The sequence below is a fragment of the Strongylocentrotus purpuratus genome, unplaced genomic scaffold, assembly GCF_000002235.5.
Source record: "Strongylocentrotus purpuratus isolate Spur 01 unplaced genomic scaffold, Spur_5.0 spur5_scaffold_11, whole genome shotgun sequence".
In the NCBI taxonomy this organism is placed as follows: domain Eukaryota; kingdom Metazoa; phylum Echinodermata; class Echinoidea; order Camarodonta; family Strongylocentrotidae; genus Strongylocentrotus; species Strongylocentrotus purpuratus.
The window spans coordinates 14637677-14703079 of record NW_022145596.1 but is presented as its reverse complement, the minus strand read 5'-3'; the positions used below and the strand labels follow the sequence as shown (position 1 = coordinate 14703079).

Genomic DNA, 65403 nt, shown 5'->3' with positions numbered 1-65403 from the left:
TTGACTGAGTTACAGCAAAGCTGACACTTCTCTGGGGATACTTCGAGTCCATATGAAATGAGACGGTCTAGGACTTTCATGAGGCGTGTAGTCATCTCCTGAAGTGTCTTTTCGAATACAATAATATCATCACTGTATACCAGGGCTTCATTGAGGTGTATTCCAGTCATGCACTGCTCCGTGACTCTCTGGAATGTGGCAGCGCTCCCTTAATAATAATAATGATAATAGTGGCTACTTGTAAAGCGCACAGGTCCACCTTTCATTGACTTCTTGTGACATCCGTTCAAATTATTGATAGAAGCCTACCGGGCAGATGAAGGCAGTTTTCTCCTTATCTTGGTCAGCCATAGGAATCTTGTACACACCTGTAGTACCCTGACTTCAAATCAATCACGGAAAATCACTTACCTTTCAAGGCATATATGGCTTCTTGGATGAGTGGTACAACGTATTGGTCGGGTACGGTTCTGGCATTTAAGGTCTGGGGATCATGCAGAGGCGTAACTGCCCTGTCTTTTTCCTAACGAGGACGATTGGGGATGCTTAACGACTACGAGACTCTTTTATGATGCCAGCTTCAAGGATTTCTTGAAGATGCCCCCTTAGGTCTTCAAGGTTCACAGGAGACACTCTTCTGGATCTCTCCCTGAATGGTGTCTCATCGACCATTCGTATGCCATGGTAGATCTTGTCTGTCTTACCCATGTCAAGGGGATCATGACAGAACTCTTTACCATTGTGGTCTTTGTATTCTTCAAGGATACCTATTCCTCCTGTGTAACGAAATGTGCGATATCATCATCCTGAAAAACAGATGCACACATAACTCCTTTCAGTGACATGTCTTCCTTTTGAAAGGAAGTTGCATCATTTCTCAAAGCTTCATGATCAATGAGATCTTCACGACGTGCCTGTTTAAGCTTAGACATTTCTATTTTAAGTTGATCAATTTCTCTTTTAAGTGCAGAGTTTTCTTTCTTAATTTCAGAATTTTCTTTCTTTACATCATAACTGTCGACTTTTGAGGTGTTTGAAATTGACCTCTTTCTGACCTGACATAACTCGTCACGTGCTCGAGAAAAAACTTTATCCTCATTGGAAGAGAGGCTCTTTGGACGAGAAAATATATCCTCCCCATCATCATATTTTATTTTCTCCCATTCAATACCCATGGCATAAAACTCGTAATAACCGCTATCATCTCCTGCATTTTTTGCAGGAGGTGGATAGATAACCTTATCATCTAGGGAAGAGAGGCTAAGGGGCAGAGAAATATTCCCTTCCTCTTCAATGCTATCATCCTGAGGAGATGGATCGAACAAACGAACTTCATCCTCCTTGGAAGAGAGGCTCTTTGGACGAGACAATATCTCCTCCTCTTCTTCGTCTTTTATTTTCTCCCATTTCATACTCATGGCATAGAATTCCTGGGTACTGCTATCACCTCCTGCATCACCTGCAGGAGGTCGATATGTAACACTATCATTTAGGGAAGAGAGGCTATGGGGCGGAGAAGGGTCCTCTTCCTCTACATAGCTAACATCCTGAAGAGATGGGTTGTCACTTGGTGGAATACAGATATCAGCGATAACTTCTATGGTCTTAGGACCCACTTGGTCCAGGGCTTGAGCTCCAGGACCTGTCCCTTCTGAAGTAGCTCCAGTAGTCTCTTCAGTTTTGATGTCTGGGCGTGATGGAGGAGCATCACCAAGGTTCTTGGTGTCCAGTGGAGCCTGGCCTTCGGTAGGAAGTTCTCCTTCCAGGTCAGGTTCCCTGGATGAATGGAAGAAAGAAAAAAAATAGTTGAATACGAAAGAAGAGTTTCATTCTAAAATTGACCCTAGAGTGCTTACTTTATCAGCAATTAGTTCTTGTTTCCACATCTGATTTTATTTGTCATTATCTTGAAGACGACGATTAAGGGTTACATGTTGGTATAGAGTTTAAATATAGACATTCAAAATAAAACCGGCTTGTTCTATAGTGTAATTTTTTTTAAGTAATTTCGAAATGCATGGCATCTGCGAAATCAGTTTCGAGTCTTTTGGTGACCATACAAAAGCAAAAGTGATCAAATATTTTAGCATGCAACAATTATTTCTTCGTCCTTTTCGTTCCAACAACCCCTCCCACTTGCAACAAAGTCATTGACATGACGTAGTCTACTCTTACCTATAAACATGGCAAAAAGTAAGGTTGGTGGATATTCACAACACATGCGTGTGTCCATCCGGTTTAAGTGTGGGTATCAAATTTTGAACACCTAACATTGTTTACGACTCTGTAAACAATAACGGAATGCTTATCCTATATGACGACACTAAAATAACCAAGTATTTGCCAAATGTATAAAACAATGGATTATAAATCGATTGTAAGGCCCAATTAAGAAATGTACCTTGAATTCTCTGCAACACAACTGTTTGAGTGTTCGTCCATTTTCTTCATCCAGTGATTCATGGTAGTTTTGATTTGTATCTCTCTAGTACTGTAAAAAGAAAAAGACAACGTGTCAATTAAGAACAAAGAATATGAACAAACAGGCATACAGATATCATGAAATCTAAAATATTCTTTGCAAACATCATTTTTGAGGCCTTTGTGGCATGCTTAGGTTTTTGTGTGCAGAATCTGAGTAATGATGGCCATTTCTTTAACCGGGGGCGGCGGAGCATCTTCAAAAGTGGGGGGGGGGGGGCGGGGTCACCAACCAAAAGGGCACTTTTATTTTTTGAGGTCGCAGTTCGAAAAATGCCATCTTATAAAGATCTTTTTATAATAATTCTGTTAAGCACAATCTAATTATGAAAGACTGGGCACTTTTCATGAAAGACTGAAAAGACCTTTTATAAGTAACATAAAGGGCACTTTGGAGTTTTGGCGAATTCTCAGTTTGGATTTCGAAAGAAACATTCTACGTCTCATGCTACACTACTTTTTATTTAAAAAAATTGCGTCCGCTCTTGACGACCGCTGTCATACTGTAGGATTATATATTTTTTTCTTTCTCCAAGGCATTTGATACAATTGAACATAACATTTGCTTAAAAAGCTTCAGCATTATGGTGTCAGGGGTAAGGCCTTGGAGTGGTACAAAAGTTACCTCAGTAGTCGAACACAATTTGTTTCATTAAATGGGATTACATCGAGTGTCAAGCCTGTCACGTGCGGTATTCATCGGGAATCTCTCTTAGGGCCCTTACTATTCATAGCATATATAAATGACTTTAAAATATGTTCATCCCGACTATTGTCATTAAAATAATGACAATAGTCAGGATGAACATATTTTAAAGTCATTTATATATGCTATGAATAGTAGGGGCCCTAAGAGAGATCTTTTTATACAATACGCAGATGACTCAAGCATATTTTATTCTCACTGATCAGAATCCTCATATTCTTGTTGAAACTGTAAATTTGGAACTTGAGAATGCTGCACAGTGGATTTTTGCGAATAGACTGTCACTGAACAAGCAATTCAATCTCCGATTTACCTGGAGATATCAATTTCAACAATGTCAAAATTAAGAAAGTAAAATCGACCAAGTTTCTTGGCCTGTTTTTTTAATGATGGAATGACCTGGAAAAGACATACACATTATTTGTGTTCATTACTATCAAGAAATGCTAGTGTGATATACAAACTGAAATCATAATTATGTATCGCAAATGTTGTACTCCAATTTAATGTTGCCCTACTTGAACTATGGTATTCTTGCCTGAGGTAATTCATTGAAACTCCAACTGGACAAAATCCTGGTTGTTCAAAAAAGAGCAATACGTACAATTTGCAATGTACCTATTCGTTCTTACTCGAGCCCTCTCTTCTTTGGTACTAAAGCACTGAGAGTTCAGGATATTTATAATTTACAATTAGGCTGCCTCATGTTTCAGTTGAATAACAACGAAATGCCCAAGGCACTATCATATTTGTTTAAGAAAAGAAATAAAGTCCACGACTATCCTACCCGACAGGCGTTTTCCTATCACCTTCCTATTTTAGAACGAGAACACACTTTGTTCAAAATACCTTAATATATACAGGTCCCAAGTTCTGGGATTATCCCGATTCTGTGATTAAAAGGTCTGTAAGTGTTCATGTATTCAAAAGAAAATTGAAATGTTTTTATTTGAATACATAGTGTCATTCCAGATTTCTGACTATTTTTGTCTCCAAGCTGTATACTTGTTGATTGCAATGAGTTAATAACGGTATGGCCATGTCAACTATGTACATATAATACTCATATTGAGAACGAACTACATTGTACTATTGTTTCAATAAACTGCAGATATATTACTTTTCCTTTCCCATGTCTTTTGGAGTTAATTGTGAGTATCGGTTCATATATCCCTGTAATCTCCCTTTCCCTGTTTTAGCGTGCATTTGTATCTATATAATGTCATTTGTAGTTTAAGGAGCCTATCCACAACAAGCTCTGTTTTTCCATAGGCTCCGCCACTATAGACAATATTCTGAATAGTGTGTACCGGTATTGTATGTAAATGTTTAATTTGATATTTTTCAATTATGTTGTTACACTCTTTGTAAAATGAGATATTGTGGAAACCAATAAATTATCTATCTATCTTTCTATTTTATGAGGTCGCAGTGCAAAAAATGACATCTTATTAAGAAAAGTTTTTAAAATTCTGATGAGCACAATCTAATTACGAAAGACTGGGAACTTGTCATGAAAGACTGAAAAGACCTTTTATTAGTAACATGATAATGGCAACTATAAATGTGAGCGAGCTCTGGTGAAAATGGGGCTCTAAGTCGCTTTAAATTAGGGGCGCATTTTATGGAGAAAGGAAAGGGGGGAACTTGTCAGAAGGAAAAGGACACTTATTAGAAAAGAAAGAGTGCACGTGTCAAAGTAAAAAGGGCAGTTATCAGAGGTGAAATCGGTATTTTAAAATGGAAAGGGGCTCATTAAAAAAAAGGAAAAGGGACACGTATCCAAAGGAAATAGTGTAATTATTAGAAAGCAAGCGGGGCACGTGTCAAAATAAAAGGGGCACTTATCAGAGGTAGGTGAAACGTGGCATTTAAAGAGCACTATTGTTTTTTTTTTAAATCGCGCCGGCCGCTCAACACCCCCCCCCCCCCCCTTGAGCAAAAAGAAAAAGGTAAATTTCTGGTCACAATTTTTTGTTTGGCCAGGGGGGGGGGGGGGCAAGGCCGACTCGATCCCCCCCCCCCCCCCCCCCCACCCTGGATCCGCGCCTGGGCTTAAGCCCTCACCGGTCAAGCCCCAAACAATTATTATTGATCATACATTAATGAAAGAAAAGGTAGAGTTCTGGGAAAAGGTGAACAATAATTTGTGAGCGTTATCATTGTTATTATGAAGTTGTGAAAGAACATGAGAGAAAAAAATGTTCCCTGAAAAGTATGGCTCTTCAAATATGACAAATAACAGCTTAAAAAAGAGGCCCGATTTTTATGCCACATGTTTGTGTAGTCCCATATACATAATTTATGTGTACAGTGCTTGTTACTTTACCAAGACTCGGCCAAATTTCTTATCATGCTGATGACTCCAGAACCTTGCCGTACTCACCAAAACTTAAATGCTACATTTCAACTTTTTCTGATCGATTCCACACCTTTTCTTTCACAATGCAATCGCATGACCAGAACTCAACTTTATCTTTATAAGCGGGTATACGGGTTCATTTTATTTTGCAGGACTCCGTTTTGTGTTCTTAGAAGTTGGAAGTTGACTTACATTTGGGAGGGGCCTAAAGCTACGGTCACAAAGGTTCGTACGAATCTCCCTGTTTTTCCATTGTCTTCCCGAATTTCCATTGTCTGAAAATCGTTCGTACGGCGTTCGTAGCAGTTCGTAATGGCATGACCGAGGCTTTACTTGTACAGTATTTGTAACCATCTATCAATTTTGTGACAATGAATGATTGAGGCCCCGCCCCCCCCCCCCCCCCAAAAAAAAGCAGCAACCACAAATGTTGTAATTTATTGTTAATCAATTTTGTTTATTTATTTATTATTTATTAATTTTTATATCTATTTATCTAACTAACTATTCAGTATTTCAGTCATTCACTTTTTGACATGCACTTTTCACTTTTTGACACTTTTTGACATCTATAATGCCACCCACACACAGACAATATTATTTTTCTCTCTATTTTTTTCTCTCTATTTTTTCCAATCTTGGCCCTCATCGCTCATCTCCCCTCATTTCATCTTTCAGTGTTTTTCCCTTCCTTTCCACTCTTTCCAGTACTGTAAATAAATATTTCTTTTCTGTCTTTCTCTATCTCTATTTCTCACACACACACGCACACCCACATAATTGTTTCTCTAAGTTTTTCAAATCTTCGCCCAACATCTATAAATACAGTGCGTCCCAGAAAAAACGAAACCGAGAACTATCGATGTTTTATCATAACTTAGTCACATTTATAATTAATAACTGACACACATTTGGAAAGCTTAGATTCTCCTCTTTTATTTGATGCAACTCATATGATGCATATTTCATGCATGAGTGATTAAAATGAATATGAAGAGAGGGAACCAAAAAGTCATTTGGCGGGCGGTATTTGAATTTTAAAGAAAAAAATCACATTTCTAAAAAGTTGAGTTTCTGCCCTTTCATATGACACCTCAATCATGAAAAATGAGCAAGGAATGACAAAGTTCTGTTTGTTTAAAGTAGTGCTTGCATTTCCATAATTTTATCAAACGAATTCGTTTTCACTGGCTCCCTGCCGTAGCAACAAGCAGAATTGACAAAAGACTTAACTCCGTTTCGTTGACAATCAGCCATGCATGAAGTCTTTCGTCTACGGCTGATTGTCAACGAAACGGAGTTAAGTCTTTTGTTAATTCCGTTTGGTGCTACAGCAGACAGCCAGTGAAAACGAATTCGTTTAATAAAATTATGGAAATGCAAGCACTACTATAAACAAACAGAACTTTCTTTTTCCTAGCTCATTTTTCCTGACTGAGGTGTCATATGAAAGGGCAGAAACTCAACTTTCTAGAAATCAGATTTTCTCTTTGAAATTCAGATACCGTCCGCCAAATGTCTTTTTGTTTTCCTCTCTTCAAATTCATTTTATCACTCATGCGTGAAATATACGAGTTGCATCAAATAAAAGAAGAGGATCTAAGCTTTACAAATATGTGTCATTTATCAATTATAATTGTGATTAAGTTAAGATAAAAATCGATAATTCGCGGTTTCGTTTTTTCTGGGACGCACTGTATAATATTCATTGCTCATCTACCCTCGTTTCATCCTTCAGCATTTCTCCCTTCCTTTCCACTCTTTCAGGAACAGCACATAAATCTGTCTCTCTCTCTCTCTCTCTCTCTCACCTTTCTCCTAAGTATCTACCTATCCCGTCACCTTCTTCCATCCAACCTCTACATACACCTCTATTTCTCTTCTCTCCAATGTCTCTACCTTCTCAGTAACATTCTTCCCCCTCTCTCTCTCTCATCCTACCTCTCCATTACTATGCAACAGTCATTTTACAACTAATTCATACGTGTTTTATGCTTCAACTAGAACTTACACAAAGGAAATAACAACGATAATAACACGGATTACCATAACATTATTATTAGTAATTTTAAAGACAATAATAGCCAAAATAACAAAAACAACAATAATAAGCACGATTGCAACTACTTTCGAAAAAAATCAACTCAGGAGCAATTTCAATAACCCATTGTACATCCAATAGAATACATATTCGGATTGCTATTTCAAATGTTTCATTTCAAAAGGCGTACAAGGTTCTTGAAATTGCCTTCTATAGCATGATTTTCGCAATAGCGATCGTGTTAATAACAATGATATTAATAATAATTATTATTATAATAATAATAATAACTTATCATTGTACATTATCATGATTGTTCATGTCTACTGCCTCGCTCGGGTGACCAGACTATTTTACAGTGACAAACACGACATTCACTAAATAAATTAACATGTTTGCTGTTTTTGCTTGTTTAACTTTGTATATCTTGCCCACCTATTATTATTGTTACGTCCTTACCATTGCAACCACTTCAATCAAATATTAGTTTTTATTTAGGGGAACCTATATTCTACAAGCTAAGCTTTTTAATAGGTTCCTCACATTTCACCCTGTATAACCTACCATTTAATACTGTACACTTAATTTCGACATCTTTACAAAGACTTGATTATGTAATGTCATACTTGAGTATATTTCATATATGTTCTTATTTTGTCATTTATGTGAATTTTGTTCTGTTTTGTGAAATATGAAACAAACAAACTAGACAACTTGAAAAATAACAATAATAACAATAATAATAATGATAATAATAATAATAATAGAATGAAATGAAATGAAATGTTCATGAAACCATAGGCCTATTGCACTTCAAGAAAACTATAATACTCAAGATTGAACCATGTAAATTTGAACTAAATTTAATTAACCACTTTTGAGTGTTCTGCTTTTCTTTACATCTAGAGCTTCCATACCAAAAGTCTAACTGCTGTAGGAGGAGGAGGAATCGCCAGATGGTGTGTATTCGGTTGAACTATACGACACGGAACGTAATTATGTCGGACCATCTTGAATATTATCCAGAGAAACTCGCTACGACTTGTCTTTTAGTCTAAACTGTTGGTACTCCTTCAATCATCAGTTTTACTGATGTTCATTCTTCATTCTCCTAGATGTTCTTGCAGTCCATAAGATCATATACGTGGCGGCTCCGAAGTATTTTGACAAAATGTAGTCACATATTCGGTGTTTAAGTTCAGGAACATAAATTACGCATACTGGCGATGAGACATTATTCTGCAACATTGGCGTTCTCAGAAGTATATCCTTACACTTATCAGGAAACGAAGAATGACATTATGGCAAGAGGTTCCAAATGTTTTGTTTTCACCAAGCTACACAACGATGTCACGGTTTTCCCTTGTCCAACATAAGCGATTTTGAAATCACAAAATTGCAAGGAATTGAAAGTCTGCATGATTGTCTAGTCGAAATGGAGCAAGCGTATACGACTTACCTCTGCTGACGAAGCTATGTGACGACAGTCTGTTCCGCTCCCGAGTAATGAATATTTTCCCGCCAAACTGCGGTATTTATACGCTTTCAGAGGATCCAAATTTCGATTTCAGGTTTCCCGCCCATATGCAAATTAGCAGAGATACACCCAAGCTCTAATGTAATTGGTCTAAACAGCCAGCTCATGAATCATGAATGTTTTTGAGTTGGCACGAATCCCACAACTCGGGATTACAGATATAAATAGATTGGGGAATACCAGATAATGATATAGGGTGGTCTGATATCAGATAATGCTTATCTATGTTATATAGGGACCTCGGAATCACTGTGGGGGGAAACAAATAACTTGATTTTATGCTAAAATAATTCATGAGTTAGCTTTCATTTAACCAATAACGTATGAGTATTGGGGAAATATCGGGTAATTTGCATAATATTCAAATTTCAAGGCAGACAGAAACCACAGAGTTGTCATTGGTGCCCTCAAAAAGAGAATAAAAAACCGTTGGTTTTAGCGCAAGGGTACAATGATAGGTATTCATTCTGAATGAGATCTTTTAGCACAGGGAATGCATGGAGAAAGAGGTTGGTGTTCTAACCTAATTCAGTCCATGAACTTTTATATATATATATATATATATATATATATATATATATATTTATATATATTACTTCTTGGTTCACATGTTATTCATAATACTGAAATTTTAAATGTGTTAGTGGCTCAAACTTTTATTAAGTCTTTCTTTACTGCTATCGAATTCAATTACAATATTTTTGTATTTTATTCGGGAACCTAGTTTAATATACAAGCTTCGCTTCTTAATTATGTTTCCTATATTTCACACTATTTTTCTTTCATGTAACATGTCTATCGGTGTTTTCATTATGCATTCTCTTGTTAAATCTTGTGTTATGAGACAACCTTGTTGTTTGCTATGTGGAACAATTAGCAGTCAAAGACAAATGACTAAATTAATTTTCAAAATATGACTAAGTAGGATCATATTTTGTTTTGAGGACCTATAAGAATATGGTATCGATCCTATTTCCAGCCTGACTCTATCAACAAAAAAGAGATTTAGGAGAAATCATTGTTTAATTCCATTTCAGTGTCCGTATTTGCCAATTTGGGATTCCCATGACTGCAACTTTTAAATATTCATAACTTTCTTATTTGTTTTCCTGATTTCATTCAAAATTTCACTAATCTGTTTGTCTTCTGTTTTCATTCAATTTACCTTTTTGGAAAAAGAGAAGGTTGTTGTATCCCAACATTAAGGAGTGTATTTACTCGGCGTCATAACGCAAATGATCAAGTGAAAAGAAAAATGATTTTGCTTCGGTGAATCGGGATTAGGAGGGAGAGGGAGTACAAGAGGGATATATTATCACATATGTTTTGTCCCAAATGTTGTGTGCCTTTCACTTTCGTTTTCTTTGTTATAGGCTACCCTATAGCACCGCCTCTGAAGAGTAGTATGAACTAATATCAAACAAATTAATGTGTCACGTGGCTCTCTTTTAAGGGATCACCATAACCTCAATTAAGCAGCAAAATGATTTTCCTGCAAATCAATATTTTTCTTTGTATTATCACAATATCTATTGTGACATTGATCGTCAGTAAAAAAAAAATGTTTGGAATTTTCTGGAAACAATATTATAGTCTTCCACCTAGACTACATGTTTACTTCAATAATAGGCCTAGATATTCTTTCTATTATGGAAACAGTAAGCCCAGATAAAGAATATACATTCGGTGCTTCTTTAAAAAAAAATTAATTCAGACAGTGGCTAGGATTACATTCATCCTTCCTTTTTAAATCAAATCGTCATATTAAGATATGCCTGTGGTATAGTCCGACAGGATGGTATCGAAGCTTGCTCACATTATTATGGCATCAATTTATGATTTTGAGGTTGGGCTTAGTTACAAGTTTTTAAAGAAGGGTTATGTGATTACAAGGTCAGATCATAAACTCATATTAGTCTGAAGATGCTTCCATCGTATTAAAAATGCGCATTTACATACTAACCAGTACATTATAGGCCTTGGCATAATTTTAAAAAGGTCTGCACCCAAAGACTTAACGTCTGAAAGGGCGACGGGGAAACCCAGATATTCATGACCACCATTCATAACCATTATAAACAGCAACGATTGAGTTGCCTGAGGACAAATCTGCGAGAGAACAGCCTTAAAACGATATTTTCAGCCTTCACAACTTCAGATTAAAGGTAAGAATTAAATGAGTTATTAATCAGCTTCACTGCGAAGATGACTCGTACACAAAAGCCTATAATTTGATTAGGTTTTACAATGAATTTAGATGACAATATCTCATTGAACTTGATGCGTCATAATTATTGTTTATCAACGTACCGGGTACGTTTGTTCGACTATTAGAATGTTTGTTTTTTTCCTCATCCGGCGCCATTTTTATCGAGTGCGCAGATCAGATTGACCATACAAAAACCGGTTAAACACAGCTATCATTCAGATTCTGCTAATCAAACTTGAAGTTAAAAGTGATCGGAGTAAAAACACGTCATTTAAAATCTTTTCAATTCGACAAATTGTCCTTTTCTTGTTTTAAATACAGTTGGTATTATCACTACACACTAGTCTCTGCTAACATAACAACGATTCGATGGTAACGACTACAAGCAAATGTGCTAAAGAATATTCAAGTTGTGAATTCATATTTTCTATTCCATAATTCATAATGATCGCCTCGGCTAAGACGTCATGATTTATTCATTTGTTTAGTTTATAATGCTACTACCTGACTATAAATATTTCACATCTACCTGTTGAATACTGCACAAGTTCACATACAAAGTTGGATGTTTCAAAACTGAATAATGCACACATAATCCAAGGCAAACGTGTAGTAAAGATCCTCAAAGCTGAATATTATTTCCTTTTATTTGATTGAAATGTAAAAATATTGTTTTTTTGTTTTTGACTGTCATTGACACCCCCCCCCCCCCCCCCCCCAAAAAAAATAAAAAATAGTTGGCTGATTTATCATGTCTGTTGGCTGTATGTATACATATCTCCAGTTATTTGATTATTTCTGTGTTTAAAGTTTAAAACGGAAAGGTAACTTTGAATCTATATATTTTTAAAAGCATGTAATAAAGATGACTTCTCATGCCAATAGGAATAGTCTTCAGAGGTGAAAACATTGTTAATGGTTTTAATCGAACAAAGTATAGGCATAATGGTATTTAACTTTCTGCAATATGGATAAACTTTGAAAACAACTTCCAAGTTGGGTTCTAAGAGAACCAGATCATATACAGTGCGTCCCAGAAAAAAACCCGAGAATCATCGATGTTTTATCATAACTTAATGACAATCATAAGATTCATTATATCCTCCTCTTTCATTTGATGCAACTCATATGATGCATATTTCACGCATGAGTGATTAAAAACAATTTGAAGAAAGGGTGCCAAAAATTCATTTGGTGAACGGTATCTGAATTTCAAAGAGAATATCACATTTCCTGAAAGTTCATTTTCTGCCCTTTTATGCTCCGCCGCCCCTGGTTACTGAGATTCTGCACAACAAACTTTAGCATGCCACAATGGACTCTAAAATTATGTTTGCAAAGAATATTTTAGATTTCATGATATATAATGTTTATATGTTCATATTATTTATTTCTTTGTTCATATTTCTCTATAGAGAAATACAAATCAAAACGTGGCACTACCATGAATCATTGGATGAAGAAAATGGACGAACACTCAAACAGTTGTGTTGCAGAGAATTCAAGGTATATTTCTTAATTGGGCCTTAAACAATTGCTTAAGTATCCATTGTTTTATACATTTGGCAAAGACTTGGATATTTTAGTGTCGTCATATAGGATAAACATTCAGTCGTTTTTTTGTACAGAGTCGTAAACAATGTTAGGTTTTTAAAATTTGAAACCCACACTTACACTTAAAGATGGACACACGCATGTGTTGTGAATATCCACCAACATTACTTTTTACCAAATGGGAGGGGTTGTTGGAAAGAAAAGGACGAAGAAATAATTGTTGCATGCAAAAAAATTGATCAATTTTGCTTTTGTATGGTCACCAAAAGACTCGAAACAGTGTGTCCCGAAAAAAAACTATACACTTTTGAAATGGCTGCCGAATAACAAATATATGATTCTAGGGGGGAGAAGTTTTATATGTATAGAAAGCTCATAAACTCAACTTTCATATGACACCAAAAAGTTTGAAAATAATTCATGCTTGGGTGAGCACTGCTCGCTTTTGTAAAGGGTATGAAAATTAGGTTGCGCAGGAATTAGCCTTTCAATTTGTGAGAGGTAAATCCTTTGGAGCTTAGAACATTGACGGTGATATGATACATTCATGATTTGCTGAGTGAATTTCATGGTTTATTAAACCAAACTTTTATGCACGGAACAGGAATTTCATTTTTTTTTATTGTAGCATTGTAACTTTCCTGGTAGACTCAGTGGTGTGTTCATGAGAGTCAGGATGGGGTGATGGTACATGTTGTAATTTCCATGTTACAAACTGTTATTTTTTTACATTTGAGACTTTGAATAAAAACCTTCACCCCACATTTCAGTTACCATTTACCTGAAGAATAAGTAGCCGACATCTTGGACATTCCTTTTTTCAACAAACCGTATTTGAATATTCAAATTACATTATCCCTACCTGGGTATTGAGTAAATCAATGAGATGTTCAACTAATCTTACAATAATTGAAATGTGGGGTGAAGGTTTTTATTCAAAGTTACAGATGTAAGAGAATAACAGTTTGTAACAGGGAAATTACAACATGAACCATCACCCCATCCTAATTCCCATGAACACAACACTGAGTCTACTAGGGAAGTTACAGTGCTACAATAAAAAAATGCAATTCCTGTTCACTCATGCATAAAATGTTAATCCCATAAACCAAACATTTCACTCAGCAAACCCAAACTCATCACAATGAATTGGTCATATCATCCTAAATTCCGTAAGCTCCAAAGGATTTACCTCTCACAAATTGGAAGGCTAATTCCTGAGCAACCTAATTTTCATACCCTTTACAAAAGTGAGCAGTGCTCACCCGAGCATGAATTATTTTCGCAACTTTTGGTGTCATATGAAAGTTGAGTATATGAGCTTTCCATACATATATAACCTTTCCCCTAGAATCATATATTTGTTATTCGGCAGCCATTTCAAAAGTGTATAGTTTTTTTCGGGACACACTGTATAGAAGTAGCCGGTTTTTATTTAGGATGTCTACATTTAAACTCTATTCCAACATGTAACCCTTGATTGCCGTCTTCAAGATAATGACAAGTAAAACAGATATGAAAACAGGAACTTATTTTTAATTACCTTGTTACCTGTTCTCATGTCAAGAAGGAAAGGGGTTCTCTTAATTCTTGTTTTGATTAAGATTTGATTTGATGTTTATTAATTTGAATATGTACTTCATTATAATGCAACAAAGGTATAAAGAAAACAAATTAAATGTGGAAACATATTGTTTTTTAAGTAGGAAATAATTTTCACTACTTCATTCCTTAAATTCCGTATAGATATAAACATGATAAAGTAAGCATTCCTAGAGTCAATTTTAAAATGAAACTCTTCTTTCGTATTAATAAACTATTTTTTATAAATTTCATTCATCCAGGGAACCTGACATGGTACTCGATGACCATCCATTGGAAGGAGAACTTCCTACCCAAGACCAGGCTCCACTGGACAACAAGAACCTTGGTGATCCACCTCCTTCGCGCCCAGACATGAATGCTGAAGAGACTGCTGGGGCTACTCCAGAAGGAACAGGTCCTGGAGTTCAAGCCCTGGACCAAATGGCTCCTAAGACCATAGAAGATATCACTGGCGATCCATCTCTTCAGGATGTTAGCTATGTAGAGGAAGAGGACCCTTCTCCGCCCCTTAGCCTCTCTTCCCGAATTGATGGTGTTACATATTTACATCCTGCAGGGGATGCCGGAGCCGATAGCAGCACCCAGGAATTTTCTGCCATTGGTATGGAATGGGAGAAAATACAAGATGGAGAGGGGGAGGAGATATTATCTCGTCCAAAGAGCCTCTCTTCCAAGGAGGATGAAGTTCGTTCGTTCGATGCAGCTCTTCGTGATGATAGCATTGAAGAGAAAGGGAAGATTTCTCTGCCCCTTAGCCTCTCTTCCCTAAATGATAAGGTTAAGTATCGACCTCCTGCAAATAATGCAGGAGGTGATAGCGGTACCCAGGAGTTCTATGCTATGGTTATGGAATGGGAGAAAATGAAATATGAAGAGGGGGAGGGGATATTATCTCGTCCAAAGAGCCTCTCTTCCAATCAGGGTGCACCTGACGAGTTATCTCAGGTCAGAAAGAGGTCCATTTCAAACGCCTTAAAGATCCATCAAATCAAAAAGACGAATGTCAAACAGTTTATAAGGGTGAATAACGACCGGAGGGAATACTATGAAGTGTTTGAAGCTATCAAAATGGATATAAGTAAACTTCAAACAGAAGTTGTGTCACTCAAGATCGACAGTTATAATGTAAGGAAAGAAAATTATGAAATCAAGAGAGAATGTTCTGTACTGAAGAGTGAAAATGTTCAACTTAAAATAGAAATGTCCAAGCTTAAACAGGCACATCACAATGATCCGATTGATCGTGAAGCTTTGAGAAATGATACAACTTCCTTTCAAAAAGAAGACATGTCACCGAAAGCAGCTCTGTATGCATCTGTTTTTCAGGATGATGATATGGCACAGTTGGTTACACAGGAGGAGTAGGTATCCTCGAAGAATAAAATGACCACAGCGGTGGAGAGTATGTTAAGCTAATATCATACCAGTTTGTCAAAATAAATGAGAGTCGAGTTGTCAATAAATCTATAAATAATCAAGACAATGCAATATTGATTCGGTCGTTTTATTTCCAATATTATGAAGAGAAAGAGAGAGAGAGAGAGAGAGAGGGGTGTTTTTTATTGTGTGTATGTGTGTGTATGACAAGAGAGAAAGAGAGAGAGAGAGAGAGAGAGAGAGAGAGAGAGAGAAAGAGACATGCACCTATAGCTATAATTTTATATCACGTATCCTTGTACCTTACAATAATTATGGGTGTGATATGAAAGAGAAGACAAGTGTTGTGACGGAGAGAGAAGGGTGTGATATGAAAGAGGGGATCAGTGTTATATGCAGTGGCGGCGATCCCGGAGGGACGGGGAGGGGGGACACGTCGTCCCCCTCAATTTTCTTTTAGGGAGGATCGTCCCCCCCCCCCACCCTCAAAATTTGAAAAAGTGCCCCCCAAAATGTATAGCAAATACTGACTAAAGACTGCAATACACTTTTAGGCTCTGGAGGGCCCAAGAGGAAATCTTCACACTCGGTAGGTACGCTCCCTCGAATAATATCCTTCAAATTGTACAAGTATATACCGAGAAAATTGAAGTTTGAAAAAAGTATATTGCTTGTTTTTATACTATACTTTTGGTAAGGAATGTAATTTTGTTATTACAACAAAACTTCAAAAACCTGTGAGGGGGTAGTCACTTCCGTCACCTTCGCCCCTCTCCTTCACTTTGCTCCCTCGCACTTGCGTACTGATGGGGGGGGGGGGCTTTGGGGGCAGTTCATCCCAAATGAAATTCAAACGTGGTTTAATTCTAATTCGAGACCAGTGGTTTACAAGTGTTGTTGAAATGGCATGGTTTTCCCTGAGTTTCCGGAGGCTCTGCCCCCTTGGACCCCACCAAGGGCCCTAAGGCAGTCCCCTGGTTGCTCATCTAACCGTAATTTAATGCCTAAAACCCCTGAGCTCTTGGGGGCTCCGCCCCCTGGACCCCACTCCAATAAGTGAAATGCATGCCAGTGCACAAATAAGGCATCAAAATATGCTCATCTGACCGTAATCAAATGCCTAAAGCCCCTAAGCTTTCGGGGGCTCCGCCCCCAGGATGCTCATCTGACTTTAATAAATGCCTAAAACCCTGAGCTTCATGAGGCTCCGCCCCTTGACCCCACGCCAATTTACGCTCCACTTTGCTTTGCCTTGCTCTACCTGATCGTAAATGCTTTTGCCCCCCCCCCCCCTTTGAAAAACGTTCCCACGGCCTTCGTAAACATGTAAGAGCGGTGGTGATGCAGATTTTTTCTGCCCCCCCCCAAAAAAAAAAAAATGACGCCACTGCTCCCTCGTCCCTTGCATTTCGTCGTCCCCCCCCCCCCCCCCGGTCATGAAAAGAAATCGCCGCCCCTGGTTATATGATTGAGAGATCGAGGGCAATACATTTTTTTTTGTTTAGGCCTTACACTGGTTCCCCCCCCCCCCCCCCCCCACCACCTTTCATGCCCTATCAATAAACTGGTCTAGTCCTTCATACCACCTCCGTCCTATCTTTGCTATGCAACACGCTTTTTTTTCTCCATCACTGCACTGGTCCTCTCTTTCATGCCACACCCTTCACATCATAATCCTGGTCTTCTCTTTTTATACCACACCCTTCTCTCTCCACCACAATAGTGGTCCTTTCTTTCATACCACAACACTGGTCCTCTCGCTTGCATGCCTCCTGGCAACATTGAAGCCTTTCACTTTTGCGAACCCTGGCCTTTGGGTAACCATTTCTTTCCTCTTCTCCTAGCTTCTCATTTCCTTCTCTTTCTCTAACACTTATAAGATAATTGTATTTATCATGTTCTTTGTATATACTGTGAATTTCTGATTTTTAAGGCCGAATAAATAACAATAATAATACTATCATACCACACCCTTCTCTCTCCACCATAATCCTGGTCTTCTCTTTCATATCACACCCTTCTCTCCATCGCAGCACTGGTCCACTCTCTCATCCCAACCTTATCTCTCCATCATAACACTACTGGTCCTCTCTTTATACCACACCCTTCTCTCCATCACAACACTGTTCATTTCTTTCCTACCAGAACCTTCTCTCTCCATCATAACACTGGTCCTCTCTTTCCTACCAGACCCTTCTCTCTCTCCATCATAACACTGGTCCTCTCTTTCCTACCAGATTCTTCTCTCTCTCTCCATCATAAAACTGGTCATCTCTTTCCTACCAGACCCTTTTCTCTCCATCATAACACCGGTCCTCTCTTTCATACCACACCCTTCTCTCTCCACCACAACACTGGTCCTCTCTTTCATACCACACCCTTCTCTTTACATCACAGCACTAGTCCACTCTTTCATCTAAACCTTATCTCTCCATCACAGCACTGGCTCTCCCTTTCATACCATACCCTTCCCTCTCCATCACACCGGTCCTCTCTTTCATACCACACCCTTTTCTCTCCACCACAGCACTAGTCCACTCTTTCATCTAAACCTTATCTCTCCATCACAGCACTGGCTCTCCCTTTCATACCATACCCTTCCCTCTCCATCACACTGGTCCTCTCTTTCATACCACACCCTTCTCTTTACATCACAGCACTGTTCCTCCCTTCACATCATAATACTGGTCTTCTTTTTTATACCACACTCTTCATTCTCCGTCAGAACACCGTTTCCTCCATATCACACCCATTTCTCTTAAAAACAAAACAAATTATCTTCCCCTTCTTCCACCGACACATTGAAAGAAGTACATTATACAAATCAGATCCCATTCTTCACAGAAATCTTGACAAAGAATTCAAAAGAAACATATAAAGTTTTTTTTGGCATGTAATATCATTTTATTTACATTACAATGCCTGGTGCATCCGTGTTCTTCTGATGCTGATATCTCAAAATCTGTAAAAAAGACAAGAAAACAAGGAGAGAAAACAGGAATTGATTATCCAATGTTCTTCACAACAACTAGAAAGTCAATTAGAGAAATGGAAGTTATTCATAAATGTTTTGTTTTGCATAACCACTTAGTTTCTTCAAATGAAGTGAAGATGATTACAAAATATGGGCTTGTAGCTATAAATTACATAAAAGGTGGAATCATCAATGTATCTGGTCTGTCGGCACAAGACTACATGGCTGTCAGACAGCATGGGTAGTCTTGCTTCTAGGACCGGATTGGTATTACTCTTAGCCATTTGTTTGGACTCCAAATGACCATAGAACAGGTCACCTGATGTGGCAGAAACATGGCTAGACCCTTGTGAAATCTACCTTGTAACTCATGATACCCAAAGAACAACTCTTTTGTGAACTTAAAATCTTGAATACTTTATGGTCCAAAGATGACACGAAGACATTAAACACATAAGCTAAAGGACAATTCTGTAGCCTCAAACCTCACTTTCTAAAGCAATGCATTTGGGTATAGAAATTTAATAGAAAGATAATTTCTTGGCGGTTTTAGCAAATACATTAACGCTCTATGTGATTGCAATCGTCCAGCATGATCATGAATCAATCTGGGGTCACAAAATTCTAGGATTATTATTTAAAGAGGCAATCCACACGTGAGAAGCTAATGTAGCCAAACATCCAGTGGAAACACCAAGAGACAAAATGCAGGGATGAGTTAAATTTCCTGATTTATCCCTTATTTGAGTGATTTTTCTCAAATTCCCAGTCTTCACTTCTGTAAAGAAAATATGGGAAAATAATTTTCTGTAAACATGGCCTGCATCAAACATCCTATTCTAAGGAAATTTGTTGTTGTAATAACTATCATGGGGCAAGTGCCCATTTAAACACTTGGGTGGAAGTGTGTAGCGCCACTTACCATGTTTACGAGAGAGAAGTTGTAGCTGTTCACATCATTGGCTGTTGCTGGGGAGGAGGGCCTGGCTGCTGGGCAACTGGGGCTGCACCTGGCATGGGTTGCTGTTGTGGGGCAGGAGGCTGTTGGCCGGGCTGGGGCTGCTGCTGTTGCTGCTGCTGGCCGGGCTGATCCATTGGCTTGGCGGCTCCCTGAAGAAAAGAAAAAAATTTACTAGGTTAAATTGTGATATTCATAAAAAGTTTTCTTAAAGGGCTATCCAACCCTTGTAATAAGTTGATTTGTATGAAAGCAGAAAAAGAACAGAAACAGATTGGGAAAAGTTTTAATGAATCGGACCACTAGTAAGGAAATCCAAGTCTATGCGGATCTCAAATTGGTAGTTTCGTTAGTGGATTGTGACGTAGGACGTGGATAACTCTCCCATTTGCAGTATACAAATACATCACTAATTTCTGTTTTTCTCGTAACTTCCTTCTCAAAATATATTACAGATAGCATATTATTATAGGTCCTCTAAAAACAAAAGACCCTCCTGAGCCATGACGTTTGGAAAATTTAAATTTTAGTCATTTTATATGTTGGAACAGATGGGGAAAGTAGTCCAGCACTACATCAGACTGACATTACCGCTTCAGCAAATTTGAAGTGCCCATATGTAAAGGGATTACAACTTTCAAAAATTCATAAATTTCTTATGTTTAGTCAGAGTTAATTGAAACTTTCTTTCATCAGTTTGCTCCTCTGATTGTTCTGCTTTCGTTCAGAGTAGTTGTCTATTTGGGTTGGATTTACCTTTAATGAATACATAAATTCTGGGTGATTTGGACCCGTAGGTAGAACGGATCTGAATAGAACGATTCCAGCTGTATTCTTTTTTTTAAATCAATTCATACATTTGTTCATATTCATAGGTATGTTTGTAAATACAATATTTATTTTTTTGTAATACCGACAATAAAACCGATCGACCAACAAACCAAACTTATCTTCTGTTCGGTATGTTTGTATATTCGATTTTGTTGTTGTTGTTGTAATAACGAAAATAAACCAACCGACCAACAAAGCAAACTTACCTTCTGTTCGGACCATGGCTGAGAGGGTATTTCCTCCTCCTTGGGTTCTGAGATGCTGATGACATCAGGGAGTGGTTTCTTGGGTCCAGTCTTACCGGTCACATCGAAGGGACGCATGATCTTCACCTTGATCCCAAGCACACCTACAAATATACAAGATTTTTCTTTTTAGCGGGACTGCTTTACTTGCGCCCTCTATATAGCTAACAATGCCTAAGCGGTACCCGTTGATTCCCCCATGGTCCCCTTTTTCTTATGTTAATTGAGAGCTGATTTGATGAGATAACCACCTGCCAGTGACTACGCAGGGAGGTCTAATCTCTCCTGGCCAAACTAGTGCAGATAGGCTTTAAAAGGTATTATTTCACGTCAGGTTTGTCTATAATAATTTGTTACAGCATCAAAGCCAATTATAACATTTACTTCAAAGTCCAAGGGACAACCGATACTTCACTGCTGTAAGCCATGGTTTGGGCCCTGTAGAACCGTCTTTTCCCCTACCTATTAAAATATTGATAAACTTCTATGCAGCCAAAACTGCTATCTTGTTGTTGTTGCAATTTGCAATTTCTTTGCCTTCTCTACGGTGGTTAGTAGTTGCTGTAAGAAAAACTGCATTAAATTTCATGATAATGTATAGTTATATACTTTATGGTGGCATCTAAATCAAACAGTTTTTAAAGGCATCGTTTAACAATGTTAAATCTGAGATGCAAAGCCATAAGTGTTATCGGTATCTGTGATATGGTGTAATAATGAAGCCCTAGAAAAAAACTGCGCTTCAAAATGATCAAGAAGTGCCTCAAAAAAGTAAAAATCTTTGAGTGACCGGTTTTACCATACTCGTTTTCCCCAATAGACTGTAGTGTAATGAAAACCGTTTGGCAAACGGTTTTTAAAATTTGTAATTCTAATCATAAGACAGGCGATCAGCTTGCACAATTCATGGGGTTCCTGACTTACCTAAAGGTTTATAATTATCATTGCAGCATGAGCTAAATCCAGGATTTTGTTTTAGAATCTAAGACAAAGTTACCGGATCCCTTAAAGAAGTGAACAGTATACATCATTAACAATTCTCATTTTTATTACTTCTTTAAGGAGTTGAATAATGCTATCCAACATTAAGCTTGAAGGCCTAAAGCCTTGGAGGGACTAATTAGAGAGACTGTGGTGAGATAAGGATACATGCTACTGAAAACTGCTTATGATAAATTACTTCGAATGACCATTTCATAATCTCAACTCAGCAGCTTACAATACTTATACCGATCCCTAACCCTAAACTTATCCTCAAACATAATCATATCCCTAAACCTACATCTCCGACGGAATAAAGCGTATAGAAAATGTCTGATCACTGCTTCAATGAACGAACAGGCTTCTGAACTTACCCTGCCTCAACATGACGTGACGGATGGCCACATCGACGTAGTCCTTGACTGGAGCACCACTGTGGATCATGAGACCATCCACAAACTTCATGGACTTGGCCCTCTGTCCACGCAGCTTGCCAGAGACCACCACCTCGCAGCCCTTGGCGCCGCTCTCCATGATGAAGCGCAGGACTCCGTAGCAGGCCCTCCTGACGGCAAGACCTCCGATCAGCTTGTAGCGAAGGGACTCGCACTGGGCGATGGCACAGAGACCACGGGTGGCAACCTTCTCAGCATACAGCTATATCGGAAGATACAAAGATGGGAGAATTTCATGAAAATTTCTTCACATTTAAGGTTCAGGTAAAGAAGAAGGAAAGAAAGAAATATAGCCATGACTTCGGCAGGACTATTCTGGGGAAGGATCTGAAATTATGATCATAATTTTGAACAAACAATATAACCTGAAGCAGTTTACACATACAATTACTCCAAACAAATTATAAGTAACATATATTTCTAATGAAATTTCAAAGTGAGGACCACTACAAGTTATGTTATACATAGAAAACAAATTTAAAAATCTCAACAGAATTTTTTCTTTCTGTAACTGCAAACATTCTACTTCTGCAATCAATTAGGGCATGCATTAATAAAACCATAACAATGAAAGTTTGGGAGTAAATACAAGTAGTAAAGTGTGGAGTGAACTTCATTTTTTAAAGCTCCATAAGCAGTCATCGACTATCATACCTCAACGGTATTCTCTGCGAAGTTGAACCTCTTCTGCACAACAGCGGTGAGCTCCCTGATGCGCCTGCCCTTCTCCCCAAGGACACTCTGGGTGCGGGTGGCCAGGATGATGATCTCGGTCCTGGTAGGGGTCACACGGACCTCCACACCGCTGTAACCATCCTCAGCCAGTTCACGGGTCAAGAACTCGTTCAGTTCAGCGCGGAACACGCCATCTGCGACGAACTGCACGGAAGAATAACATACTTGCAATGGTAAATTTATCAAATGTCCGGCTGATTAAAGGTAATTCAAAGTTGGTAGAAACTGAACGAGTAATTTGTTCTTCAAGTTTCAAAACTGTCATCAATGTATCTGGTCTGTCGGCACAAGACTACATGGCTGTCAGACAGCACGGGTATTCTTGCTTCTAGGACCGGATTGGTATTACTCTTAGCCATTTGTTTGGATTTCAAATGACCATGGAATAGGTCACATGATGTGTCAGATACATGGCTAGACCCTTGTGAAAACTACCTTGTAACTCACGATAACCAAAGACCAACTCATTTGTGTACTTAAATACGTTAATGTACCTAAATTGACACAAAGGCTTGCCAAACTTTAATATTGTGAAGTTTACTCTGATTTCACAGTATTTTTGAAAGATATGGTAAACTTTATTCAGTTTTAGATTTTTGTTTTGGTAGACTAGGGTCTATTAAATCTAGACCATCACCTAGATCTAGACTAGTATTAATCAAGCAGCTTAGTCGAAGGCAGCATTTTCCTTTGCAGAAGGAAAATATATTCACCATACAATTGCATACCGTACCGTATACAACAAAGGGGTGCGGACGCCATGAAGTTATCGACTGTACTATTAATCGACTTCACGCACCCTGGCCCTTCATTGGTACAGTACTGTATGCAATTGTATTGTAATTGTGCAGCGGTTTGCCATGAAAACCTGCAAGTTAACTGTCTTTATTTAGAGGAAAAATACTCCAAAAACAGAGAAGAAGAAAATTGACACAAAGGGTTTTGGGGTAAACAATGGATAAAAAGTACACTAGCGCCTGGTTCCTTTACCCACGTCCTATGGTCACAATTAATGCCAGAAGCAAACCGTGTACAGTGTAGTTTCATTTCATTTCATTCCATTCAATTCATTCCACTGTCAATATGACTTGGAAGTTGGAGTGCAGTTTGCAATTGCACTGCACCTTTTGTAGTTGGTGTCACATTTCGATATTTCATTCATTCGCCAACGCAACGTCAGCATACAATATGGCTCATTCACCTCATTTAATGATCACAGTTGTACACAAACATGTCAACGAATTTGTCATAGAGTTCTACAACTACGATATTGATTTTTAAAAAATGCCAAGACTCATTTCCAGACATATTGACCGTGACGTCTACTAATAATATCAGAAGATCATCTCTATATTTGACACGCTACAGGACGGTATTCATTACGTGAAGAGTATGGACTACGGTTTTCATTACACATTTAACGCACGGGAGACCCCATTTCAATCGTGCAATATCTTTTTAACAGATTATAATCTGCAGAACCTGAATAAATTTTCATACTATCACATATCTTATCTATCCCAAAAAGTTGTTTTTGAACGAAAATTATAGCATCGGTAAGCATAAATAGTCAAATACTGCTCTTCACCTTCCTCTTCTTTGATATCTGAGTAGCCATTTTGGGAGCTCGTCTCGAAAAGAAAGATTGTAAGGAAATTGTCGTAGATGGCGCTAAATAAGAGATGAGCCCGAGAGGCGAGTGTAGTGCTTTCAAATATTGCAATGGTTCTATTATTTTCTGCTGCCCTCCCCCCCCCCCCCCCCCCCCCCCCCGGCCCCCCCCCCCCCCCCCCCTCCGCCTCTCTTCCCTTCCTGCCTTTATCGATAATCTCTGTCTCTCTCCCCACAATTATTACAAAAATTAATATAAAAATTTAAAAAAATTAACTTTAGGGCTACTTGGAATTGTCAATCAATCTATCCCGCCGGTACGTCTCCTTTTGAGTAGATTGTTATGAAAAGAAAACGCAACTGAATCTACTCCTCGAAAAACATAGAAAAAGATGAAGCTATCATCTAGTAGTATCAAAAGACTTTTCTTTGTTGGGGGGGGGGGGTATTTTCTTGATTTTTTACCTAATATAATGTTTACTTTTTGGAAAAACTTTTTTAAATTTCTGTTTGAATTTCTTTTTATTATTTCTCTTTTATCCTGCATCGACCTGTAAACTAAATTGTACTTTAAATCAACCAACCAACCTGCAAAAATCAATTATATCAATATATTAAATCAATGAATTGAAAATATAAGCATATTTTTTTCATAATGCATGAGTATATTCAACCAAATTAATAGAGGATTAATTGATAAATGTATACATTTCTTTCTTTAAATTATCCACATTTTATTTTTCCCAACAGTCTTTTGCTTCAACACTTCATATTCTAATTAATATGATCACTTTATTCTACGTCATTTTGCTCTTTAAAAAAAACACGACTTTGGGAAATAAACTAGACTATTAATGGGCACCCTCGACCGTCTCCATGCAAGAAAGGCATATTGTATAGCAGACCATTTATTTAGTCGATCATATTCATTATCTGACCCTTAAAGCACTAATGTCGTTTGGCAAGACATTAATCTACCTTTGCCACTCTCCACCCAGGTGTGAAATGCTTGTAGGAAAGAATTCCTTGCAAACTATGAGCACTGAAAGCCTCGCAGAGCGATTAGAGCGCTTTGTCCACTAAAAAACAACCATTACGTTTAATAGAAGCAGGAAAATCAGACAAACCAATAAAAAAAGTTTGAGCAAAATCGGACAACCATGCAATAAGAAAGTTATTAATGTTTGACGACATGAACATTTTTAGAAAATCACAAAAACAAATTGGCAACTAACTCATGGGTGTCTGACCTACCCTATCCACCAATGTTTTCTTTATATTAATAATATAAATAATAGTAATGTGTTCTTGTGTGGATGCACTAATATAGAGTAATTTGTTTCCATTAAATTATTAAAAAATATGAATGTTTATAAACTATTTATACAAAAATCAATGATTATCAATTACATACAATATATTCATGAAAAATGTGATCGATTCTTCTTAGTTCATAACATATTTTGTAAAATGTTATGCACGCAATATGATACAAATCATATAACATGGGCATAGGGAAATGATAAAAAGGGAAGGTAATGGGATAAAAAATATAAAGAGCAATTGATAAATAGTGAGGCAATGACGTCACAAACTGATAACCAATTTGTGTAGTGATTTTCAAAGTTTCATACTTTTTCATACTTTAACAAAAAATCTTAACTTCCATATAAGTTATCCGATTTTACTCAATTTTTTGGGGCTCTTTTTTTCTCGTTTTTCCGCATCTATAAAAAGCAAATTATTTTTGGAGTGGACTTTGGAGTGGACTTTTGGAGTGGAATTTGCTCCAAACTTGATGACATCGGAATTTGTATTCCCTGCTACATTTTAGTAACTTTTAAGTTATCGTTTCCTACAGATTTACTATCATTTCAAACATAACTTTTTGGTAAGGCCTTGCCTGAAAATAAATGAAGTGAACATTATGAACCGCTACAACACAAAGCTTATAAAATGAAAAGATTTCACACAGCTTAATTGATAAAGCAGGAAGATTCTATATTTATTGCATCACATTCACAATACATCAAGGTTAACAAATGAACAACAATAATAAATAACATGAAGACCATAACCAGAATCCCTTCAACATTTATACACTCCTCCCTCCTCTCTCTTTCTCACACACATACAAACACACACTCTCTCTCTCTCTCTCTCTGTCTAATAAGGATCTGCAACTTGTAACAAATCTGCAACTTGTGACATCCCTGTCTCTTTTATCTTATACATAAACATCTCTCCCTCTCTCCTTTTCACTTCTCTCACTTCATTTTTCACCTCTATCTTTCTCCCCCTCTTACCTCTTTTTCTTCTTATCTCTTCCTGACTGAATCAATGATTGAAGCACATATTTTCTCTCCATCTCCATTCTCTCTAACTCATCCTCTCTCTGTCTGTCTATTTCTAACCTATTTAATTCCTGTAGATTTCAGTATCTCTCTGTCAATATATTTACGCATGCATGTCACTATCTCTTTTTTTTTTCATTCTCCCTCACTTTGTATCTTTCTCTCTCTCTCTCTCTCTCTCTCTCTCCTTCTCTCCCTTTCTCTCTCTCCTTGGTGCTATTTCCAATTTTGGTTATTGTTGTTTCCTTATTGCAACCAAAAATTGAGGTTGGATTCCAAATAAAAATAAAAATACAAACAGAAAGATAACAATGGAAGAAATAATGAACACAAGGTCAAAGAAACTATCGAGTCTGATACAGAAATATATAAATAACAATATATGAATAACAATGTGGTGTATTAGGGTGTTCCTGGAGGAAACTGCTTGCAGACACAGAATTCTATGGAGACTCTGGGGTCAAGGCACTCTTCATATTTTTGGTATCTTGAAAGCTGCTTTAGCTGTGGATGTAAAGAAAGAAAGAGAAATGCAGGGAAATTGAATAAAAAAGCAAACACACGCAATTGCAAATACTGTATAACATTATTCTAACACACTGCAATATAAATCTTCTAGAAAATAGAGGTTGCTTTTATGATTTTGTTTGATAACAACAATCACAAGCACTATGCAGGAGTTAATGACAAGAGCTGCATGAGATTTATTAACTAATGGTCACAATTTATTGTAATACCAATAGACGTTTACCTGTTTTTAAACCTATATTTTGACCTCTATGGAATATGTTTTTGTTCTGTTGTTTTGTAAGATTAAACTGGAATCAAGAGAAGACATTAAACCAGAAAGATGTCAACCTCATCATCCCGAATGTTACCACATGAATAAACAATATAGTGCACTATAAAGATCAATATTTATCCTTATCCTTTCATGACTAGACTCATTTTGTTCATTCATTGTGTAGTAGAATTACAGAAATGTGTAAAGAATAAAAACCAGCTAACACTGGGGCGTTTACTAATCATTCTACTATGTTACACTATGTTTTAACTTAGTTTGCCTTGATGGATACAAGTCATCGTGTTTTAAACCTCATCTGTTATGTCATTGTGGCAGCAGGTGGATGTAAAATGCAAGCCACTCAAATTCAGCTGACTCTGAGAGGCTTTACAAATCCTTTTATGTTATAGCAATATTAATTTAATTTGCCTCAATGAGTACAAGTCATCGTTTTTGAAACGTCATCTGTTATGTCGTGGTGGCAGGGGTGGGTTGAAAAACCCAAGCCACTGAAATTCAGCTGACTCTGAGAGGTTTTTAAGAGTCATTCTACTACGTTACAGCATTAGTTTGCATTGATGAATACAAGTCATCGTGTTTGAAATGTCATTTGTTATGTCAGGGTGGCAGCGGTGGGATTTTAAACACAATCCTCTGAAATTCAAGTGACTCTGAGAGGTTTTACGAGTCATTCTACTACGTTACAGCAGTTTTTTAAAACTTAGTTTGCATTGATGAGTACAAGTCATCGTGTTTGAAACGTCATCTGTTATGTCATGGTGGCAGTGGTGGGATATAAAATACAAGCCACTCAAATTCAGCTGACTCTGAGAGGTTTTACAAGTCATTCTACTATGTTACAGCAGCTTTTTAACCTAGTTTGCATTGATGGATACAAGTCATCGTTTTTAAACGTCATCTGTTATATCAGGGTGGCAGCGGTGGGATGTAAAGCCCAAGCCACTGAAATTCAGGAGACTCTGAGAGGTTTTACAAATCCTTTTAAGTTATAGCAGTTTTAACTTAGTTTGCATTGATGGATACAAGTCATCGTTTTTTAAACATCATCTGTTATTTCATGGTGGCAGTGGTGGGATGTAAAGCTGAAGCCACTAAAATTTAGGTGACTCTGAAAGTTTTTACGAGTCATTCTACTACGTTACAACATTAGTTTGCATTGATGAATACAAGTCATCGTGTTTGAAACGTCATTTGGTATATCAGGGTGGCAGCGGTGGGATTTTAAACACAATCCACTGAAATTCAAGTGACTCTGAGAGGATTTACGAGTCATTCTACTACGTTACAGCAGTTTTTTAAAACTTAGTTTGCATTGATGAGTACAAGTCATCGTTTTTTAAACGTCATCTGTTATGTCATGGTGGCAGTGGTGGGATGTAAAGCCCAAGCCACTCAAATTTAGGTGACTCTGAAAGTTTTTACGAGTCATTCTACTACGTTACAGCATTAGTTTGCATTGATGAATACAAGTCATCGCGTTTGAAACGTCATCCGTTATATCAGGGTGGCAGCGGTGGGATTTTAAACACAATCCACTGAAATTCAAGTGACTCTGAGAGGTTTTACGAGTCATTCTACTACGTTACAGCAGTTTTTTAAAACTTAGTTTGTATTGATGAATACAAGTCGTTGTGTTTGAAACATCATCTGTTATGTCATGGTGGCAGGGGTTGGATGTAAAACCCAAGCCACTGAAATTCAGGTGACTCTGAGAGGTTTTAAGAGTCATTCTACTACGTTACAGCAGTTTTTTAAAACTTATTTTGCCTCGATGAGTACAAGTCATGGTGTTTGAAACGTCATCTGTTATATCAGGGTGGCAGGGGTGGGATGTAAAACACAAGCCACTGAAATTCAGCTAACAACGAGAAATGAATGATCCCTACACCACTCACCGAGTCTATATGGCCATCTTCAGTGATGCGGAGGTCCCACCTGGATGGACCCTCCACCGCATCAAAGGAGATGATGTACATGGTGATCTGGAGGCGGGCGTAGTCGTGGTGTATCTTAGCAACAGTGACGAGCGAATCAAAATGGAGGTCCATGCAGGAGGTGGATGTGTTGCCGTTGGGAGAGGCGGCTAGCAAGGACTCCTAAGGGGAATTGAATGGAATAAATTAAGTATCTATGTTCACACACAAAATATTTCATGCACGAACCATTTTCAAGTTTAATGCTTATCACCAAGGCCCTTTTACATAAAGCAGTTGCAGTTGATTAAAATCAATCATAATTACGCATGAAAGAGATTGTAGTCTGTAGGCTTGTGATTGATTAGAGGACTTGAGATCAATCTGGATCGATAACACTTAATCTCCCTGCTACAATTATGTACCGGTAATAATAATATTACGCTTTTATATAGCGCCCAATACATCGATCCAACGATGTGCCTAAGCGCTTTACAGATATATCATGTAGCTGGTACAGACTTTACATGAGACAAAAGTGTAGTAAAGTTGTCTATTTTAGTATCTGTTTCAAGACAAATGAGAACTGAAAATACATATTGTGCAGCCTTAATATATAGACCTACACATACCCTAATGTAAATTTAAAAACGAAAATGTGCTTTATGGCAGTTTGAATTATTATTGATTTGTTATTGTGAAGACACCACTAGGATGACCTATCATAGCAAGACTTGTGAAGGTAGTGTAATTCATCTTTTCCTACATCCATATCACACCGTACCTTAGAATGCTTGGTGTTGATGACGTCTAAGGCCTGTTGGGCATATGAAATGTGATTTTCAGTCCATTCTCCTCTGGTTAAGATCTGTAAGGGTATCAAAGAGTATCACCAAGATGATCAGAAAATGAGTAATGCAGTGTTCCAAATCAAATACTGTTATTAGCATACCATCGACTGCCTGCATAAGGGCTATAACAACTATGTACTGTATATAAATAAGGTCATATGCATGTACTATTCAAAAACATCTTATTGATTTTTAGGCCATAAAAGAGACCTTCATCTTATATCTTCACAATGCTATTACATTTTTAATAATTTTCCCATGTGGAAGGGGGGGGTGAACAGTGTCTGTAAAGGATTAAAGGATATTTAATGTGAATAGTTGATTTGTATTTATTATCATTTTGATATGTTTTGGTGCCTTCTGTTTTACAAGGCTTGGTATACTTCCATCTATTATTTTGCCAATTTGTGTATTTATGACTGTTTCATATGTGTTTTTACATTGTTGGATGATACATACATAAAACTGAATTGAATTTAATTATGCTATGAAATTGTATTTAACATGAAATGATATGGACAGATTGATAAGAGTACATACCGTTGGACCTCCACAAGCACAACTCCAGCTGGGAATCATAGCCTCAGCACATCCACGGTCACTGATGTATTAAAGGGATATTGAATTTAAACATGAAAGGAAATTACCTCAAATGCATACTGTGATTCAAAGTTGGGTCAATTATATTGCAAGACTCTCAAATGCATATGATATGATCATTTCTTTTGTTAAAATTCACTTTCTGTAAACACAATGATTACGATAGATTAAAACCCCCATCATACACAGCTAGACCACACTTGTGGCTCAAGTTTTGCATATTTAAATTTGAGTATTTATGAGAAAAGATCACAATAGAAACATTATGGAACACTGGATTCTTGTTAATATGACTTATATCGAAGGCGAAATTGCGGGGAAATGTAGAGTTGGGAGACGACCTGTGGGATGGATAGACAACATCAAGAATTGGGAAGTTGGATTGAGAGTAGCAAGAGTGAACGCGCAAGAGAGAAGCCGATGGACCTAAGAGGCTACGGTACAACATAGTAGTAATATGACTTCATATTGGTTGCTTATTACTGAAACTAGTTCTGGACCAGGTTATTCCAAGCTATTTATTTCTTTTCGTGCACTCACTTCCAATGTGGCATACTCACCTTGGAATTATCTGAGTGATGAGATTGTAAGAATCCTCCACGATATGACCTTTGACGTTATCGAGGTGTGGATAGTCCATAAGAGACTTCATTGTCTGGTGCAAGTCATAGTGGACCTGCAGGGAGAAAAGAGAAAAACAATAACAGAGTGAAATAGAGCAAAGAAAGATAGAATGAAATACATGAAGAGAAGGAAAGAAAAAGAGTATGAGAGAAATTTAAGTAGAGATATAAAGAGAGAGGGAGAGAGGAAGATAAAGAGAAGGGGGGATGACAAGAGAATATACATGTATAAGCAAGTGTCACATAATGAAACATTTGTAAAACAAAATTATATCGCATGTTTATTCATAAACACACATTTTATACTATTGCTTACATGACATCTGAATGCAAATACTGGTTTGAGAATGAGAGCCTTTGCCAATTTATTCCTTGCCTACGTGTTTCAATATTTGTACAGAATATGTCTAATTACACCCCAAAGCAATAGAAATATGATTCAAGGAAATATGACCACCTGTAATCCAACCTTTAGCATCTAGCCTGCATCATTTCCAAACTTACCTCCTATCTAAGACAGCCTGCATTAGTGAGGTTCACAAAACAAGCCGTAACCTTAAGTTTAGCTCATGATTTTAAATTTCAAGGTTATCTTGGAGTTAAGGACGGTGTGGATGCTTTCGGGGTTTCTGAAAAACTCGAATTTTACTTAATTCATAGGTAACGTTTTATTATCATTAGCACAATAAATATTATCCATTCGGGGCTTCTTTCTTTTGAACGTATGTGTGATGCAGACACAATTAATTTGGAGGTTTCATCAATAACGACTGCTTGTTTGAATTTGAGTTTAAAGCTTTGAGCAGTCATTATTTTTGGGGGCAGGTATAATCGGACAATCATAGTTCTAAACTTCAAGGTTTTGCTTAATACAAGTTCAAATTTAGTACAGTGCCATGTGAACATATATATCATCATTTCAAACTCACCACATATCTCTGGCTGTTGATAAGCAGGTTCCTCTCCCACTCAGGGTGAGAGTTGATCAGGTGCTTAGGGAGGATGATGGCCAGGAAAGGAAGGAGGATCTCCATGTAGCTGCCTGGGTGATTGGCATCATCACCGTGGTAACGATCACCATGGTCACCAAATAGAAACTGCAAAAAAAGAACTAATTATGGATACTTATAGAAGCAGAAACAAACCCTACCTCTTCTATAGTTTTTTTGTTTTATATGGTTAAAGTCATGATGCAAGTGCTGTTTTGAAAAAAAATGTATTTTTTAATGTAGATGTTTATGGTGGGTTCAAACAGTTGGTGAACTAAACATATTTCATGGAAAATTATTTTATTTGGCATTTTGCTATTATGCTTTCGAACATACTTTTGCTATCTGTTTGAGGATTTTTTAACTCACTGCAATGACCATAACTGTGAATCGAATGTACACCCGCTAGTATTTGGACCATAAAAGATTTCTATTTGAACCAATGAGTTGTGGACAGCACTTAAACACATAAAGCAGTGAACTATGGAACTGAAGTTTTAATCAGCTGTAAGAGCAGGACTTGATTATTAAAAATATATAATTGTTTTGATACACATTTGGATGTGTCCACAGTATCTCAGCTCAAAGAATGGGCTAAAATCAGACAAGTAAAGCTTCAAGGACTCATAAATCTTATGCAGATTTGAGCATTATTAGTATTCAATATTCAATATTACAACTGCTATTTCATATTTGGTCTCACATTAACATATTTATAAGAGTATAATTAGAAACAAAGCTTACAATTGCAAGATTTGGTTGGGTAGCCATCAAGGACTGCAGTGTGTCCGCCAGAAGAGCATCTACCTGGTTAGCTGATTCCTGCTCTGGTCTAGAAAGAAGAGAATGTGAGATATGAATTTGAAAGCCATCTACAGCTCAGGACATCATCATTGTTTTGATGTGTATCCTCATGCTCATTCTATGGTGTACAATGCCATCATCATCATCATCATCATCTCTGTCATCGCCATCATCATCATCATCATCATCATAGTCATCATCATCATCGTCGTCATCTTCATCATCGTCATCATCATCATCGATGAGAAAATGACTGCTATGGAATAATCAAGGAACCTTGTGCATGTCTGAATAATCAGAAAATGATGCCACATTTGCATAAATATAATCAAGTAGGAATTCCGATAAGTAGAAATAAAAAGTTAGAAAAAGCACACCCAGGAAGATAAACAGGGGAAGGAGATAAAGATACCCAGAGAAAGGAACGAGATAGAATTAAGATCTTTGAGAACAAAAGAGAAAGCTTGAGTAAGAGAGAAGGAGAGAGAGAGAGAAAGAGAGAAAGAGAGAGAAAAAGAGAGAGAGAGAGAGAGAAAGGAGTGGAGAAGAAGAGGTAAATAGACGCACAAGCTGCTCACCTATGTTTGGCATTGAGATCAAAGGCAGCCCACTTGGCTGGGTAGTCATAGTTGATGAGATCTCTGGTGAAGTTCATGATGTGTTCATGTATCATGGTATCCCCATCACACAGACCGCTCAGGACGCCTGGCTTCATCTACATTCATCAATAGATGAAGAAATGATTCCTTTTTGATACGGTAGCTTTTAATACTTCAAAGAAAATTTCAATACTAAGTAGGGGGAAAAAACTTTTGTTCATGAAGGGCCTTCACTGTGGAATGCTCTCCCTCAAGAGATTCATAATAGCAGATCAGTTGAAGGATTTAAAGACGATCTTCTGTTTAATTTAGCATATAATTGATGTTCTGTCAATTTTGTTAGTTCAATCTTCTGTTCCTTTCTTCATAATGCAGATGCTTTAATGTGATTTTGCTTTTTGTTTTGTTTTTCAAGTGCACCTTGAGCATTTGATTTCAAGTGGATTCAATGTTTTACAAATCTCATATATATAGTATTAAACAAGGACAGTCGAATTTTCATTTGATTTGTTAATCACCCTATTTTCAAAGAAGGAGGATACAGTTCCTTGATTTTCATTATTTGGGAGAAAAGAAAACATCAAGTAACATGACAATTGTAAAACAAGCACACAAACTAAAACAACAAATTGCAATGCTTCCAAAAGATATCAAACAAATATAGTTGAATTTAATATAACATGTTCATTCCATTTACTTTCGAAAGAATGAGGATAATCTATCATTACCTTTTGTTTCTGGAAGAAGAAATAATGAAATGTTACATTAACTTGAAGTGAAAGTACCAAGTATGACTGAATTTTTATTCTTACCTCTTTATTTTCCATCTTGACCCAGTCATGCTCCCAGTGAGGGAGCTCTACAGGAAGATGGTTGCATTCCTAAGTAAAATATCAATAATTGAATACGAAAATCAACAAACAGGCACGCTTAGCAAGAGTAGTGGATACGTCACCGGACTGGATTTAACATGGTTTGCTGTTCGAGTCCCGCCGCAGCACTTAGGCAAGACACTAATCTACATTTGCCACTCTCTACCCAGGTGTTAAATGTGTACCCGGTAGGATGCAAACGTTTATGTGGTTGGATGGGCATGAGTGTGCTAGTGAAATGACACCTGGCCGGAATACTCCCCCAGGGAGCGGAGCATAACCAATTTAATATGCGGATTAGCAATTGAATCCAATTACCGGGGTAATGATAACTATCATGTAAAATGCATAGAAACATAGTGTTAAGTGTAAACAAATGTGACTATTAATATTACTTGCATAAGAAATGCATCAGGACAGTATTTCTCAAAAAGTAATAAATATTGCTGAGATTAATCTGTTCCTTCCTGCAAGGGAAAAAGAGGTAAAACCATGAGGCTCAAATTCAGAAGAATCAATTTCTAACCATTTGCGACACCATTTTATTGAAAGGAAAGGTTGGTAGGATTTCATAAACTGCATGAAAAAATTTGTTTACCTCTCATCAAAGATTTAAGAGCAAGCTCATAGAACGGGTTAAAGTAGAATTCTTAACCCTCATTATCATTTCTGAAACACTGTGTCAAAAAATTCTTTCTATTTATAAAAGTGTGATGAACCGATCTAAACTAAAAAGAATTTTCTCTTACTACATAAGGAAGAAATGATACACAGTGACAAGAGATGGGGATAAAGAAGAATCACAAGACATCATTTAGAAGATAATCTTTCTGTTTACAAATATCTGATTAATATCATTATTTTTGCAAAAGCAATAAGCTAATCTGAGCTGCAAGCACTTTCTCTCTACCAATACACTAAAAACACAGCTCATGATTACATTTGTTTTTATTTTGTTTTACTTTTTTTGTTGAAAAATGAAGCTATAGAAGCACATACAAGGTGAGGAAACAAACTTACCTATCGGCTCTGTGTAGATGAACATTGATCAAAGATGAGGTGATTTGAGAGTAACAGAGATAGCTAGCATGGAATTGAGCTGGGTTGTGATAGATGAAAGAATTTATGTGACAAGTGAAACAAATATGTAAGAGCAAACAGCTGGAATGCTATCAGTAATGAATTGAAAAGAGAATGCAGCTAACTACTTCATCGCAATTGGAATCATATATTTGATTTCGATTTGAATTAATTGATTTAAACCTTTCCGAACAACACAAATTTGAAGAAGACAAAAATTGTGTATTTGTTACCAACAAGTTACTAAAAATGAAACACAAATGACAAATGATTTAAACATGATTTTCTGCCTATACTTCTCAATGAATCTACCTTTACTTGTGTCAAAACTAAAAAGAATCTCAACATCTAGTAAACAATACACAAAAAGTGGGTCATGGAATGAGACACAGAAAGATAGAAAAGTAACAGTTTGTTCACATTTGCAGGGCTCCATACTAACTTTTTTGGAAGGGGGTTAGGATTGAGCTTTTTATAATCAGTATGAAAGGGCCCTTTGATTTTGGGCACCCGTGTTTCCCAGGTGCCTAGCTGATAGTGACGAGCCCTAGCTGACATATATGTCACAGTAATTCTTTCTTGTGTACTACATGAATGGCAAGTGGACATGAAAAAACAATAGCTGCACGTAAGATTCAAGACTTTACTGTAGATATATAATACAGACATTTTTTTCCATTGATGTAATATAACATGTAATATGTGAAACATGAGACAAAAACATGGTGTCGTGTGTTGAAAGCCAGAAGGGCGTCAAGACTCTATAAAGAAAAGATTTATGAGCAGGTACTGTCCTCCGGCTCTCAGCACACAATGTATTTATTATATGACTTATACATAGCAAGAATTTTGAATAGAATTCTGAATCACATCATGAATAAATTCAGGTATGAATATAAATGTGATATCAAAGTGGAATAGAAGCAGCATCACAATCACAATCAGTAAAGGAGCAGAAAGAAAAAGAGAGCTCAAGCTCGAAGGACATGGAAAATATTTCTTACTTACAGGGCAAATTGTTCTTGTACCCATGATCCCGTTGCCTGTATCCATAGCATAGCTGGTCAGGTAGCCATGTTGATTTGCATAGTCCCACATCCATTCCTTGATAGGCTTGGTGTATCTATTAAAAAAAGTAAAGGAACATATAAAAAGGTCATGATGATGTTGACGATGATGATGAAGCCTTTTAGAATCTTAGGTATTAAAAAATACTGCCGTTTGATTCCCTGTGTTCTTGTCTTGACATTTTTTTGAGATGAATGAAACGTTATCCTTCTTTTATGTGTTTCATAGCTATGACATTTTATATTTCTATGTTTTTATATACTATAATATAGTCAAAATGATCTATGAATTAAGGGCTATCAAGACCATCAAATGGAAACAACAGATGTGGTCTTTCTAGACAGGTTTTACATCTCTTTTACTCCTTACGGGGAAATATTATACTTGACCACTGTTGACAGGTGGCCTTTAATTAAGATTACATTGTATCGTGAAAACACTAGTTCTGAAGAAATCAAATGAGAAGATGTGAATTCCCAATGTAACATCACAGTGAAATGGCCATATTTTCATAAAATAATTGTACTTTTTCTACTTCTGTGTCGCCTGAATGCTTATTAAAGAAAAGTAAAGGTTTATTCAAAATTGGTTTTAAACCATTGAAAAATGACTTGTGGCAAATGGCACAAATATTCCCATTACGAACTTTAAGAATAGAGGAACAACTATTTTAAATGGGTAAAATACATTTATATAAAATTATTTTTGTGCAAACTCCACAGATTCCAACAGTATTTGTTGCCAGGGTTACCTGTGAATGCGGACTCTTTTCTCTTCATCTGCCTGTTTAAAATAGATTCCTGTAGAAAGACAGAATCAACAAAAATTATATGTCATCTTATTTTGTAAATAATTGCATATTATCAAAGTAGCATATCTAGTGGTGGGAATGATACAACTGTTCTAGTATGATAGTCTATCTAAAGTTGTGAAAGGACATACATCATAGAATTGCAATCAGTGTCAATATTTGTCTAGATAATGATATTCGGACATACAGTACACATAAGTAGTCTTAGGCTAAGCAATGCTCATCACAGCACTGTCAAATAAGTTAGTCATGTTACTTTTTTTATGTCTTCATCCATGAATCAATGACATAAATTATTTTACTTGTACAGGTGCAGTAAGCGCATATCAAACACAATTAATATCACAACAAAGCAACAGACAAACCTAGACCAAACTGAAAATACATTTTCTCCATTGGGCAACGTTTTGCAGATATATTGCTTTACCTTTTCTAAAGATAGACTTGTGATACATGTACTTCAAAATATGATTCTTTTCGGCTGATGTAATTGAAATACAGCTGCAAACTAAAAAGTATAAAAATTAAAAGGAGTGTCTAGATATTTGCTTTAATGCATAATAACATTGAGGAGAAGGAATGCATGACTAACCTGCATACAAGGGAGTTAAATTCATTGCTGTAACACCACCGATTGAATTCATGCGATTGAAAAGGAAAGCTTGATGACTTGAATCGTTACCTGTCCATGGGAGAAAATGGTGTAAAATAATACATATGAAGTACAATTTCCATCAGTTTGATATCTTAAAGTTGCTCATGCATGGTATATAGAGGGTAGCACATGAACGTACGCGCAGGAGTTTAAATTCTGTTGGCTCAGTGTTATGAAGTGATGATAAAAGTTGCCTACTTCACGAACGACTATATACCCACGCATGAACATCTTTAAGACACAAAAGCAAGAAAATTCAGACATTTACAAAGAGAAAAAAACAAAATGAAAATAGATAAGTACTAAAGATTCATGAAATTTACAAACAAGTAGACAATATATTTTACATTTATGATTTTTGTTGTATTTAATTGAACAGTTGCAGCTTCTGAGCTGCATATGGATGTGTTTTTTACAATAAACCAACCAATAATAATAATAAAAATGGTTTCATGAAGATTATGATTCATCCTGTACCGCAGAAATTAATATCAATATAAATCAGTTACTGGAACTGAGCCTTTTAAGAAGTCATCAGTGGTCTCTCCCATGACTAATTTACCTGCCGAGAAGTTCACATGCTCTTTTAATGGATCAACTAGCCGACCTGAACAAATATAAGACGTCCCTCAAACACGAATCAGACCGCCTGAAGAAGCCAGTACAAGGAACTGGCGATAAATCGTGGATAAATAAGTTGAACTATACTTCCAGTATCTGATTTACAATTTGATATAAAATAATAAAAAATGTATTGTATATTGTTGGATCTTGCCCAATGTTTCCATAAACTGAAGTGATTAAAGAATCTAACTGAAAATCATATTCACAACATTCAATGCATGGAACCCCGTGCTTTGTGTCAATAAGCATATCCCAGGTCATACTGCTTGAATGTTAATAAACTATGAAACTGCACTACCAGAAGATGATATTCTCCAGGAAAATACTCTATTCACATACTGGCATTAAAGATTCCTTGTAAGAGTTGTTTTGTCCTCGGTAACCCACAGGAGCGGTGGAACTGAGCCCTTGACAAAGAATCCACATTGATGGATAATATGGACAAGGGCTGCCAATCTGTCTGTTCTTCCTTCTATAGAATTAATAGAATCAAAACAATTATAAGAATATAACAAATATGTATATACAAATATATGAAGCATGGTAATAAACAAAACAAGCCCCCCAAAAAATTATTGAGACAATTATTTCATATTCATTAATCCGAAATGACAATAAACTTGCTATAATTTTTCAATCTTGTTGAAGGCTGGTGGCAGTGGTGGGATATATGGAGTAGGTCTGTCAATCTTTCTGCTTCTCTCTCAGTAGAATTTAGAGTAATAATTCATTTATTCACAGACAATTATTCCATTTTCAATAATCAGAAATGACAACAACAATTATAATTTTTGTTTCATCAATAACTGGTGGCACCGGTGGGATATAAATCTATTCTATGAAAGTGAATGATGGAACTGAGCCATGGACAGAGAATATACATGGATGGACAGCACAGAGTAGGGCTTTCAATCTTTCTGCTTCTCTCTCAGTAGAATTTAGAGTAATAATTAATGTATTCACAGACAATTATTCTACTTTCAATAATCAGAAATGACAACAACAATTATAATTTTTGTTTCATCAATGGCTGGTGGCACCGGTGGGATATAAATCTATTCTATGAAAGTGAATGATGGAACTGAGCCATGGACAGACAATCTACATGGATGGACAGTATAGAGTAGGGCTGTCAATCTTTGTGCTTATCTCTCTCTCAGAAGAATTTAAAGTAATAATTCATTCAATCACCGACAATTATTCCACTTTCAATAATCAGAAATGAGCAAAAAAAATTATAATTTTTGTTTCATCAATGGCTGGTGGCAGCAGGGGGATATAAATCATCCCCATCAAAGTGAATGATGCTTAAAATTGTTGCATGAGCATTGACCAGTATTTATATTTCTTGTTAAGTGACACTATAGCAATTCGTCACATGAATTGAGCAATAATTTGAACTCAATATGATAAAAGCTAACATATTCATTTAGTGTATTTTCTTAATGAGGCCAGGAGCTGTGCAATGACCGTTTCAAGCTTACCTTTTTGTGGAAGATTTTATGTTGCTTCACAACAGATTCCCTGTTAGGAATGAACTGTGTACGGTAGTTATGGTGAACCTTGGGGCTGTTTTGAATAATGAGAAATAGAAAAGAGAGTAGGAGTCAAAAGAGAAAACAAGAATGATGTAATAATCATGATTGTATTTTCAAAGACTTTCTTTAAAATATCACATATCAAGGTACATAATTTGTTTTGACGATTTATAGCGTTATGTCCATGGCAAGATATTTCTGTCACAACCATTTAAAGGCCTCATTATATCAATGAAAAACTAAGCATTTCAATATATTCCATAATTAGATTGAGATGTGAGAGTGGGTTTGTTTAGTTTTTCTTCCTAATCTAATTCTGATGGTAGTGCTTTCAACTTTATCCAAAGATAAATTACTTCACTGGGTCTAACAAGGACACTGTGGAATAATGGAATTTTCAGTACCTCTGCCTGTCTGATATTTGGGGTAATTATATGTACTTTATCCTTTTTTATAAATCCTTTTTTTTACAAATTTTAATAAATTCCCTTTTAAGATTCTTACCCATCCTCTGAATGTATCCTGCACAATATATCAGCATACTGGGTTGGGAATGGTATGTTGATAGGTTTAGTCACATGACTCCAGGTCGAGTACTGATTGGTGTAATTCTTCATGACATCACTGGTTAGGCCCCCATTTCGTTCAAAGTACCAATATATTCGGAAGTCTCCGGGGCAGCTGATCGTCAGGGTTCTTCAAGTAGAAAACAAATAAATTCTTTAATGTTTCCCGTTCACATGCATGGATATACCATCAAAAATACTTGATTAATCTGTCTCTTTGTACAATTATAATACATTTCCCCCTAATATCCCCATCATTGACATATAATACTGGTGCTGTCGTCCTGGGTTTTATTTTGTGTAAGGACACTAAGGACACCACTGCGCCTAGAAACAAAGGATAAGGTGCGTTATAAATGTGATCTATTATTATTGTTATTATTATCAGGACTAATTTTTACAGGCAACCAGATTTGAGCAGCAGAAAACTGGAGATAAAATGCCTTAGTTATCAAAGACCATGCACATTAGGCAAAGAATCATACTCGCAATCTTTTGGTTGAAGATATTCACTTTTTGACAGGCTTTTTAATTTGAAAAAAGAGTAAACTAAAGAACATGCCAATTCAATTCTGTGTACAGATAATACTTATTCGAACCATTTCCAAATTAATAAATTAAACTACCTAGTAATCTCACGAAAAATGTAACTAGGTATTGGATTATATTTTTAGGCAATGGAATCATGAATGAAGTAGGATTTGATGATGATATTATTATTCAGTGTATCTTTGAAAATCTTGTAATCTTTAAATAATAATATACAGACAAATATATATTGCATCACCTGTTGCGTCTATGGTGTTGAGTATAAGTGGGACTATGGCTGCAGTCCCAGTCAAAGTGACCACACAGAGATGGGGGTGCTTCTACGTCAGCTATAGAACAGCAGCTATCGCTAAGAGGAGAGAGGTCCTGTGTTATGAGACTTGGTTCAAGATTCTTTAGTAACCTCTGTCTTGTTTCTTCAGACCATTGTGATTTAATGAGTTTTGCCCTTTCAAGAAGCACAGGATGTGTAACTGAGAGGTAAGGAGCAATGAGATGAAAAATGCATGTTCATTAAATAAGATATTGTCACTAAGATATTTGTATAGGTAACGGTTCAGCAACTCTCTCCAATAAGCCACTAGAGTTTGATGCAACAAAAACATTCAGAGACATGCTATATAAGAATAACAATTTGTATTGAAGGAGGTAATATTATAATATGACATGTACATGTATGGTATGTTTGACCATACAGTCTAAGAAAAAATATATGTACTTTAATTAATGACTGTACAAGTTTGAAAATTGCATAGTATTGCAAAATAAAAAAAGAAAATTCATAACCATCAAAAGAAACATTAAATTATCCTCTATTTCATGATTTTCACTCATTGATAAATATGTAAAAAATTATACTGCACATCAAAATTTCATCCACTACTTAGATAAAACTGCAGTAATTTGCCAAGTCTATGACATTACAAAACAACATTTGTTTTGTAACACTGTGAGGTATATTATAGTATTGCTCGCATTGATATAGTCAACACAGATTTTCTGGCTTTTCTGAGAGTTTTGAGGTTTATCAGTGATAACAAGTAAAGTATGACAACACTGTATGTTGTCCTAGAAGTGTTGCTACATGTATGCTTATTGCTTACCATTCTTCTCCGGATCATGTTTAGATGCATCATCTCCTTCTCGTAGTTGACCGTGTTTCAAGGCATCCAACTTGGCTAGAAAGCCACCTTTCACACGTTTCTTCTTCTCCCTCTTACCAAATGTCTTATTGCCTCGACTCCTGACATGATGTCCTTGCTCAGCACCGATTGAGATTGCATCCTTGAAATCAATCTGGTTCTGCGCTAGCTGTGATCTACCGTCCATGGATCGACTAAGGTATATTGTAATATTGTTGGATGGTTTGAAGGCCACAAACACCCATAGGACCAACTGAAGTACCAGGACCAGAAGGATTGCTACAAGGATATGGCGTCGAGATGGCAGGCACCCAAACTTCATCGCTGTGTTCGTTGATGTTATCATTTTGGCACATTATTTAGACATCACATGGACAAATTATTGTATCATATACAACTGTCTATTCTTCAAGATGGCCATTTTCATGAATGAAACACCAATCAATAGCAACGTTAACGTTTATCTGTAATGTGCTAGGCTTCAGGGCTTGTCCATCTTTAAATCTTCAGCTTCAGACTGAGGTTAAAATCTGCAGCTTCAGACTGAGGTTAAAATCTGCAAACAGGAAGAAGTAATTTTCATATAATTCAAGATGATACTTGATGAAATTGAAAGATGGTAAATATTCAACCTGGTTCCATGCTTTTTGTGATACTCTCACTACAGTCAGACCAACAAGACCAACAATTAACAGACCGGCTACATGCAGATCCAAACAAAATTGTATCTTACTCCCGGCTCCCAAGGCCAAAAATTGATTGGTCTGGCCTGGGTTCAGTTTGTACACCAACAAATTTGTTGGTGTGACCATGGACCTGTTATATTGGGGTATAGATGGTAATGTTATTGAATGGTTTCAAGGCCTTATACACTCACACATGTGTGGATATTAAATTGATCTTAATTAACATTACAATAAGAATACGAAAATCACATTTTGACTTATTTCCTCTTACCTTTATAGTCCTTACCTTACCTCCTTTTCCACACATGTTCTTCAAATTTTATTCGCAAGCGCATACACGACCCAAACAAACAGGCGCTTCATGGATTGCGTAATAAATGCGGAAGTGTGTTTGTTTGTACACAAAGGTCCTGCACGTACAGCTGATACAATGCATGCATTGCGAGTGTATTGCAATAGATAGTGTGACCACATTTCAAATCCTAGGATCCAAGGATTGCAAGGATACTCCCATATTCGCCATAACGTGTGAGTATATCTGTTCGAATTTAAACCTTTTTATTTTGTAATGCTTTTGGATATTTAATGCTTGAGTTAGGATGGATTCGTGATAGCCCTGTACTTCTAAGTTTTATTGTCTTCATTGATTTTAAATTTTCATTTTGATTTTTTTTTAAATAATTTCTGACGGCACGCAATGACTGGCCTTGGTGACATACCGCCACACCTAGTACCTCCAGCCCGGCCTGGTCCCGGCCCTCGATCATGGTAGCTGGCCCTACTTGTAGCTTTGACTCATTAGCATTGACCACTATGCTTTAGCTATTACCGGTGGTGTGACTCTGTCTTTTGAGTTACATTAAAGATTTAACTAGACTGGGTTTCTGTGTGTTGATGTTGTTATGTATAATGTAATATGCCCAAAATTTCGATTAATTGCATAGTCGCTAAATTTAAAGCCCCACTGTCCTACTTGCAGTTGCGCTACTTGCTCCCTCTATATAGAAAACTTCCCCAATCGGTGCCTGTTGGTCCCCCATGATCCTCTTTTTCTTCTGTTAATTGAGAGCTGAGTTAATGAGATAGCCACATGCACCTGTCAGTGACCTCGCTCTGGGACTTAAATCCCTTCTGGCCCAGTAGTATTGACAGTCTTTAATTAACATCTGAAGCTGAAAGTTAATTTCTACCAATAGTTTAATTGTTTGAAAACTTATTGCACAGAATTTAGGTAATTAAGACTTGTGTTATAATAGGGGTTTAATAACTTCCAACAGTCCAATCAATGTTTGTAATGCACAACGTACAACTTAATCATTTTTAATGATAATTTTTTTCTTTTGTTAGTTATTTTGAGTTGAGTTGGCCGTCGGGGCTTGTCACTTACAAGTGCCGAGATACAAGGGGGCACTACTGGCGCAACTGGCCTGTGCCCCCGCCCACCCTCTATCCCACTCTTGAAACCCATGCTCATGGGTGTTTGTGACTGTCAGATCATCCAACAACAAAATGTGCCCCTCCTCTTTTAAAATTTTTTGTTGTCAGAGAAATATACCTGAAAAAGGGCACCCAAATATTCTGATGATCTTCATTCATTTATTATTTGTTTTGTTTATTTGTATTTATTTTTAAAAAAAACTGTAAATACTAATTCATCTTGAGGTTAGTAACAATTTTTTTTTAAATTGTAGACCCCCCCCCCCCCCCCCCCCCATCTACAAAATCCTAGATCTGCTTCTGACACGTTGTCACAATGACTTCAGAAACATATTATTTGTAGATAGTGTGTTAAATTCAAGATTCTCTTGAACCAAAAGATACACATGTACTGTATACATGCATGTATTTATAAACAATTAAACTACATGTATTGACAGTATGCTGCCTGAAGTCTGTACAATTAGAGTGACTTTACATGTGCACCTGTACACTTGTATCAAGTTAATCATTAAACAGTCTCGTGGACCCTTTGTATCAATGAGTGACTAAAGCTTGTATCTTCCCATATTGCATCAACGTGTGTTTTAAAGATAATTCAAGAACTCATGAAATCTCTCTCTCTCTCTTTCTCTATTTCTCCTTCTTCTCTTTCTCTCTTTATACCAATCTCGCTCTCTCTCTCTCTCTTTCTCTATTTCTCCCTCTTCTCTTTCTTTCTTTCTCTCTATACCAATCTACATGTACCTCCCTTTATCTCTCTCTCTCTCTCTGTCACTCTCCCTCCCCTTAATTTTTTCCTCTTTCTCTTTTTCTCCCTCTTTTTTGTATCTCTCTCATTTCTCTCTTTCTCTTCCTCTCTCTCTCTCTCTCTCTCTCTCTCTCTTTCTATATCTACCCACTTCCTACAAATAAATTAGGCTATTATGTAGTTAATAAATTAACAATTGACAAATTATACAAATTAATATCAAGTTCAAAAGCAACAAATGCTTTAGAAGAAGGACAATCAACCAGGAAAAGATTGGTAAATGATTTACATGTAGGATTATCTGCTTATTATGCTCTACAGCTCTAGTTAAAAACAAATATTGAAAAATTCACATCTGTTTTAATAAAGGGCTAAAATAAGACTAATTTGATTAGATTTACATATCTATTAGTATTCACCTAAAAAAAAAAAGGAGGAAATAGTTAACTTAGTTATAAATGCACAGTATTGTCTCATTCATTAATAGTGGATGACAGTTAATTACCAATGCCTGTATTACGATAAAGGTCATGATGAAGTTATAAGATATTTAAGGGCCACTCTAACCAAAACGGGGCTAAAAATTGAAAAAAAGACATGCAGAATAATTTTTGACGGAGATTCTGAATGTGACAATGATTTTTCTTAGAAATCAACAATAATTCTGGAATCTAGCTTTAAAAAGGATGACTCGGAACCCTCATTGCGCAACTGTTTATGACGTCATTACAGGCACCTCTCCCGTGAAAAGAAGGGTGATTTAGGCATTAAAATGTCTTTAAAAATGCAAACTATGATATTAATTGGGGGAAAAAAGTTGTTTATTGGAATAATAATATACACTTGATAATCCCAGTACGTTTCTGGCAATTTCGTCATTAGTTATAGGACAAATCGGACATGCCCGCAATGACGTCAAATGCGTCATCAAGGCCACGTGACCGTATTACCTTTTTTCGAGGGGCGTAGCAAGCGTGAGAACTTTGAAAAATGGATGGTTATTATCATTTTTTGTCAATTTAGAGATTTTCTGAAAAATCAGAGGCTGGAATATTAATAAGTAGAGGTGTATTCATGTTTTGAAAGGCTATATTAGTTGGGTTAGAGTGGCCCTTTAATTATTTTCATAATTCATGAGTTTGTTATTATGAATTTATAATATGATGCTTATAAAATGATATCTTGAATTTGCGAAAATTAATTTTAGTTACTAAACAGTAGGCTGAATATCTGAAACTAGTGTAGGGATTTATTTTGAACTTTTTAAACCCCCCTTCATATCTATGATTCATCCCTTTCATACTAATAGGTCATCCCTCATTCACATTCACCCTTGTCATCCACCATCCTTTCATCTATCTCTCTCTCTCTCTCTGATTGGTTTCAATGTTCACCTGATGCAGTCAAGCTTAAAGTGTACTTTACATATACTACATGTATGAATATACCTTTTGATTATGTTTGAATATTCAAGAATACTTTGTGATGTTGATTTATACTTGTATGTGGCGAAATGAATATTAATTTGTTTCTTTTACTTTCCATGGAATGTATGTGGAATGCAACATAGAATGTTGTAATGCTTTTAGACATTAAAACCTGGTCAGTTAGCCAGTAGTTATCATTCAAACAACATGTCTTGCTGGGCTGCCTCTGTGTACTTAAGAGTGCTAGGAATTTGTTAGAACTGCAACCCTACAATAGCAATTGCCTTTTGAATCAAAGTCGAAAGAAACAAAAGCAAAAGTGTAAGAGAGTTAACAAAAGCAATTGGTGATTAAAGCTAATAAAATATTCTTATGGACATGCAGGTTAGAAGAATTCATATCTTACTATTTATCCATTAATCAAATACGTTGTAAAAATTGAATTTGCAGTTATCACCAATGCTATACATGAACTTTTATGATTAGCAAACTTTTAAAAATACACTTTAAACCTCCTATAATACCTCCCCCAAATCCCCACACCTCACTGCCCAACGATAGTAGGAGGCCTCAGATGCATGTGTAGCCTACTCAACCATTTATATGTCTTTATTGCTTTATTCCAGTAGCGCTTGTGATAAGGCATCATAAAACCAGATGAGAGGAGTAACTCCGTTCACGCTGCTGTCCTTTCTCTTTGTGGCTTCATTTCTCGTGGTTCCAGCTTGTTCATCGAAGTCCAATAACATGGCGTCTCCGAAGACAAAGTGGGCCGATTTGGTAGGAAAGGTAAGGGCTGTTCTGATTGTTTAATCGCCTGTGCCTGCACAGTTTGAATATACAGTGAGTTACAGCTTTACATTCAGGTCACCCAATAGACACAGAAAAAGTTGAGTGGCCTCCTTATACAGTTCTACAACACATATTTCTTTCTGGGGGGAGACAACAAAAATTGCCACTGTACACAGGTGGCCTTTATTTTATGGAGAGGTGGCCATTAAGACGACTTAGACTGTATTTATTTGGCCTGTAGTTTGTTTTTATTGTCACAATTTCCTTGGCCAGTAGTTTGTTTTTATTGTCACAATACATTGGATAATGTACCGGTAGGATCCAAAATTTATAATCTTCTGTTTTGTCTTATGAACACATCATGCTCATAGTATAGGATTGTTTTACTCCATTGGCTGCATGCAAGAAAGGCATAAGAGATTTGAATGTTCATTGTCAGTAACGGCCTTGTTATTGGAAAAAAATGACAACTCATGATTTCCTTGGTTTTGGAGTGTTCATTCATACATGAACATGTATATGTACATTAGATAATGTACCAGTAGGATCCAAAATTTAGAATGTTCTATTTTGTCTTATGAACACTTTCTAACCTTAAGCCTAATGGATATTAGGGCCTGTTTGATTGATGTGTATATGTACATGTACTGGTAGAGATGTCTTTGAGAACTTTCTATTTATCAATACCCATTGTATTCATAGACTGGAGAGGAAGCCAAGGCTGCCATCTTGCAGGATAGACCAGGATTGCAGGTAGGTTGCAATTTGGACTTATGAATCCTTATTTAAAGGTATAGATGTCAATACTTCAACCTAAATTCACAAAAAAGCAGAAATATAAGTATGCCCAAATGTTTAACGTTAAAGTGCATTCGCAATATCTATCCAGGCCAGATCGATATGATAATCTACCAAATATATCAATTAGTAGGCAGTTTCCCGGCAAAATTTGTATCATCACGTATTATTCAAAACATATTCTTTCACATGATTGGTAATAAAGCTTCCATTTCATTTTTTGAGAGGGGGGCGTTTCCAAAACTGGTCTATACCTTTAACAACATTGTCAGGTATGCCCATTTTTTTAATGAAATTTTGAAAGGAAAAAAAATATTGGATAGATGATAACTACCCACGTCAGATTTTGTAGCTACTTTTGTTTAAATTGTCAATATCTGTGTTACATCAATTTAGCTTTAATCGTTATGATAGAAACTCTTTTAGGACTACTATATTGCTTTCTTATGAGGTTTTTCAAAGGAGAACTATTGCTTTATTCTCATGAAAAGATTCTTAATAATCTATATACAGTACTATTAAAATCTCTTTCTATAGTCAATAATAAGTGGTATAAATTGCACATAAGCAGCTTACCCATTTCTAGATTATGATTAAAGAACTTAATCCTGTGTAAAGCTGAAAATCCCTGCAGAATAATCTGAGGTAATCCCATTTGACCATGGATCTCATTGTGCATCACCAGTACTTAAAAAAAAAAAAAAACTTCTTTGGTCTTTGTTACCAAAGCTTTCATACCATTTTACTAGTACTCTTTTCACACTGGTTTTGCTCAACCCCGACCTTTGCTTAGCCCCGTACTATCCATAACCAGACTATTTTTTTTTTTGGCTTTTCACACATGCTGTTTTTATCCCCATACTAGCGCCTATTCCGGAATTAGAAAAAAATTCGCGCTGTTCTCACTGCAATTCGTTAGCCTCGGATATCGTGAATGTCATGATTTGACAGTGGGCTCCTTACTTCGCATCTGGCCAGCTGCGATACGCTCCATTGCGTAGTACCGGACTATTTTTCGTTTCTGTTCTCATTCATTCGCTTGGCAGTGTTGGCACCGCAATTGCGGGGTTAGCACCACGATTGCGGGGTTAGCCCTGCTATTTTGCGGGGTTAGTTAACCCCGTACTATAGGTGGGGCTAGCCCACTTTGGTAAATACGAGTCTGAACAGAAAGTGGAATAGGCTTAACCCCCGACTATAGGTGGGGCTAAGACCCCCCTTAACCCCACCTATAGTACGGATTAAGCAAAATTTTGCCAGTGTGAAAACAGTATAGGAAGACTTACAACTGTATCTGGGAACAAGGGCATTGTGTGGGCCCAGTAGAGGGGCCACTTGCTGTTTGGTTAAGGGGGGGGGGGAGATAGATCTAATTATGAGATAGTTGAAATGCAATGGGGTACAGAAACCAACCAAAGGAGTTTTTGAGAAGGGATGTTCTCTTTGATAACCCACCCTCCATCCCCCTCTGTCATATTTACCCCCTCCCCATCTCTTTTTACCCCCTCCCCATCTCTTTTTTGTTGGACATTTTGTTTAATTCTGTCATTCTGTATGCCTCTGGTTGGATGAGCAATTATTCATTTTTGCTTCTATTTCCAAGGGCAAACACGAACCTGCATTAATACCATGTTTATCTCTAGAATCCTATTAATTTTAGTTTATGATTTTTGAACAAAGTCAGGAATGAAAACTTCTTTAAAATATGCATGAATATTAAGTGGTTGATAATCATGAGGTCTGTAAATGGAAATACACTTCAAAGTAACAGGGGCAAAGTAAATCTGATTGTTTATCATGCCATAGATATGTTGTTTAAATATAAACATACCGACATCTAAGAGATTCATTCTTAATTATTCTGCCACTCAAGTTATGAGTATCCTCTGTCCATATCTTTATAACAGGTTGATATTCTTCCAGAAGACTCAATGATGACCATGGATTTCCGTGAAGACCGTGTCCGCATCATGGTCAATGCTGCAGGGAAAGTGGTGAAGGCTCCCTCTGTTGGTTGAATCTTGTCAGTCATCGTTGCCTAGCCCATTCCATGTACCAGATTAATGTTTACCAATGAGTTTTTTCTGTTGAGAGGTGCGAGAAGAACCTTATGCAATCATAGTAAATTATGCCTGCAATTTGGATGATAAACAATGACATTAAAAAGCAATAAAGAGCCATAGATATTTAAGAGAAATTTCTACTTACAGCCTTACACCCAAATATATTTGGTTAACTTTGTACTGTAAACAACCAACTTACCATCTATTTGGTGCCACAAGTATGTTAACTCTGTGTTAGAGTATATGAGTTAATGCCCTTTGGCTCCAAACAGACGTTACTGTGTAATTTTCATCATTATAAGAACTTACTTTTTGTTTCAATAAAAGCATAAGAACATTCCTTTTTAATCTATTAAAACAATCCCTAAATATTGATCTGAAATCTCTGATAATGGCAGGATTAAGAACGTAACTACAGACATTTTGCTTTATTCTGTTCTAGGTTATGTCACCATCATATAATATCAACTCTGTCAGTTATTTGTGCTTCTATTGTGCATGATATGGTATTAAGATTTTATGAATTGGTATCCTCTCCAAAATTTATATGTAAAATGTTCAGTTTATTCGTATAGATCACTTGGTGCTCTTGCTAAAATGTGCTGTCTTGAATGTTGGGGAAAATTGAAAAGTATTTTACCATATGATAGATAAACTGTCAAAGATATCTTTTTTCTTTTTTCTAAAACTATTTATGATAACCAAATTATCTCTTCATAAAAGTACTAAAACAGCTTTATTCAAAATATATATACAAAATATTATGTTTAGTCTAAACCATGACCATTTGTGCCTCACAAAAATTTTCCTGACCTTCAAAAGTGAATATGCTGGGATATGAATTATAGAAGTTATAAATTGAGTAGATATGATTAAGGTAAATATGGTCTTTATACAAAATTAAAATATAATTACTGTACATTTTCTGGCTCTGATGTCTTTATGTAATTTATGTTTAGCATTTGGTTAGATATTCCCTTGAGGAAAAAAGTTATTTTCTAATTTATTTACCTGAGAAACATAGAATTTGACAGGAAAATGATATCCTGCGTCGACATCTGACATACTTCTCTGTTATGAGCTATTAATGATGTAAAATAATTATATGAGGAGTGTTATAAGCAGAGATACTGAGTTTTCCCCTTTACTGGATTACTACCGGTATGTGGAAAAGGGGAAAGGTATCAGAAAAGTAAAAAAATAGTTCTCAAATCCCCCTGCAGATGAATGATGGGGAATATGAGAGTTAGGAGAGTGTATGGGAAAGGTCAATAGAGTGAGAGCACAAGAGAGTGAGAGAAAGAGGGAAAAAAGAGAAAGAGAGAGAGAGAGGGATAGAGAATTGAGAGTAAGGATAGGGGGAGAGCAAAAGAAAGATGTTGTAAGTTTATGATGTACATGTATGTTGTACAATTGTGTAGCACACTGTCGAGATCGGAAGAATAGAGAGAAAGGGTGAAACCAAATATCTCCCTGGTTAGATTGAAAGAATTAAGGAAAAACAAAAACATTGAGGAAGATACAGCAGCTGTAATTCTTTATTCCGTCGATTTTTATCCTTGTTTTTTTTACCAGCATATAATCATGTTTTTTTTCTTATTAATAAATACATGTATGACCCTAAAAAAACTTTTAGCCATTTACGCATTATTTTGACTAGACTTTTGTCTAGTCAAACGTACAATTCAAAACCATAACACTTTTTTCAAATTGATTTTAATGATAGAGATATAAATATGTTGAGTGTAATTCAGCAAATAAGGGCCCTTTATTAAACACAACAGAAAAAGAGGTGAAAAACAAAACAAACATGGATAAGACAAATTTTCTGTGACCCAAAGTAAAGTTTGTGCAGAGAGTTTCAATCCAAACTCCCTGGTTTGTTCAATAACTTAATATTTCAACCAATAGGATGCACTGGGGGAGGGGGAGGGGGGCTAGGTCTAAGTCTGATTATTTTTTTTGGGGGGGGGGGTCTTAATTGGTGAAGAAATGTTTTTGGTTTGATAGACAGCTTTCTGTTTTTGTTGGGGGTATAAAAGGCAGAATAACCAGCTAGTTGAATGCAGTCGCCCATCAGGAAGAAGATAAAGAGGGGTAGAAAGGAAATTCTGACTATAGTCATGACGTACAAGTTCGAATTTTCTACCATTTAATTTATGATTATCTTCAGGAAGAATAAAAGTAGTTTTTCATTTGTTAGTGATTGATTTGCTCACTTGCCGCCACCATCGCGATCGAGAGAGTATAGAATTTTGACCAGAAGCGCCGACTGTTCTCGAAGGAAAATCTTCTATTAATGCCACAAAACAATCATATATTTAGAAGGTAAGTTACATTTATAGTGCCTTACATCTTGAATACCGATTGTATTTACATTACATGCTAGTTAAGTTTTATTTTATGTATCGATGCGTGGACTATTCTGCCTGCAAATTTTTCAATCGCCTGCAGAATTTATATATTGTCATGATAATCTCTCAACTAAGTCCCACATACTCATAGCAGTGTGTGTATTCCTTCTTGTGTTAAGGTGTTGAATGCGAATGATGGGGAATAATTTGAAGTTTGAATTGAATGAGGCTTTTCATCCTTATTAATATGTTTGTGTACAGACATATTTCAAAGACCGTTTTGGTGCTAGTGTACTTTCGTATCCATTTTGACCCGTAACTCTGTGACTGTGTAACTAGAGTAAAGGAGGGGGTACAAAGGAGGGCAAAGAAGGGCAGCACGATTGTCTACAATGACTATCATCGTACTACAAGTGGAATGGTCTCCTCTCCAACAATGAAGGAAAGACAGCAGATTAACGCTATTCTACAAGGCATTCCACCAGGAAGCTGCTATGGATATCCCTGATTATGTTCATGAAGCACCAAGATCTGTGAGATCGTCTAGTCCCACTACAATGCCGAAACAAACGCGTACCTGAACAGCTTCATACCAAATACAATAAGAGACTAGAACAGCCTCCCGCCAGGCGTCAAAAACCTGAACTCTACACAAACCTTTAAACTATGCCTCCAAATGAACCGTGCATCAATTTAAAATGCAAATGACACCCCCTCTAGACATTAGTGCTTCTAAGCGATGTTTGGACACCAATTCTGAGATTCTGGGTAATTGGCTGTTGGCAGTTTTCGGCCAATCCATTGGATGCATGGTAAAATCCCTTTAAAATACATTGCATAATATCATATTACATATCCCACACATACCATACCATGCCAGAGTCACTGAAGAACCACATTTGCAATGGAAAATATATCCTTAAATATCACATTTTAGCTATGTAATCGGCGGTCCCGCTACCCGAATCTGAAAAATCGAGTATCTTACGCGTGTCTGTAAGGAATATGGGTACCATAAAATGAGCTGTATTTAAAGTATTTTTTAGATTTAGGACCGTCGATTACATCGCTAAAATGTGATATTTAAGGATATATTTTCCATTGCAAATGTAGTTCTTCAGTGACTCTGGCATGTTATGGTTTGTGTGGGATATGCTATTATGCAATGTATTTTAAAGGGATTTTACCATGCATCCAACGGACCGGCCGAAAACTGCCGACGGCGAATTACACTTTCTCACAGGTTTCACGGCAAACCACTGGCACTGCACAATTTATACAATACAATTGCATACCGTACCGACAAAGGGGTGTGGGCAGACCCGCTTGCGTGAAGTGAAGGACTGAATAATGATCATCACGTCATAATGTGAATTATTTACAAGAATTTAATGAGGATCTGAGAAAATAATGACAAAGGATGTTGGCTCATAAATGTTGGATAATGTAAGTTTTTTTTTAATTCGAAGAATTCGTGCAAAATATTTTTGTGCTGAAACAAAGCTTCAGACTTGAAGAGACAAAATGCTCACTTCTCCCTGTAATCTTCTCTGTTTTTTCATATTTTCAGAGTGCTTAGTTTGATCATTTAATATCGTCATGCCAACCATAGAAGAAATGAACGATGATGCCCCAGGGAACACTCCGCCCAGTTCCTCCTCGAGCAGTACCACATCAGGAAGCAACAGTGCCACCGATGGGGCTACAGGTGGGCAGTTTGGAATTGGGAAGGTGGTGGTAAGTACAATCAAATTGAGACATGAACATGTAGATCAAGCATAAATCAACAAGTCAGGGTTGGGTTTATGACCAAAAATAGATTTAAAGGTACTATGTCCCATTTGCAGGCCCAAAAAATGAAAAAGTTAAATTCCAAATGCATTTGAAAGATAACACTAATTTAGAACTTCCCTAAAAAAGGTGGGGCTTGAAAATGTCTTCAAGTGGGAAAATAACGACTATTAGTTGTCAAATCGACTTAAGGGCTATAGAGCCCAAAAGTAATAGTCTTGATTTTCAGACAATTGTACCGAATGGTCATACGTTTTATGCTGCGCAAAGATTCAATCAGTTTAATCTTGTCCATCACAAGAAGTGGGTTATGATGTAGACAAATGCTCATGTACCCTTTACAACTCTTTTCATGTATGTTATTACCAAAGAAGAAAAAAAGCCAGTCAGTCACTCAAAAGTGTCTGACAGTGAAGTCTAGCAAGTAAACGGGTTTCCTTGCATAATTTGAATATAAGGACACTGCACAGATAGGACATACATGACATAGTCATAATTCCTGCAAAGTTCTACAGAATTTGAGGTTGGCTGCAAAAGGGACATAGTACCTTTAAGAGAACAATTTAATCAGCTAGGTTATAATTATTGCAGAATTAAGTTAAATTTTTTACTACAAATGTTCGTGCTGGTTCCTCTGTATTGCCTGTTTGTAATCATTTGAGCATTATGAGATGCAGTGAACAACTTGATTGGCCCATCAAAGCTCTCAGTGAGTGTCTACTCTTTCTACTCGTACAATATTTCGTGATGCTATTGTTCACGTTTGCAACTTCTACATTTATGTATCTCTACTCTCTCTTCCTTTCTCTCTTTCTTTCTCTTTATATATATAATTATATATTTATATATTAATTTAAAAACTGACAAGCAAGTGATATTTTTGAGGAGATGATTTTGAATTTCTTTCAATATCATTACTCATCAATGTCATTATCATTTGCATCGTATTCTTATTGACATCCCGTTTGGAAAGTTTTAGGAAAGCTTTATATACTATAAACATGTCATTTATATTTCTTGTTCTGCCAGGCTCACCTAACCGAGTTCAAAGTAGATGCGGCCCTGTGGGCGTCTCGTCTTGCTACAGTTGTGTGCAGTATCCTATATGTATTCCCTATTCTTGGGTAAGATTACCAGAGATTCAGTTAACGGATAAAGACCCCCTTCCCCTCTCTGTATTTATATTTGCACATACATATCTTTCTACATTTCAGTTCATATTACTTCAGATTCAAATTGTTACTTTTTCAAGTTTTAGTTGTGTCAAAGTGGTAATTCCTAAATAGGTAATTATCAAATTGATCAGGGGATATTCGTCCAAGTGATGAGATGCCTGAGAATAGTTGTAGAAGAATTGTTGTCTCCTTCATAAATCCAAGCATACATAGAAATGTTATTAACATGCACATAGAAGGAGATATATTCCCCAAAGCTGGATGTGGGTATACCTCAACAGTAACAGTACCATTGAGCAGATGAGTAGATGAGGACTTAATAAATTTTAGTCATTTGTTAGAGTGTAAGTCTTACCAGGGAGGTGAAAGAAAGGAGGCGAAACTCTTGTAATTTATTCAAACGCATTCGTGAGTTCTAAAGCGTAACAATGAGATGTGTAACATTCCACTTGGCTTTGAAGTTCCATGCTCCGAACCGCGCTTCCACTGCGGGACTTTCGGAAGCCAGGCACCAGATTTGCATTTATTACAAAATATTGAATTACCGGCAAAATTTCAGTGTAAATCAAAAACTTTATTTGGGGATTGTTTTGGGAATAGTGCATAAAATTTTCAAATTTAGTACTCCTTCCACCTATAATTTGTGTGCCAGAGTTGGTAAAAAAAATTACATCCTGACAAAAATTCAATATTTTAGGATGATGCGCTAATTTGTGCATGCTTTAATGTCCCGTTATTTAATCCATGATTTACAATCTTTAATAACATTCAGTTTGCTAATGCGTGTTTTCGCGTGTTTTTTGTATTTTTGAAGTTTAAAAAAGCATGAAATTACACAAGTTTGTGTTCGCTTGTTCTACTCTTTTCACATTCAACAGTGGATGAGAAATCATTGAAAGGGACAGCGAACAGTTGCTGTGATACCATTTTCTGATGTAGGAATTCTAAATCATGAAATTTCATGCGCCCTTTTATCTCACCACCTGGTCAACAGTAGCAGATTAGCGCATAACTTTTTGGCGGCTTGGAGCATGGGGTCAATGGAGAGTGGCTTGATTCCAGTCCTTCTCTATCACGTCCCTGGTCTTACCTCCAATGCATGTGTAGAGGTGTCATAGTCGAGTGGTTTAAGCCTTTGGCTTGGAGTGCAAAGGTTGTGGGTTTGATCCCCGACACAGCACTTATGTCCTTCCGCAAGTCATTAATCTACATTTGCCACCTTATACCCAGGAGAGAAATGGGGACATGGTAGGATGACAAAGTCCTTTGTGTTAGTAATTCCTATATGCCCCAGGGTTACCATATGGTAGGAATAATCCCCAGGGAGTGAAGGTGGTACACAAATTGCATGAATAAATCTGATGACCGGGTAATAATATCTGTAAAGGGCTTAGAGACTTTATTTCGTATTAAGCGCTATATAAATCCAGATTATTATTATTATCATCATTATTATTATTATTTCCCCCAGACAAGCAGCCGGTCACAGCTCCTACCAACGAGCCCTGATCCTCAACGGTTTGACCAGTGCCCTAAGACTTCATCAGCGCATGCCGCGTGTTCAGTTCAACAGGATGTACCTTGGACAGCTTCTGCTGGAGGACAGCTGTCACAATCTCCTCTACTCGCTCATCTTCATCAACAGCTACCCACTCACATGTATCCTTTTATTCTTCAAGTTGGCTTGAGACTCTCTAAGAGGAAGTAGGACCAGGGGGTGTTTTACAAAGATCCTAAGTTGGGCTTAAAAATTATGGAAAGCCATTGCATCTATGAAAATATTTTGTAAAAGTTATTTTAAAATGCATAAAATGTTGATTCAAATTCTTCATGTTTTCTGTTATCAAGGAGATTTCATGTTCTTGATGTGGAATCTATAAAAAGTCTAAAATACTTGAATTTTTGCTTTTGAATATACTTTATTTAAATCCTGATACAAATGGCTCTCCATAATTTTTATGTCCAACTTAGAGCAGACCTGCCAACCAGTACGATTTAGTCGTATTTAGTACGATTTTTAGAAGCAAATACGACAGTACGATTTTCCTTAATAAAATACGATTTTCAAAGAAAAAAAAAGAAAAAAAAAAAAATTAATTTTTTAAAATTAATATTTTGATTATGAATGGCATCATGTGAAGTATTTGAAAAGGACCGATCTTGTATAAGAAGAAAGAACATTATAACATTTGCCAGCCTATTTATCATTTGAGTGATTAATGAAAAAATTGTTTGGAGCAGATAAAAGTACAAGATTATTAATCATATGGGGGGAATGACGAACAGGAAAATTCTTGTTGGCAGTTCCGTTCTATACATGTGCTGTCATACAGGGAGAACTCTCCATTTGTCTGTTCCTTCATAAGAAAGTTAAAAGGGATCTTTTGAGTAAATGTCTATGCTAATTTTTCCTGTTTCAAATCACACATACTGGTTCTTTACTTCTATTGACAAAGATTCCCTGTAATATAGTTGCCATCAAATTTCATGATTTCCTATTCTTTGTTCAGTGTATCCATTCTTAGATAAGTATACTTCTTTTCAGGCCAACTTTCAATGAAAGACGACAACCCTTTGATAAGGCTAAGTTTTCTGGTACATACCATTTATAATTATCCAGCAATTATTTAGTTTAATAATCCTATTTGCACTTTAGATTATTTGCGTCCAAGACAGTTGCTTGGCGGCTAAAAACCAGTCTAGCCTAAAATAGTCTCAAGCGCTAGCTAATAAGTCTAGATAGTTAACTAATGAAATTTTGAATTGTTGAATTTAATTGAATTAAACTTATTATGCTTACCGCATAAAAGTCTGTATACCAATACAATGAAACAGACAATGTCTTAGTGAGTATTTACATCTTCTTATCTTTCCTTGACCAATTGAATTCAGTTGTGCTGACACCAGTTTTCTTGTTTGCAGTCTTACATTCATCTAGCTTCACCAAGAAACTTGCCAATGTAAGTATCATTTTCTTTTACTAACACCTGGACCCTGTTTCATAAAACTTGTCAATTACAAGTGCTAAATTTCTATGACAAATTTGCTCTCAACCAATCAAATGCCAGGATTTCAGTAGCTTATAACAATTATTGCAACTTGTTATTAATAACAAGTTTTGTGAAACAGGGCCCAGGTGTCACAATGAAGGGCTTGCATTATTCTTTTGATTGATAAATTACTGTTTAATGTACATTGTTATTTGCTACTTTCATTGCTTTCATTCAAACTTTGAAGTGCCCACTTTTTTTTATAAATGTTCATGGGAAATATTTGTATTACATTTGTGGACAAATACCTAATGTTTCGTAAAAGGTTAATGCAATCAAATGAAATACTACCTGTGTGTATCGGATGGATACCTAAATCATTTTACAAAATATTTCAAGGTACTTGTATTTAGGAGTTTGGTGTCATTTAAAAGAAAAATTGTTTGTCTCTTATAGAACAGATACCATGCCAATCAGCATGCTAGTACCGTTATTGTGCAGATTTAATCTGATATACCAGTAATTAATAATAGTTCTCTCATATAGATTGCATGACTGTACTGTGTTTTGCGCATTCGTTAATAAATTAACTTGTCAATTCTCTCTTTTTTTAGATCGCCGGACCAAACAGCATGATGTTGTTGCGTCGACTTGTTGATAAAGTCATCTCATACCAAGTAGACATCCTACGTTTCATAGCTCTTGATGAGATACTCATTATGCCAGTTCTTATCTTTATGATGGCCACGTAAGTACTCGGAACGGTTGAAATATATTATTTAAAGTGCATTATCACCCTTCCTAATACACATTCATGGCACCTTTGTCTAAAGACATAGCAAACAGATTTACTTGTTTATGATAGGTAAAATATTTGTTTTTTCTTACTGATATTTGCATTAATAACTGTTATAGCCTACTGGAAAATACATACCGTATTTGCCGGCGTTAAGGCCGCAGTATTTTTGGAAGAGAAAATATCAAAAAGTCGGGGTGCGGCCTATGCGGCGAAAGAGTAAAAAAAATTAAAAAGCAAGTCAAAACCAACACGAATTTGCACATATGGGACTAGATCTACGAGCGGTACAATAACTATACATTTCCACACATCTTACCGACAATTTTATCTTGCATTGTTGACATGAAGACGAAAATAAACTTCCAAATACAACATCTGCCGATAGATCTTGATCTAAGTTTGTGCCAATGCATTGCAAAAGTAAAAGAAGGGCCCGTTTAACGGAGCCGCCGCGAAGCATCTAGCACGCAAAGTAATACGCAAGAGAGAGGCGCAATGTATACATCACAGAAAACTCCATATGCTAGCATCAGTGCGGCATGGCCGAGCGGTCTAAGGCGCTGATTTTAGTCTCATCAACATTTCAACGCAAGAGATCAAATCCCGACAATTTTTTTTTTTTTTTTTTTTTTTAAATGTCAAAATCGAGGGTGCGGCCTATACGGTGCTGCGGCCTTATCGCCGGCAAATACGTTATTCATCTTATATATATATATATATAGCAAAGGCTAGTCAAATTATTGTGCATTGAAATAATGAAACTCAAGGGTTTTATACCTCATAATAACCCTATTCAGTATCTATTTGAATATGCCAATGCTCAGACAATGGATTGTGTTTTACTAAAGGTATGGGTGTGGCAAAACCTTCTGATAAGTAGGAAACCATTGACTATTTTCCAGTAATTTGTGTGAATCTGATTCCAATGCTATATGAAGATAAATGAAAAATCAAGGAAATAATGGCAGATTTCAAATAATGAAATGTCATCACTCTCTTATTACTGGTGTGCCATATCCTGTTATATACACAAATCTGCAGGCATGAAATTCACTACTGACTGTTTGGCAGTATAGTAACAAAAGATTGATTGGCAATAGCTCTACTTGTTCATACATGCAAGGACGCCATAAATGCGCATGAGGTGAACAATGGATTTGTGCAGTGGACACGCAGATTTCTTTTAGATTTGTGAATTTCCCTATTAAATTGAATGAATACATTTTGAACAGGATGTTTATTGAAACATCCCTTTTTGAGAATTCACACACGAGATATACATTATATTCCAGTTCATGGTTAAAACGTTAGCTCCTGGTGATCTCGAGACTACACTATGCCCCTCCACTTTGTTTTGTGACACAGTATAGTTTCAAGATCAACTTCAGCATTATTTTGTTTAACCATGCCCCACAAAGCAGTCACTATTTGCATACTGTATCCTCAAGTCAATTGAATATGAGCTAGCTAACCAAGAACTTTTTCTATCTGTGAATGTCCGTATTTTCTTTTCCAATCACAGTGGTCGCATGAATCTGATAGCCCCCTTCATGTACTTTAGATTCCTGACATTCCGCTATGCCTCAAGAAGGAATCCATACTGCAAGTGAGTAACAAGAATATCAACCTTACTGATACACTTAAACCTGCTTTAGTGACCACCTCTCTACAAAGACCACTTTTTTTTGTTTCCCTTGAAAATGGTTTCTCATTGAAACATGTACTATAAGCATCTGTACACAAAGACCACCTGTCTATAAAGACCACTTTTCTTGTCTCCCTCAGGTGGTATTTATAGACAGGTTTCACTGTATTTACAACTACACAACATGACAAGTAGGCAGACAGTAATGAAATTGACTCTCTCTCTCTCTCTCTCTCTCTCTCTCTCTCTCATTTCACTAAAGAAATTACAATCTTGTGAATTTTTAAATGTGGCCAACTTGTCTTTAAAGCATGCTCATTCAAGCATGACTGGATGAATATAAAAGTACAGTGTTTAAGTCCCTTCCACATCACCAACGTCCTTTAGCCAGACATTGAGATACATTTGCCACCCTCAACCCAGGTGAGGTAAATGGATACTTGGCAGGAATTCACATCTTTAAATAATGCGAGGGCACCCATGCTTAAGCCGGGGTATCATTACTTGAGTGCCAGGGGAGTGTTTCACAAAGACTAAGATCGACTTTAAGTTGGACTTAACTATGACAGGCCGTTCATGCCACTGTATTCTCTCACCATTTCCTGGCATTGGTTTCTCAAGGGACTTACAAATTGTGGTCACAAATCTGAAGAATGATAGTTCGTTATTGAAGGAAAAAATATTATCTAAAGATTATAATTGAAAGACCAATGGAGAGAGCAACCAATGGCATGAAAGGGCTGCCATAGTTAAGTCCAACTTAAAGTTGATCTTAGTCTTTATGAAACACCCCCCCCCCCTCCCCCAGGAATGTCAAGTTTGACGGTCATGAGCGCTGTACAAGAACCTTCTCTGTTTATTATTATTAATATTACTATTTATATGTACTAAGCCTTGGTCCTGGATAAAACTCTCAAACATTTGATGAACAGACTTAAACAACTTCTCCGTACTCCTTCTGTAATAATACAATATTAGCTCACTTTTATAATACGCCTAATACTTTGTTTCTAGGCGCAGTACATATTTTTACCCCGGTCATCGGATTCAGGCTTACCCGCACACAATGCATGCACATTCTCCACTCCCTGGGGAGCATTCTGGCCAGTCGGATCATTTGCAGGGTCATTTAGCATTATTTATCTGTATATTCTCTTTCGATTACAGACAAATATTCCACGAGATGAGGTTACGCACAGAGCAGTACTGCAGTCAGCCCAACACGCCAGCATTCCTCGCTAATTTCCTCACAAAGTGTATCGGCATGCTGAGCCGTTTCGCTCCCCAGGACCCCTACCAGCAGCAGCAGCAGCAACAGCAGCAATAGCCCGCCAAACCTCCTCTAAGAACCGTGAATAACTCATTCTTACTTTAATACAGGTATTGTATTTGACTTATGAGACTCTGAAAAGACCAGTCATTTAACAGCAATTTGTAACTCATCCTTTGATACTTTTCCTGATTTAAAGTTATCAATGACACATCTTAAAGCCCTACTGCACTACTTATAGCTGCTTGCGCCCTCTATATAACAAACAATGCGTCATTGGTGACCATTTGATGAGATAACCACCTGTCCAGTGACCTTGCAGGGTGGTCTAATCCCTCCTCTTAACTAGTACAGATGGGCTTTAACAAACTAGAATTTGAAGAAGAATTTTGTAAGTCATCATTACTTTTATCATCCAAAGTTTGAGATGGTAAAGTAATCACACCATATTGTACCCAAGATACAAGGAAAAAATGTCCGCATTGCTGCCCATTATTAGGTTTGGTATAATTTGTTCAGCATATGACTGTAAAAAACAATTACAGACATTAAACATTAGAAAGAGTTCTATTGGTACTATTAGGTAGAGTCAAAGACTTTGGTTTTCAGCAAAAAAGAATTGCATATTGGTTTAGTGGGAGTGGAACTATTTCTAGGGTTGAAGGAGAGGCAAACTGTATTGCTGTTTCATAGAACCAGATAGAGATTTAATCCCTCGTTGCTAAAAAGTCACCAAGACCGAATAAAATGATACAAAAATATTGTGACAAGGAAAATATTGATGACACTTATGGTATGCTTTCATTTAGGAAAATTTAGCTTGAAAGGTTTGAAGTGCAGTTTTCATGTGAAAGAGGAGCAAAATTATATACAGCTCTTGAAACATCGTATTACGTGCTTTACAAATATAGCAGTTGTTATATAATTGTTTCTACATGTCTCGAAGTGTGTGTTTGAAAGTTATGTAGTCATTCAATTCAATGTGACTTTTAACAATTGAATGGCTAACACCAAAATTAACCCAAAACTGTTTATAGGGTACAGTGTAGACCTCCTCCATGTTCATACAAAAACAAACAAACAAATATGGCTTGAAATATTTCTACCAAAAAGGTAATTGTGTTTTATTAAGATTTTTTTTTGTGTGAAAGCTCTATCTTAGGTTGAATAAAATATGCTGTCCCATGAAAATTGATTTCCTTTTTTAAGAATAAGCTTTACCAATTATTGAGAGGTTTGTTTATAACTTTTAATTAATTTTTGTCTCCCATCATTTTTTTTCCAGCAAATTTTACAAGTTCAAAATGATGATATGGTATGTGAGTAAGAACTAAATATTTTCTAGTTTCACATTCAATTATATTTCCTCTCAAGAATTTTGTCCATGGGTACTTTCTTCTAACAGACTGTACCAAAGAGTTGGATCTATTAGCTGAATCACTATGTTTTTACTACACCCATATGATGCTGCTGAAAACACTCTGAAAATATTTGAACTGCTTTTGTGGCATAGAGTTACAGATACTTCTTATTTAGGATAAGGCATTCCCAAATACAATGGCCCATTGCCCTTTCAACTCAACTGCCCTGTTATTTTGTTTTCGGTCATGAATAAGAAGTACAGGACGATCAGAATCTTTGTGAAATGTGCTATCATTTTTATAAAGGTATCGTTGATTTCATGGATGTAGCATTAGAATTTATGTTTGATGTTTGTATAAAAAGTCCTGATGATTGTGTTAACGTAGTTTATGAGAGGGAAAAAAAATAATTAAAAAAGGTGAAAAGTCCATAACTCTTTAAAGGTAAAGACCAGTTATGGTCATGCGATTGCATTGTGAAAGAAACGTTGTGTAATCGATCAGAAAAGGTTGATCATCTAGCATCTAGCATCTGCAAGGTTCTGGAATCATCAAAATGATAAGAAATTTGGCCCATTCTTTGTAAAGTTACAAGCACTATACACAGAAAGATGTATATGGGACTACCCTATATCTCTCACAGACCATGAGAGAAACAAATTTACCAAATATATGAATTAGTAGGCGGTTTCCCGGCAAATTTTTTATCATCATGTATTAGTCAAAACATATTCTTTCACATGATTGGTAATGAGAGCTTCCATTTCATTTTTTGAAATTGGGGCATTTCCAATACTGGTCTTTACCTTTAAGACATCTTTACATTTACAGTCAAACCTGTCTACAGCGACCGCCCAAGGGAAACACAAAAAGTGGTCTTTGTAGACAGGTTCCTTTAGTACATGTTTCAATGAGAAACCATTTTCAAGGGAAACAAAAAATGTGGTCCTTGTAGACAG

At 36.6% G+C, this 65403-nt stretch overlaps 4 protein-coding genes and 1 long non-coding RNA gene across 6 annotated transcripts; 3 read left to right on the top strand and 2 right to left on the bottom strand.

Moving 5' to 3' along the window:
- The first annotated feature begins 11181 nt into the window (after window positions 1–11181).
- Window positions 11182–15972, top strand: LOC105443636. The gene is made up of 3 exons (XM_011677033.2): window positions 11182–11292; window positions 12752–12842; window positions 14735–15972. The coding sequence occupies exons 2-3, from the start codon at window positions 12781–12783 to the stop codon at window positions 15858–15860; spliced, it is 1188 nt and encodes a 395-aa protein (XP_011675335.2). The 5' UTR covers window positions 11182–11292; window positions 12752–12780; the 3' UTR covers window positions 15861–15972.
- Window positions 15973–18752: 2780 nt separating this feature from the next.
- LOC593744 (40S ribosomal protein S3) lies at window positions 18753–24745 on the bottom strand. Its single transcript, XM_793211.5, has 6 exons — window positions 24640–24745; window positions 22971–23195; window positions 22236–22518; window positions 20842–20984; window positions 19769–19956; window positions 18753–18834 (listed from the first exon to the last, which is right to left on the bottom strand). Exons 1-5 carry the CDS (start codon window positions 24667–24669, stop codon window positions 19798–19800), a joined length of 840 nt encoding a protein of 279 aa, XP_798304.1. The 5' UTR covers window positions 24670–24745; the 3' UTR covers window positions 18753–18834; window positions 19769–19797.
- A 1893-nt stretch (window positions 24746–26638) lies between these two features.
- On the bottom strand, window positions 26639–44206 carry LOC579826. The gene is made up of 18 exons (XM_011668406.2): window positions 44063–44206; window positions 43067–43635; window positions 42202–42436; window positions 41353–41544; window positions 40795–40879; window positions 39650–39782; window positions 38624–38713; window positions 37972–38020; window positions 37161–37275; window positions 35013–35081; window positions 34180–34316; window positions 33542–33629; window positions 32738–32905; window positions 31746–31861; window positions 31126–31186; window positions 30519–30602; window positions 29717–29917; window positions 26639–27520 (listed from the first exon to the last, which is right to left on the bottom strand). Exons 2-18 carry the CDS (start codon window positions 43449–43451, stop codon window positions 27419–27421), a joined length of 2310 nt encoding a protein of 769 aa, XP_011666708.2. The 5' UTR covers window positions 43452–43635; window positions 44063–44206; the 3' UTR covers window positions 26639–27418.
- Window positions 44207–44250: 44 nt separating this feature from the next.
- LOC579768 lies at window positions 44251–51980 on the top strand. Of its 2 annotated transcripts, none has more exons than XR_971288.2 (4): window positions 44251–44319; window positions 48036–48195; window positions 48901–48951; window positions 50904–51980. It is a non-coding gene; the product is annotated as a subtilisin-chymotrypsin inhibitor-2A (long non-coding RNA). The 2 variants fall into 2 exon arrangements; XR_971289.2 differs by having other exon boundaries at window positions 48033–48195.
- Window positions 51981–54957: 2977 nt separating this feature from the next.
- On the top strand, window positions 54958–64840 carry LOC579694 (transmembrane protein 33). Its single transcript, XM_030980748.1, has 7 exons — window positions 54958–55150; window positions 56234–56328; window positions 57851–58038; window positions 59272–59339; window positions 59984–60117; window positions 61691–61774; window positions 62981–64840. The coding sequence occupies exons 1-7, from the start codon at window positions 55013–55015 to the stop codon at window positions 63138–63140; spliced, it is 867 nt and encodes a 288-aa protein (XP_030836608.1). The 5' UTR covers window positions 54958–55012; the 3' UTR covers window positions 63141–64840.
- Window positions 64841–65403: the final 563 nt, after the last annotated feature.

Coding starts and splice junctions, on each gene's coding strand:
- LOC105443636 (XM_011677033.2), top strand. CDS start 12,781: ATGAATCATTGGATGAAGAAAATGGACGAACACTCAAACAGTTGTGTT. Junction 12,843..14,734: donor TGTGTTGCAGAGAATTCAAG/GTATATTTCTTA, acceptor TCATTCATCCAG/GGAACCTGACATGGTACTCG.
- LOC593744 (XM_793211.5), bottom strand. CDS start 24,669: ATGGCTACTCAGATATCAAAGAAGAGGAAG. Junction 23,196..24,639: donor AGATATCAAAGAAGAGGAAG/GTGAAGAGCAGT, acceptor TCTTCCGTGCAG/TTCGTCGCAGATGGCGTGTT. Junction 19,957..20,841: donor AGCCATGGTCCGAACAGAAG/GTAAGTTTGCTT, acceptor TCTTTTCTTCAG/GGAGCCGCCAAGCCAATGGA.
- LOC579826 (XM_011668406.2), bottom strand. CDS start 43,451: ATGATAACATCAACGAACACAGCGATGAAGTTTGGGTGCCTGCCATCT. Junction 39,783..40,794: donor ATAAAATCTTCCACAAAAAG/GTAAGCTTGAAA, acceptor TTAATTCTATAG/AAGGAAGAACAGACAGATTG. Junction 27,521..29,716: donor AAGATGGCCATATAGACTCG/GTGAGTGGTGTA, acceptor TTACATCCACAG/CTAAAGCAGCTTTCAAGATA.
- LOC579694 (XM_030980748.1), top strand. CDS start 55,013: ATGCCAACCATAGAAGAAATGAACGATGATGCCCCAGGGAACACTCCG. Junction 58,039..59,271: donor CAACAGCTACCCACTCACAT/GTATCCTTTTAT, acceptor AATTGAATTCAG/TTGTGCTGACACCAGTTTTC. Junction 60,118..61,690: donor CTTATCTTTATGATGGCCAC/GTAAGTACTCGG, acceptor TTCCAATCACAG/TGGTCGCATGAATCTGATAG.